The sequence below is a fragment of the Theropithecus gelada genome, chromosome 8, assembly GCF_003255815.1.
Source record: "Theropithecus gelada isolate Dixy chromosome 8, Tgel_1.0, whole genome shotgun sequence".
In the NCBI taxonomy this organism is placed as follows: domain Eukaryota; kingdom Metazoa; phylum Chordata; class Mammalia; order Primates; family Cercopithecidae; genus Theropithecus; species Theropithecus gelada.
In genome coordinates this window covers 59,154,558-59,226,646 of record NC_037676.1, presented here as the reverse complement: position 1 = coordinate 59,226,646, position 72,089 = coordinate 59,154,558, and the positions used below count along the sequence as shown (strand labels likewise).

The following is a 72,089-nucleotide window of genomic DNA, read 5'->3' as shown; positions in this document are numbered from 1 at the left end:
GGGTCACTCTATACCTGCAGAACTTAGCAGTCCGTCAGAAAGTCAAGGGGACTCAATGCGGATATCTGGGGACTGTTTTTCTGCATCATCCCTTTTACTACGGACTCTTTCTTTTGAATTCCTGTCACCTAACCTTCCCCAGCTCAGGGAGGACTCCATATTCTTCTTCCTCTGGGCTAACTCTGTGCCTGCATGGCCCTGGCAGCAAGCATCTCTCTAAATTTTGCGGCTTCTGGATCTCACTGGACTTTCCCTCATATGGCCCTGTTCCTGCTTCACTCCTTCCTATGCCAAAATTCACTAAATGCCTGCAGCAGAAAACAGAGATGACTGCAAGCCTTACCTTGCTTCCTTCCCTTCTTTTGGGAGTCAGGGTCATGAGCTTCCTGTTGTTGAATGTCTGAAAAGTATTGTTTTTATATATTTTGTCCAGCTTTTTTGTTGTTTAGGCAGGAGTGTGAATTAGTCCCTGTTATTCAATCTTGGCCAGAATAAATGCCTCCTAAACCCTATCTTAAAAATCTGAATCAATGATCCAAAGATTTTTCAAATGATGTTAATACAGTCTACAAAAGCAAAATACAAAAGCATCAATAGAAACTCAAGCAATTATGAAACAAGATAAATTCTCCAAACTTATCCCCAGTCAGTAATACGTAAATTTTTGTTTTAAATCCTTAATGTATTTAAACATATATTTAATAGCAAAATTATGCAGACATAGTTTTATCTATTTTATAACTTTTTTTTATGTAGATGTTATGATACTCATATAGTCTAATTTCAGTGCACTTTAACATATGTTACTTCTTGTGATCCTAATATAAAACCCATGAGATAGGTAGAGTATTGCTAAACCTGGAAAATAGGTATCTTCATTCCAAATCATTATCAGACTAAACAAATACAATATATTTAAATGGCTCTAAAGTCTTTCTGGTTCATATAAATTACCGTACTTTGCAGAAACTGCAAATAATAGGGAAGACCAGTAAAACTGAAAGAGGCAGCTGAGGGTTTACATTGAAATAATACTTGGGTATCTACCAGGCTAGGGGGTTTGCCACTTTTCAAATATAAATATAAATGCAGGACATGGGAGCAGATGTGGCTTTACAGGGAAAAACAAAAAGAGGAGTTGTCTAACACCTTAATTCATCTTTTGCAAAATTCCTAAGTCAGAAAACAAAATAAACATAATAAAAATAATGACAGCTTTTAATTAGGTACCTGCTGTATGATCAGCTCTGTATTAAGTGCTCATTATAGAATTTAAGTCTCCCATCAATGCATGTAGTAGCTATTATTATTAGCCACTTTTACAAATGCACAAACTAAAGCTTAGAGGGATTAAGAAACCAACTGAAGTTTATGTAGTTTAAAACTGAGTGAGCCTTCACGTGCTCCAACTTGTATTTCTGACTTTAAAGCCCACATTCTTAACCATAATTATATCACTACCTCATTAGAAACAAAACAAAACCAAACCCTGCTTTATGGCTTCATGTTGAGACAGAGGTTCTTAATTTTTTCTTTGCCACATTCCTGTTTATTTTAATGATCATAGGGTTTATCATGAAGCTCATATGACACAAGCAATATTAAGTTGATTTTTAAAACTATCTCATGGAAAACTTGGCAAAGGGTGAAAGAAAAGTAGCCAATTCAAATGTATAAGGATATGTGTTTGACAGATTTGAAAAGATCAAAGTGATTTCTGGTTTCAATAATTTCTGAGTATGCCAATTCCCAAACCCTTACATTGTAAAGCCCCCCTGGTGTTGAATAAAATGTAACAATGATCTTTAATGCATATCTGAGAGATAGTAGGAGTTAAAGGAAATACCCAGAAAGGAAGATCAATATGCCAGATTATATATCTCTATCAAGATATTAAAATCAGTATGAACTGTTGGTTCTCTATTTGAAAATCAAACCTAAAGAAACAATAGAAAGGAAAAAGAAGAGGATTTGAGAAATTAAAAAAAAAAAAAAGGCTGAGATCAGTATGGACTTGTGAGTGGATGGGCAGCTACATCTTCGGTGAAGGATGGCCTCAGTCTCACAGTCTGTACCTTGGTGACAGCAGTGAGAGGAAAGCTTAGAGAAAGGCTTTAAGCTATAATCTGGTCTCTTCCTGAGCTGTCTAGGGGCAAGCATCACTTCCTGCACTCAGAACAGAAATTAAAGACAAAAGCCCCAGATTACTGGTGTTCATAGAGTAATACCAGGGCAGTGCAAAGCCTGAGATCAGAGGTGAGCCACATCAGGCATTCTCTCCTCTAAGCTCTCTTTTCAAATCCCCAGGGAGGGTGAATCAAAACCCAGGAGATTGTCTTCTCTCCATCCGTCTTCCTTATGTGTTGTCCGTGGGGTGATTGCAAATCAGAAATGCAAAGAGTGGTTCTGCGGTGTGTGGGGCTCTTTGCCCTGGCTCTGATCCCCTCCTCTCTCCTTAATCTCAGTGGAAGGGATCCAGACTGGGGTTTGGTATCCTGTCCTTCCTCAAGAAACTTTGCCAGACATAGTAGCTGATACATCATATTCTGATGTATCAGAATATGAGTTTGTGAGCTACTAAATACCAGAGGGACACAAATACTATAAAAGAAAGACAACATACTGAATTACACATAATACACAAAGCAGAATTCTGATCAATCCTAATAAATAATTATCAACATGCTTAAGGCAATAAAGAAAGAAGTTAGTACTATGAAGAAAGAATATGAGCAGTGAGTACAGAAGCTAATTATGCAGAGACGGGTGGAGGATTATTAGACTAGAAAATGGCTGGGCATTGATATTTACATGCACAGAAGCGCCCTCTCATTGAGGGCTGCACTTTGATGGCTGAGAAAAACGGTTCACTAAATTAAGGGAAATGTTTTCTTTCTGAGTTAGGGTAGAAAAAAGTTACCTTGTAAAAATTCCAGAAATGAGTATCCATACCCTCTGCATGATGTGAGAAATTCCAAGCTAAGAAATCAACCAAAAAAATATTCCTTTATTAGTGATACTGATGGCAGCAGCAGCCATCTGGAGCGGCCACTGCCATCATGCCAGCTGCAGCAAGGAGGCACAGCTGGGGCTGCACACTCCGTGGAGCTGGCAACAAGTGGGAGCCCCACCCCTTCCAAGTTGGTGGAGCAGAAGCTCCCAGGGTGCAGCCACAGCCAACCCAAACACAGCTGTCGACCCAGGCCTCCCACTCCAAAGAGCTGGCAGGACTGCTGCAGCTGCCCAAACCTCAGCTGCAGACCCAGGCCTCCTGCTCCACAGAGCAGGCAGGATCCCCATCGCCCCAGGCATAGCTGCAGCTGCCCAAATTGTGGCTGCAGACCCAGGCATCCCTGCACTCTTGGGAGCTCGGGAAGGACCCCCTGCCCTTGCAGGCTCAGAAATGCCTGTTCCCACTACCTGGCTTCTCCTCGCTGTCAGCACCTGTTCTGATGTCAGAGCAAAGTCAGGGCTGAGCTTGGGCACTGTGACAGCCCCATGGGGTGTGCACATGCTCAGGGCAGAGCTGACATGCCAGTCCCTGCCGCCTTGACCCCCTCCAGATTTTGGGCACTGATGAGCATAGGAGGGAAGCCGAGGAGGGGCTGAGGACAGCCCACACTGGCCTGCAGGCACCCCTTGGCACCTATGACCTCGGCACCATGACCAGCAGCAGGAGATAGACAGGTTCCTGGGTAGAAGGGGGCAGGTCCCCAGTGAGGCTCCACCTTCAGGCCAGAGAGGGCCTGAAAGCTGGGGGCTGGGCTGCCAGTGACATAGACCAGAGTGGGGATATGTGGTGCCTTTTCCAGGCCTGCCCGTGACCGCCCATGGGCCAATCAGTGTGCACTTCCTTCCCTCTGAGGCCCAGAGAAGACCCAGCTCAGCCAGAGTTGGGCAGACATCAGGATGACCAGCTGCAGAGAGGAGCTACCAACTCCAGGGCCTCCTCTGTGCTGAGAGCTGCAGAGATGACTGGATGACCTGCCTGCAGAGAGGATCTTCCCACTCCAAGGTCTCCTCTCTGCTAGGAGCTGAACACTCATCAGGACACCCTGTCTGCGGAAAGGAGCTGCCCCCCTGTGGGAGGCTGAGCTGCTCCATTGCTCAATAAAGCTCCTCTTCATCTTGCTCACCCTCCACTTGGCTGCATACCTCATTCTTCCTAGGTGCAAAACAAGAACTTGGGACCTGTCAAATGGCAGGACTAAAAGGCACAAACAGGGCTGAAACATGCTCCTTGCTCACCATGTTGCCGGTGAAGAGAAGGAGAGAAGAGCTGTGGTCCTTCAGGGACCCCAGACCTGGGGGGTGCCCAAGCGAGGGCTGTGACTCCATCTTTGGGGCCCTATGGTTCTTAGCATCTCCAAGCTTCCGGGTGCCACCATGTTCCTGGTGCCAGTCGTGGAAGCTGCTTCCAGTGTGCCTGGTCTGGCTGCATCCTTGAAGAGAGCCCGAGCCCATGCTAGCACCTGGAGCTCCCTGTGGCGCTGCAGCAGCTGGCATGTCTGACTGTACAGTGGCCAGAGCCCATGCTTGCTCACACACCCATCACCACTCCATGCCTGACTCACCCTTGGCAGGTGTGAGACCCAGGCCAGTAGTGTAAGCTAAGTGCAGCCTGACAGGCCGAGTGGGCAAAGGCACCACTGGTCACAAAGATTTCTAGCCAGTAAAATGACACCTCGAAGATCCTGTAACAACACCCCTGAAGAATCTTGGCAGAAGTGGATGCAAAACTCCCCCCTATAGTCCAGAGTACTTGAGAATCTAATAGACAAATCTCTACTGAAGATACACTTAAGATAAAATATTATTAAACACTTCAGGCAATAGTCACCATGAGCAAGAGTCAGCAGACTTACCACACCAAGGGTGTGTAATTATAGAAACAAACTAAAAAGATGATTTAAAAAACCTATGTTGAAAATAATTTAAAATAACAGAAATATTCGAGACCTAAGCAATATTTCATTCTTATGAGATAGTTTTTAAAGTCAACTTAACAAAGTATAAAAAAGGGAAAAAAGAATAGAATGCTAGTAATAAAACATATAGCTAGTAAAATTAAAAAATAAATGGATTTATTAATAGCAGATTGGGCTATAAATTGATGGAATTATCCAAAATAACCCAAGATTTATTAGAATGAAACTATTACAGAAAGGTAGAGACAGGGTAGAGATAAGATCTATCATGTGTATGTATAACTAGAGTCCCAGAAGAAGAGGCTGTAAATCATTGAGAAAACAGATGCATTTCAAGATAGAATGTCAAATAAATAATTTTCAAACGTTACTGGAAGATAATCCTTAGATTTAAGAAACACAGTTTTAAACAAGATGCAAATAATCCACATTTGGTGGTACTTACACACCACGGAATACTAGGCAGTCATAGAAAGAATGAGATCATGTCTTTTGTGGGAACATAGATAGAGCTGGAGGCCATTATCTTTAGCAAACTAATGCAGGAACAGAAAACCAAGTATCACATGTTCTGTCTTGTCAGCGGGAGCTACATAATGAGAAACGCATGGGCACAAAGGAGTGAACAACAGACACTGGACCCATCTTAAGGGTGGAGGGTGGGAGGAGGGAGAGGAGCAGAAAAAAAAAACTATTGGTTACTAGGCTTAGTACCTGGATGATAAAATGATCTGTAAAACAAACTCCTGTGACATGAGTTTACCTATATAACAACCCTGCACATGTAGCTCCAAACCTAAAATAAAAATAAAATAAAAAAGAAAGTAAGATTAAAGAAAAAAAGAAAGAAAAAAATCCACATTTAGAATATGATGAAACTACAGGACAACAAAGAAGAAAAATATTAAAGAAATCAGAGCGAAAAGATAGCTTACTTATAAAGGACAAAATATTATACTTTTACATAGGGCTGACTTCACAGCTTTGAGAGGGTCTTCAAACTACTGAGGAAAAATGTCTTCCACATAGAATTATATACCTATATTCATTTGCTTAGAGCTGCCATTAAAAAATACCAGTCTGGTGAATTAACCTCTCTATCGGCATCTCTCTAAGCTTGCCTGTACTAAAGAGAGTTTAAAAAATGGATTATTAGCAAATTCAGCTATTAACAAATATTTGATTGCTTGTTACAGACCAGATACTACTAGTTATAAGTATTACAAAGGTAAATAAGAAACGTTCCCATTCCAAAGAGATTACTGGTTTAAAAGGAGAAGAATATTGTCAGAAAAGGGCTTCTTTTTCCCTTCGTACCTTTCACTCGCTGGTAGTAGACCAAGTATTCTAAGCTAGTGCCTCTCAAACTCTAGCAGGGGTAAGAATCACCTAAAGCACAAATTCTAATTTAGAAGGTCTGCATTTCTTACCGGCTCCCAAGTGATGCTGATGCTGTTGGGTCTGTGGACCATGCTTGTATAAGAAGTTCCAGGCCGGGCACAGTGGTTCACGCCTGGAATCCCAGCACTTTGGGAGGCCGAGGTGGGTGGATCACGAGGTCAGATCGAGATTATCCTGGTTAACACGGTGAAACGCTGTCTCTACTAAAAATACAAAAAAATATTAGCCGGGTGTGGTGGCGGGTACCTGTAGTTCCAGCTACTCAGGAGGCTGAGGCAGGTGAGTGGCATGAGCCCGGGAGGCGGAGCTTGCAGTGAACCGAGATCACGCCACTGCACTCCAGCCTGGGCGACAGAGCGAGATTCCATCTCAAAAAAAAAAAAAATCTAGCAGGTACTCTTTCAAGTTGCGGAGAATTTCTTTGGTATTGTGGTATTCTGATTCAAACATTTTAAAGTGCTCCACTTTAGGAATCTAGTTACATATGTTATATTTTCTAAATTGACAGTTCTGTTTGTTTTATAAAAGTATGTCTGTTAACTTTAACAGTTCACCTATCCAGTAGAATCAACAAAATCCACAATTGATTAACACAATGTGGATTGTGTCAATTTGACTGGATAGGTTAAGACATTTTCTGGAAACTATACTATTGGCTAACAAATAGCAAGTGATCCTCTCGGCCTCAGAGTATAGTGTGTTTTCCTAATTATAATGCAGGCCCAAGCTACAGCAAGTGTTTCAATAGCAACATTCAATAGGAAGGATGTCAGCCATATGCCTAACACATAGAAATGAAAAAAACTGTTTTGTAAAAATTACTCTATCCATCTTCCTCTCAACTTTTCTGTCTTTCCTCTTTTTTCCCTTTTTTGGTAAACCCTTAGAGCCAGAGTGTCTTTTCTTAATGGCCTCTGTTTTAGACTCTTATTCATCCTCCTCCATTTAGTTTACTGGGAAGGAAATGCAGACACTTTAAATCTTATTTGAATTGTTATTCACTTATTTTTAAAAACCTTGTTATAAAATAAAACCCACATTCAATGTTATTCACTTATGATCATATTATTGTATCAAACCAGAATGTTTATTTTCTGCTTGCCTCTATGCTCAGAATATCCTGGAATTATTTTTTTCCTACACATTTCCTATTGTTTTCCTCTAGGTTAAACCAGCTATTTAGCAGTGAATTTTAGTGACAAATTTGGCTTATGACTCATATTTTTTGGTTAAAATGTAATCTGTATATTCTATTGCATGGAAGGTTAAATTATATGTTAATATGCTTTCAAATGTAAGCTAAGCTATAACAATCACATTGTCTAGTAGGAACTTTCCCAAAGGATGAGTACATCTTCAACAAAAGAGTACTAAATTTGTTTCTATCTAGATTTCTGTAATTTGACTCTGTCCTATATCCATGCAGCATCTATATAAGCATAGTAATAACAAATACATTGAATAAAAGACAGTGTTGCTCTACAAATAGAGCAGGACTGAGTGGAGTCTGGCTTACCTAGGGAAGAGCTCAGATTGATGCAGATTAGAGGAGATGCAGGTCAGAGGATACAAAGGAACAGATATGGAGGATGAACAAGTCTAGAGATCTAATGTATGATTTAAAGGCTTTAGGTAATAAAACTACACAGTTTTAGGTTTCATACTAAATGAGTAGACTTTAACTGTTCTTGCCACACAAACAAAGGGTAACTATGTGAGATGATAATCTGCTCCACTATAATAATGGTTTTACCATCTACATGTAGTCCACAGCATCATGTTGTATACCTTAAATATATACAATCAAATGTATTATAAAAAATTAATACAAATTAATGGAAGCCACCTGAGTAATGTATAGTGACTCTAGTTTGTAACAACTCATAAATAATTAAGACTTTAGGCTGGATGTGGTAGCTCACACCTGTAATGCCAGCACTTTGGGAGGCCGAGGTAGGAAGATTGCATCCAGGAGTTCAAGACCAGTCTGGGCAACATGGCAAGACCCCCATCTGTACAAAAAATTTAAAAATTAGCCAGGTATGATGGCTTGTGCTTATGGTCCCAGCTACTTGGGAGGCTGAGGTGGGAGGATAACTTGAACCCAGGAGGTTGAGGCTATAGTGAGCTATGATCATGCCACTCTACTCTAGCCTGAATGACAAAGTGAGACTCTGTCTCAAAAAAAATAAATAAAATGGAAAGAATTTTAAGAGAAAATAATTTTCAACCCAATCAAGCTGTTATGTATAAGAGTTCAAAGCTGAAAAAAGCAAGATTAAATACTTCAGTAATTCAGAAATGTTAGAAGTCACCCTTTTATTAAAAGCTACAAAGATTTTATTAAATGAGATAATTTTTCTCAAGTTCTTATTCAAGATCTAGATATGAAGTAAATGCTCAAAAAATGATAGCATTATTTATAACTAGCTAAATGGTTTTCTTCCTTTTTCTATTTAGTATTTGTTGTTTTAAGATAATGTATTTTTCATCATGTACTTGTTTTTATTATATATGAAATTATAAATATTTAATAAGCATCAATGGAATTAGACCACATAATTCCTATGAGTCTTAGATTTCTATACATGAGCCTCTTATCTGGCTTTCTTTTTTTAAGAAAAGTAACTCATTAATAACCTAAGAGCCTGGTAACAAGAAGTAAAAGTAAAGATATAGTCTATAGCAAGAACTAATCTCATGAAGCTCTAACCCAAATATTTGAGCCATGGCTGTCATTGTGCACATGTAATTAAAAAGTGATGAGTGGTAGTGGCTGGAGTGATTTTTTACATTTTGAAGAAACAGCTTCAAAATGGACTATATATCTGTATATCTATCTATCTATCTGTCAATCAATCAAGATATATTCTAGATCCATAACCCATGAGCTTATCCCTTCTGTGTACACACACACAGAGGCACACACGCAGAGGCACACACACACACACACACATATATATAATATATATATACACACACACACATACATATATAGATAAATGTAGATATATGTATCCCAATTCCATCTGAGATTTCATTAGAATGGCCTTTACTGACCATATTTCTATCTGCATTCTGGTGTGACCACTTAACCAATCTCTAAGGAATTCCAAACTTTCCCTAGTCTTCTTGCCTTCTAAGGATCTCTCCAGAACCATCTTTAATGTTCCATTCACAGAAATATAGGCTTTTTCTAGCCTGCTTTCCCAAATTCTTCCAGCCTCACCCCATTATCTGGTTCCAAAGCTGCTTCCATGTTTTGAAGTATTCATTATCATCAACACCACATTTCTCAGTACCAATTTTCTATCTTAGTTTTCTGTCGCTTATAACAGAACATTGAAACAGAATAATTTATAAGGGACAAAATTTATTTATTACAGTTCTGCCAGCCCGAAAATCCAAGGTTGAGGGGCTGCATCTGGTAACAGCCTTCTTGCTGGTGGGGACACTCTGCAGAGTCTTGAGGGGGAGCAGAGCATCACATGGTAAGGAGGATAAGCATGCTAATATGCTAGCTCAGGTCTCTCTTCCTCTTCTTACAAAGCCACCAGCCCCACTCTCATGATAGCCCATTAATCTATTAATTAATTAATTCATAAGTGGATTAATTCATTCTCCCCTTAAAGGCTTCACCACTCAGAACTACCACTACGGGGATTAAACTTCAACATGAGTTTTTGTTTTTTTGTTGTTTGTTTGGTTTTTTTGAGATGGAGTCTCGCTCTGTTGCCCAGGCTGGAGTGTGGAGGCTGGATCTCAGCTCACCGCAAGCTCCGCCTCCCGGGTTTACGCCATTCTCCTGCCTCAGCCTCCCGAGTAGCTGGGAATACAGGCGCCCGCCACCTCGCCCGGCTAGTTTTTTGTATTTTTTTTAGTAGAGACGAGATTTTACCGTGTTAGCCAGGATGGTCTCGATCTCTTGACCTCGTGATCCGCCCATCTCGGCCTCTCAAAGTGCTGGGATTACAGGCTTGAGCCACCGCGCCCGGCCTCAACATGAGTTTTGAAGAAGACAAACAGGTGAACCATTGCATTCTGTTTCTTGACTTGATCCCCTTTTTTCCCTCCCTCTTTCTTTTCTATTTTTATTTTTTTACTTTTTCTTTCTTCTAAAAAATCAGGTTTCTCAAGGTTTCAATTATATACAAAAGTGCACCAATTTTAAGTGGTCAACCCGACAATTTTTGATACGTGTATAGAGTCAGATAGCTACCCCACAATCATGATATAGAACACTCCTGGCACTCTAGATGTCCCTTCAGAGGCCCTTACAGTCAATCCCCTTCTCCTGGCCTTGTCCCTGGGAAACTTGTTTCCCATCTTAAATATGAAGAGGAATGTTGACAGTCTAAAAAACAGCTTGGTAATGTAAATGTTCCCTATGGCATCTTGTTCTTAATCTACAGTGATTGCACATTGTTGGTCATTTCCTAATTGGCATCTGAAAGAACTGGAAATCATTAAAATCTGCTTACCTTCTGCCCACTTCCAGAGCCACCAGCTGGACTCATTATCTTTGCTGATTTGCTCCATGTACATCAAAGATATACTGGCTCCATGTTTCCAAAGATATGTCATGCTAATTGGCATCTCCTCAGAGGCTGAAAACACAGTCTGTGCTTAAAGAGAAAGAGATGCACAGATGCAATTAAATGTAGTAAACTCCACCTCCTACTTATTTTTCTATTACCCTTTGGCTAGATTTTGATGAAGTTTTGTTTCTGAAAGATTATTATGTTATTAACCTGTGGAAATAGGAAAAGATAAGGAATAATGAGTGAATGAGGCTCGAGCAATGAATCTAGAGGATGGACAATGGTAGCATAAATATGGTGAGATGAATAAAAATGCATTAAAAACCATTTGTTGAGCATGTGTCAAGCACAGTTCTGAGATACTAAACCAGAATATGCTGTGAATCTCACCCACAGGCTTACATCCAAGTAGGGGAGACAGCCAGGTAATCAGGCAAAGATGATAAGTGATGCATGCAATGAGAGCAGCAACACTATTTATTATGGGAGCACACACACAAAACAGGCTGAGATATTCTGAGAGAATGCACTGAAAGTGGATGGAAAGGTGATAGAGACACTGGGGCTGAAGGAGAAGGAAGCTCGGAACCCTGCACAGGGTTGCCCAAGCACTAGGATTCATTCCTGGCCCTGAACACCTTCTTTTTTTCTTTTTCCTTTTCCTTTTCCTTTTCCTTTTTCTTTTCAGATGGAGTTTTGCTCTTGTCGCACAGGCTGGAGTGCAATGGTGTGATCTTGGCTCACTGCAAACTCCGCCTCCTGGGTTCAAGCGATTCTCCTGTCTCAGCCTCCCAAGTAGCTGGGATTACAGGTGTGTGCCACCATGCTTGGCTAATTTTGTATTTTTAGTAAAGACAGGGTTTCACCATGTTGGTCAGGCCAGTCTAGAACTCCTGATCTCAAGTGATACACCCACCTCAGCCTCCCAAAGTGCTGGGATTAGAGGTGTGAGCCACTGCACCTGGCCCCCTAAACAGCTTCTGAGGAAAGGGTAAGTGAAGTAACTGCAGTGTGGCTTACTCTCACCATGGACCTTTGGGATCCCAGCTGCAGGAAATCTCACAATACCCATGGACATTTGAGTTGACAGGGGGACCTGCCCAGACGGTCAGCAGAGACAGAGCTTGAGTCTGCACACAACCTAGGAAGTTTGGTGCAGAGACAGCTGCAAAGGAACACAGCCATAGACACCCATTCCCCAAGGCTCTCCATACTCCTCTAGGTGGCTCAGGCCTTTTGTAACTGCCAGACCTAGAAAGATCAGGGCTGTCTTCCCCCTGGAACTAGGGCAAATTGGAGCTACATACCCCCTGTCTACTGGCCCCTCCTAGGGTCCCTGCCTGGCTGCTTGCAATGGAATGAGCACATAGACAGCCTCCACTGCTCTGCTGGTGTGCTGCCAAAGACCACTACTGTAGTGCTTTTACTGATGGCCCCCACCACTCTACTGGAGCACTTTTGCCAACAGCCTCCTGACAGAGTGCCCCCGCTAGCAGTCCTTACCACCCCAGGGAGTGCACCGACAGCAGCCTCTGCTGTCTCCAAAGGAGTGCTTTAGCTGGTGGCCCCCCAATGGAGTGCTTTTACTAGCAGCCAGAGAGCACCTTGGCACCCCTAGCACAGTTGGTGCTTGACTTTGAGAGGCCAGAGAATAAAACCACAGGACTGGTGCCAGCCCCCAGGGTTAGAGAGTGCAGCCTAGGAGTGTCAAGCTGAGCCAGAAACAAAGTCAGTAAACTATACCCAATTTACACCAGTCAAACCCTCGAGAGAAATAAAGAACAGTTTTGTTAAAATTGTTTCAAAAATCAGGGAGGAGGGACTCCTCTCTAATGCATTTTATGAAACCAGCATCATTCTGATACTAAAGTTGTACAGAGACACAATGAAAAGAGAAAATCTCCAGTCAATATCCCCGATGAACACAGACACAAAATTCCTTGACAAAATACTAGCAAACTGAATCCAGCAGCACATCAAAAAGCTAATTCAACATGATCAAGCAGGGTTTATTCCTAAAATGGAAAGTTGGTTCAAAATAACAAGTCAATAAATGTGATCACCACATAAACAGAATTAAAACAAAAACCACATGACCATTTCAGTAGAAGAAGAAAAGGCTTTTGATAAAATTCAACATCATTTCATCTTACAAATTTTCAACAAATTAGGCATCAAAGGAATACACCTCAAAATAATAAGATCCAAACCCACCACCAAGATTATAACTGATGAGCAAAAACTGGAAGTATTATCCCTGAGAACTGGGACAAGACAAGGATGTCCACTCTCACCACTCTTACTTAGCATAGTACTGAAAGTCCTAGCCAGAGTGATCTGGTAAGAGAAAGAAATAAAAGGTATCTAAATAGAAACAGAGGAAGTCAAATCATCTTTCTTCACAGACAATATGAGTCTATACTTAGAAATCCCTAAGCACTCCACCAAAAAGCTCCTTGAACTGACAGATAACTTCAGTAAAGGTTTAGGATACAAAATCAACATACACAAATCAGTGGCATTTCTATACACCAGTAATGAGAGAGCTGACAGCCAAATTAAGAACACCACTTACAATAGACACAAAAAGAACAAAGTATCTAGGAATACAGCTAATCAAAGAGGTGAAAGAACTCTACAATGAGAATTACAAGGCACTGCTGAAAGAAATCAGAGATGACAAAAACAAATAGAAAAACATCCCACCATTCCATGCTCATGGATAGAAGAATAAATATTGTTAAAATGGTCATACTGTCCAAAGCAATCTATAGATTCAATGCACTTCCTATTAAATCATAAACATAATTTATCATAGAATTAGAAAAAACTACTCTAAAATTCACATGGAACCAGAAAAGAGTCTGAACAGACAGAGTGATCCTAAGCAAAAAGAACAAACCTGGAGACATCATGCTGCCTGACTTCAAACTATACTGCAAGGCTACAGTAACCAAAACAGTTTGGTACTGGTACAAAAACAGATACATAGACAAATGGAACAGGATACAGAACCCAGAAATAAAGCTACATATCTGCAACTACCTGATCTTCAACAAAGCTGACAATGACAAGCAATGGGGGAAAGGAATCCCTATTCAATAAATGATGCTGAGGCCAGCTCCGTCAGGGAGACCCTAACCCAGGGGCACTAGAAGAATTAGACACACACACAGAAATATAGCATGTGGAGTGGGAAATCAGGGGACTCACAACCTTCAGAGCTGAGAGCCCAAACAGAGATTTACCCACATATTTACTGACAACAAGCCAGTGATAAGCATTATTTCTACAGACTATAGATTAACTAAAAGTATTCCTTACAGGAAACAAAGGGATGGGCGGAAACAAAGAGGTGCCTTCTGGCTAGTTATCTGCAGCAGGAATGTGTCCTTAAGGCAAAGATTGCTCATGCTATTGTTTGTGGCTTAGGAACGCCTTTAAGGGGTTTTCTGCCCTGGGTGGGCCAGGGGTTCTCTGCCCTCATTCCAGTAAACCCACAACCTTCAGCGTGGGCATCATGGCCATCATGAACATGTCACAGTGCTGCAGAGATTTTGTTTATGGCCAGTTTGGGGCCAGTTTATGGCCAGATTTGGGGGCCTATTCCCAACAATGGTGTTGAGATAACTGGCTAGCAGATTGAATCTGATCCCCTACCTTTTACTATATATAAAACTCAGCTCGGCAGGGCGCGATGGCTCATGCCTATAATCCAAGCACTTTGGGAGGCTTAGGCGGGTGGATCACCTGCGGTCAGCAGTTCGAGACCAGCCTGGCCAACAGGATAAAACCCTGTCTCTACTAAAAAATACAAAAATTAGCCAGGCATGGTGGCGGGTGCCTATAATCCCAGCTACTTGGGAGGCTGAGGCAGGAGAATTGCTTGAAACTGGGAGGAGGTTGCAGTAAGCCAAGATTGCACCATTGCACTCCAACCTGGGCAACAAGAGCGAGATTCTGTCTCAAAAAACAAAAAAACAAAAAAAAAAAACCCAAAAACTCAACTCAAGATGGATTAAAAACTTAAATGAATTCCTTACACTATAAAAATCCTAGAGAATACCTAGGAAATATGATTCTGGACATTGGCCTTGGCAAAGAATTCATGAGCAGTCACCAAAAGCAGTTGCAACAAAAACGAAAATTGACAAGAGGAATGTATAAACTAAAGAGCTTGTGCACAGCAAAAGAAACTATCAACAGAGTATACAGACAACCTACAGAATGGAAGAAAATATTATCAAACTATGCAGCCAACAAAGATCTAATATCTAGAATCTATAAGGAATTTAAGCAATTCAACAAGCAAAAAACAAGCAGCCCCATTAAAAGATGAGCAAAGGACATGAATAGACACTTTTCAAAAGAAGACATACATGTGGCCAACAAAGGTATGAAAAAGTGCTCAACATCACTAATCATTAGAGAAATGCAAATCAAGATGAGATACCAGTCAGAATGGCTATTATTAAAAAGTCAAAAAATACACACTGGCCAGGTTGCAGAGAAAATGGAATGCTGACACACTGTTGGCAGGAAAGTAAATTAGTCACTTTAATTTAGAGATTTCTCAAAGAACTTAAAACAGAACTACTATCTGACCCTGCAACCCCATTACTGGGTATGTACCCAAAAGAAAATTGTACCACCAAAAGTACACATACACTCCTTTGTTCATTGTAGCACTACTCACAATTACAAAAACACAAATCAACCTAGATGCCCATCAGTGGTGGAATGGATAAAGAAAATGTGGTACATATGCACAGTGGAATACTACACAGCCGTAAAAAGAATGAGCCATAAAAAAGAATGAGATAACACTCATTTGTAGCAACATGAGTGGAGCGGGAGGCCATTACCCTAAATGGGTTAATGCAGGAACAGAAAACCAAACACTGCATGTTCTCACTTGCAAGTTTTGAGCTAACCATTGAATATACATGGATACAAAGATGGGAACAACAGACACTGGGGACAATTAAAGGAGCTGGGGGGTGCGGGTTGAAAAACTACCTATCAGGTACTATGCTCACTACCTAGGTGACAGTATCATTCATACACCAAATCTCAGCAATACACAATATTCCCATGTAACAAACCTGTACATGTACCCGTAAAACTAAAAAGTTAAAAGAAACAGAATAGGTACCATATTTTAATTTGAAATAAGTATTTTGTTTATTTAAATACCAAAAATGTTACACTGATTGGAGTTTTAAGACCTTTAGAATGCATGAATGTTTTTATTATATTTTATACAGAATAAAATTTGTATTTACCACACACAAAAGCAAAAGCAAAACACAAAATGGTCTTGTGATCAAGCAGGCTTCTCAAAGATTGTGATATCTAAAACCAGCCTTGAAAAATATGAGGCGTATAAAACTTGAGAATTTGTCAGGGTTCGTCATAGTAATAAGTGACTCATAAAGGAGAAATAGGAGAATATTTAAAATTAAGTTGTATCAATCAAAAGCACTCAAGAAGTGAAGAAAAGTAAAAATACAATCTGAATCAAATCATATGGAAGTCAAAAGTGGTTCAAAGAAATTTTAAAAAATGAAAAAAGAAAGCATGAGAAAGAACACGCTGCACCCACTATGGAGCAGGCACCATAGCAGGTGCTGAAAACTCGGGCTCTGCATTTGAGGGGCTAACACACTTACTGTGTTCCCAAGGATATTTGTATCATCCATATCTGGGCATTTGGTGGAAACCATGCTAAATGGGAACTGGGAGACCACGTTTCTCAATTTGGCCTAGCCTTCAGGGAACTCAGTTTACTCACCTATACAATCAAGAGATTGAGCTAAATTATTGCTCTAGCACTCTAACCTCTAAAATTTTCTGATTTGATGTGCACTCAGCAGGTGTTTGTAACTTTGTCATGAGGTATAATAACGTTATTTCTTGAGGAACTTCGTTAGAAGGGTAACAGTGGCCATATCTGCTACAGTCCTCTGCAAAGGAAAGTACCATCAGGCCATTACACTTCTTCGGGTTGCTATGGCTTTTCCCATGTGTGTGGATGTCAAATAAAAATAACCTTGCTACTCTGGCTGAAATGATTTGGCCAGATGCAAGACACCTATGTGAATGTATATGAGAACTACAGAGTGATAAGGAGCTTGGTGTGAAACATGACCAGTATGAATGACCCAATGGGAGCTCTTCATGCCAGTGTGAACACTGATACACGGAAGAAAAAGGCTGAGCGTGGTGGCTCACACCTGTAATCCCAGTACTTTGGGAGGCTGAGGCGGGTGGATCACTTGAGGTCAGGAGTTCAAGGCCAGCCTGACCAATATGGTGAAAGCCCATCTCTATGAAAAATAGAAAAATTAGCTGGGCTGGTGGTGCATGCCTGTAGTTCCAGCTACTCGGGAGCCTGAGGCATGAGAATTGCTTGAATCTGGGAGGCAGAGGTTGTAGTGAGCTGAGATGGTGCCACTGCACTCCAGCCTGGGTGACAGAGGGAGATTCCATCTCAAAAAAGAAAAAAAAGAAAGAAAGAAAAAGTGGGTCACTAGAATTGCTTTTGTATTCTACATGACTATGAGTCATTCTTAAAGAGCTTCAGGATCTGCTGAACATGACAGTTTTAGAAGCACTGAGAGACAGAATGACTCTACAGTTGCTTGCCTTCCTGGGCTCCTCTTTACTACAGATATTTGTTCACAAACTCCCATCACCCAGAGAAATATGGGTGTGTCTCATCTCAGAACCTTGTAACTTTTAAGCAAAGTTTCACAACTGTGAAAACCTCAGGGGCAGGCAGGAGGTGTCTCCATCTGAATGGGGCTTATACATGAAGACAGATGAGTAAGCAGCTAGTTCTACGCAAAGAATGGGTTATTCAGGAAGACCTTACAGCATAATACAACTTTTAGCAAGTTGATGTGGCAAAACTATATATTTTCTAGTTGGTTTAGGACTAAGATAAAGAAATAAATTGGGAAAGTTGGTTTTACCACTTAATTAATTTGGGTTGTTTTATTTATTGAATTATGATTAGGATTTTCTTCAAATTCATAAAAGCAAAAAAGATTTTTTTTTGCTATTAGAAAGACTGGCTTTATTATTAATCCTTTTTAGGTCAATTTCTGGGCATGCTAACATTAAGTATATGAAATAACATGACAAGGAAAAATTTATAGTTCAACTTTGCTTAAAAGTTACAAGAAGTTATAAAGACTCTTTAAGTCATCTCTGAAAAAGTCTGAATTTTTTAAAAATGTCCCTTTTCATATGATTATCCTTTAATTTTCAAGTTTTCTTTTTAACTTGAGGGTGTAGTGAAATCTCAATGTGGACAAAATTATAATTCTGTATATAAACTACAGGAGTTTTTTCCAAAATGTGGGGATTGTGACTATCAAGAGTGTGAAGGTTCTGAGATTTTACTCTGCTTGCAGCTAACAAGTGAGTCTGCTAGGCACATGGATGCTGACAGAAGTCACTAGACTTTAGGCTCAAGACAAAGCAATTGTGGCATTTAGAGTGTCAGCATTTGCACTTGTTCCTCAAGCCCCAATTTCCACAGGGTAACAATAAGAGGGTCTCAACTTGTGAACACACAATTGGATGCATTCCAGGAAAGGAACTCTGAGTTGAGGAACCCTAAATCTTTTATGATTAGCAATAAACCTGCCCTACCTTTGCCCCAGAGTGAGCCATCATTTACATTATAATGTAAATAAAACCAACTTGTGCTTTGCTCTAGAGGGAAACACCATCTATGTCTTCCAAGGCTGTTTCTGTATAAACACCCTTGAAAAGATAACATTCTTGAAAAGGAAGTCAGTCCCTCTGCAGGAAAGACATTGAGACACACAAGAAATCACAGAGATTTGTCTCTCAACAGTGACCCATTAATGGAACTGAGAGAAGAGAGACAGACCCTCCAATATCGTCTTATACTGTTTTATACTCAGAAAAGGAAAGAGAAGCAAAACTAAAGGCAGGTAGCCTGGCGCCTGGGAACCAGACCCAAAACTAAGGAACTAGACCCGAAACCAGGCCTGGGCCTGCCTGACCTAAGCCTGGAAGTTAAAATTCGACCCCTGACCTAACAACTGATGTTATCTATAGATTATAGACTGACATTGTGAAACTTCCCAGTCTGTTTCACTCTGACAACCGGTTCATGCAGCCCCGGTCACGTACCCCCTGCTTGCTCAATCAATCATGACCCTCTCACGTGCACCCCCTTATAGTTGTGAGTCCTTAAAAGGGACAGGAATTGCTCACTCAGGGAGCCGGCTCTTGAGACAGGAGTCTTGCCGATGCTCCCAGCCGAATAAACCTCTTCCTTCTTTAACTCAGTGTCTGAGGAGTTTTGTCTGTGACTCGTCCTGCTACAGAGCCATCAAATCAGTTTGAAGGGTATAAAAATATACAATAATATGTCATACATCAGGGTAAGTATTGTTTAGTGAAGCCTTTGTTTGCTGTGTCTAGATGTAAAACTTATTTTAATTCTCAAAAAGTTTGAGAAACACTTGCTAGGGTATCATGGCTATATTGAGTTCTTACATTCTAGATGACACAGTTAGTCTTGTTTTATGTCTAAATCTATGTAATAGCAATATGCATTATGTTGAGAATTTTATGTAATATAAATTATGAACAAAATTCCATAAAGTACATATTCTAATCATGATTGATGAATAGCACTCAAATGCTACTTTCTGCAGATGAGACAATTTTAGATATTTTTATATTTTTTTTTTAGAGATAGGGTCTTGCTCTGTCACTCAGACTGGAGTGCAGTGGTGGGATCTGGGCTCACTGCAGCCTCAACCTCTTGGAGTCAAGCAATCCTCCTGCTCAGCCTCCCAAGTAGCTGGGACTATAGGCATGCACCACCACACTGGCTAACTTTTGTATTTTTTGTAGAGATGGGGTTTTGCCATGTTGGCCAGCCTGGTCTCAAACTCCTGAGCTCAGGCAATCTACCTGCCTTGGCCTCCCAAAGTGTTGGTATTACAGGTGTGAGCCATTGTGCCAGGACTACATATTTTTTTAATAAATGATATTTTAAGATGATAATTTTACCTCAGGTTTTAGATTGGTAGTGAGCAAAATGTATATGTCTAGATCACCTAGAGAATAAAATATAATGTGGGAAAATTTACATTACTCACTGAATTGATGCTTTGTAAGCAGTAAGATTTAATGAAGGGTACAAACAAAGAAGTTAAGAAATATTTGATATCTTAAGGATGCCAAAGCAGATATATATATATATATATATATATATATATAGACTGATTTGTATGCTGGTGAAACAAATGTTTCGAATAAGCAAAATGAATGTTGGGTCTTTAATGTTTGTTAAATTCATTTTTTTTTGAGAAACACTTTACAAAATATACAACATTTCACTAAAAAGTAGCTTTTAAAAGTCCAGTTTCATAAATACTTACTGAGTTCTTGCTATATGCATAGGATCTGAGTTAGGTCAGAAGATATAAAGATATGCAAATTACTTACCTGGCTTTATGTCGTGCATATGGATCAGAGTGATTATAATTTCAAAGGGTTGCAACTATTTCCACTTTTCTATTGTATATATAGTGGTCCCTCTCTATCTGTAGGTTCCACATCCATGCATTCAACCAACAAGATCAAAAATATTTGGAAAAAAATACCAGTAAAAATAACAATGCCATGGTAAAGATAATACAAATAAGCAATACAGTGTAACAACTATTTACCATTTATAGTGTATTAGGTATTATAACTAATCTAGAGTTGATTTAAAGTAAATGAGAGGATGTGTGTAGGCTATATGAAAACACTATATCATTTTTTATAAGGAACTTGAGCATCTCAAATGTTGGTATCTGTGTGGGTCTTGGAACCAAACCCTGCAGATACCAAAGTATGATTATACCTACAGAACTGTCTCCAACAAGAATTCAATATTACTATTGCTAGGATTGAGGCCATAGTAAAATGCTATAATGCTAACAAAATTATTTTACATTAATTTTAAAAGTTACACATTTAATTGTTTATTTCTAAATCTGGGGGAAGCAATTTTAAGAATAGATGTAGATCCTGTTTTAGAAAAAGACTATCCACAATCTTGATATATGAAAGCCACTTTTCTGAACTTCAATTATCTGCCAAAGATGGAACTTTAATGGCAGAAGCAAACATTGTATCACTGGATCTATTAAAAAAACAGAATTATTGTTTCTATAGGATAGAATCACTTAAGGAAAGAATATGCAAATAATAATCTTGGAAGTTTTATATTTTAAACATGTAAAATGCCATCAGTTCATTGTTTTCTTTCTCAGAAAGGTAGTAAAAACACTTTTAATGAGGGTTCAACTAAGCTGAACCTTTCTTTAATTACATTGTACCCCTCCAATGCATATTTAAAGGAAAAAAATTTTTTTTTTAGACAGAGTCTCGGTCTATTGCCTAGACTGGAGTGTAATGGGGCAATCTCGGCTCACTGCAACCTCCACCTCCTGGGTTCAAACAATTCTCCTGCCTCAGCCTCGCAAGTACCTGGGATTACAGGTGTGTGCCACTGTGCCCGGCTAATTTTTGTATATTTAGTAGACACGGCGTTTCACTGTGTTGGCTAGGCTGGTCTTGAACTCCTGACCTTGTGATCCACCTGCCTTGGCCTCCCAAAGGCGTATGGGTGAGCCACTGCACCCGGCCAAGATTAATTTTTATAAAAAAGTTTTTCCAGGGTAAATTTGAAGTCAGGAGTCATTGAAAGGAACCAAAATGTCCTTAACATCTCAGATGCTAATAATGTTTCATAAATTGATATTATTTATTCTGTACACATGGAGACTATAAGGAAAACTGCTATTTGTAGGAAAGGTAGCATTATGCAGACATTTAGAAGAGGTCCTTTGCCTGATGTAATCAGAACTAGTGTGAGCCAGTTAACTGAGAAAACTGAATTAAAGTGGGGAATTACAGAAAAAAACTAGTCATCTTAACAATTGAACCTAAAACAAGTAAAAATATATCCATTTGTCTATCTTTTATTTTAAGGCAGGGTTTTTCATTGGGTATAGTTTCTAGTTGCAGATTCAAGTTGTCTTACTTGCATCAGCCTACATAATTATTTTGCTTTAATTTAAAAAGTTAACACATTTAATTGTTTATTTCTAAATCTTGGGGAAAACAATTTTAAGAATAGATGTAGATTATGTTTTAGAAACAGACTGTCCACAATCTTAATATATGAAAGCCATATAATTTTCATTTGTATGTATGCATTGTTTGAAGCTTCTGACAACTTGACACTAAAAAAACAAGTTTCTTTCAATCAAATTCCTATAAAGGTTTTATGATATCACTGTACCACATGTAAATAATCAAATGTTTTCTTATTGTCATAACTTCTTTTGTTGATTACATGTTATCTGTTAATACTGATTCTCTATGATCAATTACCACTTGAGTGCTAGAACGCCTCTTGGAGCTACAATCTTTAAAGTGACTCCTTCTTTTCACATACCTTCGCATTTTCTCCCTCAAGTCTTAATTCCCTTTTTTGCAGTAGAAATGCTCCAGAGCTTTTAGTATTTGCCTCAGTGGTATACTGTGTATACTGCCACACTGAATGTGACCCTATATTATTCGCCAATATCCTTGGAAAATATTAATCCGTTTATTTTGAGAAACCTCAGTTAGACTTCCCAATGATGCTTTTTAATATTGACATGACTACTATCCAACTCATCTTTTTGTTGCTCTCATAGTTTAGGTTGGGGTGGTTCCATTTAACTTAAACCTTTATATTTCAACCCTGATCTTTATCTCTGGGATGGGTTTTGAGAATTACTCTGTGACATTCACTTTCAGATACTTGAAAGCAGCTTTGCTTCATTGCAAAGTTGCTCTCAAAAGCTGACAAGAAAGGTAATGCTAGTTCTTTAAGTTCTGGTGCTGTCAATACTCTAGGGATTGTTCTTTCATTGATTTGTATTTGTACTTGATTTTGTGCTGTAATTATTTTTAAGCTACTTAGATTGCTAGCAGGGAAACCAAACAATCAATAGTCAGTGCTTTTGTTGTATGTGTATTATCATATGCAAATTCTACAGATGCCCTGAACTGTAAGTAAGCGGTAAAGGTCAGGCTCTACATGACTTGCTTAGCAATGGATGTTTAGAAGTTTGGTATACTTGTAGTTTTTCAGGTGGTTAATTCTAAAGTCCACTTAAAACCAATGCTGTTTTGCTATGAAGAGTAAAACAGGCTACATTTTAAGTTGATTTTATATAGATATTTTAATATTTAAGAACGATACTTAATGTTACAATCTTAATATTCACTTTTAAGATTAAAGATAAACTTATGAATACTTATGAAGTATTCACTATCATTCTAGCTAAGATCGGTGTTATAGTAGAAGGTAGTTATTTCTGTCAGATTCTTAGAGGGCCTACACTGACTCAAAGATTACATGCTCTAGATTGACCATCTCCGGATATACATATTTTAAGTGGACTCTGTCAAGCAATTCCTTTGCTCCTCAAGCTCTGGTAAGAGAGCCAGGCTCGAATACCCTTGGAAATGAGAGAAGCCCCTGGTTTGTTTACTCTCATTATGAAAAACCGGGATCAAGGCATGTTTTTCAGCTGCTTCGAAGATGGTTTATTCTGGCAGGTGGAGGAGGGAAACTCTATACACAAAAAAGCATTTAGGGCACGACAAAGATGTCAAATAGAATAAAGAGCCAAGTACAATTCTTCCCCTCACCGCCCAGTCCCCCGTCCTGCCGGGAAGAGCGCGGAGAAGCGACTTAAAGGTACAGGCTGTCTTCACCCCCGCTGGCTAAAAAAGCTTGCAAATCAATCCTTTAAAATGGTTTATTGTGTTTTCCTCTATTCCTCAATAATCTGAGTGATGAGAAGACTAGACTGTTACTGTGACTTTATTACAGCCATCCATAGTCGTACAATGGAATATTTAATTTAAACATCCACAAGGCACTCAGCACAGCACACTTTCCTGCGTGGATTGCTGCTCGCCGCTTCCAGGAATACCTTCCCACTCAGACCAAGGAAGGCAGCTCAGTCCAGCACCTCCCGTCCCGCCCCGCCCCAAGGGGAGGTGCCCAGCTCTCCCCGCCCCTCGCCCTCGCCCCGCCCCGTCGCGTAACCCGGATACACACCCACGCTCCCCTTTCACCTCGCGGCCGTAGGCTAACGTGGAAGTCGGACCGGCAGGCCGGCGGAAGAGCCTAGACCGTGCTGCCTGGCGAGTCAGGCGCGCGGGGCGGTGTCCGTGCTCTCGGCGGCGCGGCTTGGCCTTTCTTGGGAGGGAGTGATGGGGCGCACCGGGGCGGGGGAGCGGACGCCGGTGTAGCCCGCGCGGCGCCTGGCCCGGAGCGCGGCAGCGGCGGCGGGCGCGGGGAGGCCTGTGAGAGCCGCAACCCGGAGCGCCCGGCCTCCCGCGCCATGGCACCCATGGGCATCCGCCTTTCCCCACTGGGGGTGGCCGTGTTTTGCCTGCTGGGGCTCGGCGTGCTCTACCACCTCTACTCGGGCTTCCTGGCTGGCCGCTTCAGCCTCTTCGGCCTGAGCAGCGAGCCTGGCGGCGGCGCGGCGGGACCCGCGGCCGCGGCCGACGGGGGCACCGTGGACTTGCGCGAGATGCTGGCTGTGTCAGTGCTGGCCGCAGTCCGCGGCGGCGACGAGGTGAGGCGAGTCCGCGAGAGCAATGTCCTCCACGAGAAGTCCAAGGGGAAGACGCGCGAGGGAGCCGAGGACAAGATGACCAGCGGCGACGTGCTGTCCAACCGCAAGATGTTCTACCTGCTCAAGACCGCCTTCCCCAGCGTCCAGGTGGGAGCCCACGGGCGGAGCGCCCACCTGAGCCGGGGAGCGCGTCTCGGCCCGTCGACTCTGAACTGTATGGGGTGTGGAGCTTCTGGTTCCCATTTTGTAGATGTGGAAATTGAGACGCAGAAGTTAACGTGCACAAGGTCAGACAAAACAGCAGAGGAGCTGGGTGAGGTTGCATGTAGTCTGACTCAGGGCCCGTGCCTTTTTGGCTCCTCCTGGGTCGGGTGTGCGCCGTGTGTACTTAGGATCAGGAGGCCTCAAAACGAAAAGGCTGAGAAAGTTAATTGCACCCGCGGCTTCAGGCTCTTTCGTAGAATGAAGGGGTTGGCTAAAATCCCCCAAGACCCTCTATCCTTCCTTGATTTCTTCCCTAGAAGGGTCGAAACTGGAGTACACATTTTCTGGCTGGCTGGCCAGTAGCCAGCTGAAAAACCGAGTCTTGTTGCAGAGCTATTAGCGTGCGGTGGTGGGGGTGGGGGTGAATATGCTCATTTCGCTGTCGTTTTGTCATGACGCTCTTAAGTTTATAGTTTGCGGGCCGTTTAAGGAGGTACTTAGAAATATACCAGCTGTTGATGCTACCTGGCCCTTGATTAAAGATCCATGTTTACTCCAGAGAATAAGAATTAAATAACATTTGCCTTTTCTTTCGGTAGGTTTCTAGGAAGGGAGTTGACATTTTCTTAGGGAAATCCAGACATTTTGGATTTGTTATTAATACTTTTTGAATTCATAATTTCAGTGGAGCTGCTGTTGAGTTGAATAAAGCATTTTTAAAATTTACAGTTCCAGAAACTGCAAATTTTGTTGAGGAAGAGCTGAACATAGTGTAGCAGCACCTTATTAATGTATATCTTAACTCACCTAACTGTAATTTTGGCTACTGGGAAGAAAAATTGTCTTCACTGAAATTTTAGATAAACAGTGATGTGCAAACCCAGGCTTCTTTGGAAGGTGACTGACCTTTTACTGCTGATCTTGAAAGAGGAGAATATTGTCATTGTTTAATGTATTTTGTGTAAGGCTTCTTCCAGTCTGTCATAATATTGCTTTGGTTTTGCTTTTTATTCTCCTCTCTTCCTCCCCTTTCTTTCGTCTTTTTCTTTTTTTCCGATGGAAAGGAACATTGGATTTCCTATCATGAGCTACTGGATACCAGATGTAATTAACGTTAGAATTTTTTTTTTTTCAAATTTCTACTTAAAACACAGAATATTTCTACTTTTTCTTTTTCCTCTACTCTGTTTTTATCATCACAAATAACACTTATCTTTTTTTGCATCTAGATGTAAGATATGTTTATGAACTATTTTACCGCCTTTCCAAAACATATGTGTTTCCTTCCCCAAGAATGTATACAGGAAACAGGAGATTCAGAGAAGTTGTTATTTAATAGTTTTAACAGTACTAATAATAACCATTTATTGAATATATTCTACGTGCCCAAATACTGACTACACAGGACTTCATTTGATCGTTACAGCAACTTTAAGAAGTAAATTTTATTTCTGCCTACTTTACAAATGGGAAATCTGAGGCTCATGACACTCCAGCTTATATAAACTATCCAACATTTTAGCTATATCTTTAGAAGCCTGCTTAAAACTTATAATTTTAGAAGCTTAAAAGCAATAATAGTGAAATGTAGCAAGCAGAGTTGATTTTTTTTAAAGTAAAAACAAAAGTTTCTTAAATGTTGAAAACTCATCTGTATGTGTGTGCATTCTCATTTATTAGCAAACAATAAGGGAATGGCTGCCAAGGGTAGTGAGCTGCATTTTATTAAACACAAAAGCCAAGCTTTTGGAATTGCAGATGTTGAAGTCTCTGGCTTCATATAAAACAACTTTTTGTTTTCTTGTGACTATTTGAATGTTTGCATGTGCTTCTGCAGTATTCCTGTTGGGTCATGGCTGAAGGAATAGAAGAGGTTTGTGCTCATTTATACAGTGTCAAAGTGGAGATGGTGTCATGTTGAGCGATCTCCTTATACCCCTGTGTTATAGGCTAAAGGCCAAATATTGTAGCCATCTAAGTGGAGAATCAACCTAAAAGAATCTTTCTCCTTTTGTGCCTTCCCCTCTCCTAATGCCCAGAAGTACAGTCTTAAATGCCTGGTTGATTTTGAAGCCTCACCCCAAATTTCTTTGTAAGAAACTTAAATTATATTCCACTTACTTTACTTCCTAGTGGAAAAAGACCTTTGAGAAGCATCAGATACTTCTTTCTTTTATCCTAGTGCCCTGTGTAAATATAGAAAGATCTGTTTTCTCCCGTTGCTTTCCTATGTAGAGTCTAAAGTCTGAGCTTTCATATCTAATGTTCACTCCTCAGTAAAAGGATATACCAGGGATTTTTCTGGAGCACTCAGCTGGAGACAGTTTGGTCCCCTAACTGACATTTGACAACATCAGAAGACATTTTTGGTTGTCACAACCAGGGGTGGGATGCTATTGGCATCTAGCAGGTAGAGGGTAAACATCCTATAGTGCACAAGACAGCCCCCTACAATGAAGAATTATCTGCTCCATTAGTCAATTGGTGCCCAAGTTGAGGAATCATACTCTAGAAAAGTGAGTGCTGTCTTAACAAAACTCAAGTTTCACCTAGGCTCCCTGGGTTTCCTTTTGTCTTCAGTTTTCTTCAGGTTAGAGATCCCAGAGAGTCCTCCAGGCAGCTAGTCTCCTCTTCCTAAACACTTTGGCAGTGCTTATTTCATTGTGTCAAAGTAATAATAACTCCAGCCATTTGTATGGCACTGTCTCTTTATCCTTGCAGGTAACAGTGAAAATGAAGGCTGAAGATACTTTTGTGGAGTGACTTTGCAGCCACAGAACAGACAAACTTAGATTTATAGTTTTGTACTATAAATGTACAGGGGACTATCTGTTTGAGGGGCTCCTGTCCTCAACTTGATTTGTTCAAAGTTCTGACAGTGACTTATTTGAAGGTAAAGCATGGTACTCCAAGCTGGTAGCAGCAACTTGGGTCTTTGTCTTCCTTGACTTATAAGATGGAAGTTATGCTTCTGTCTTTCAACAGAAGTATATCCCAGAAAAGTTTGAGTAGCACTAATATAGTGCACAGAACACTTGCATTGACATCTTGTGCAGTCACCAGCCTAGGTGATACTGGCCAGTCATTTAACTTTTTTGAACCATAGTGTCCTCTTCTGCAAAATTAGAATAACTAGTAATTGGTGTAGACATAAGCGCTGAAAACAGAGGCAAAGAAACTAGTTCAAAGGAACAGGCCCAAGAGAGATAGTAGGACAGCTAATTCATGTAATCTAATGAGTTTGAGTAAAATGCACTTGGGAGAATTATTGTGGAAGAGACTGGGAAGGTAGGTAGGGGCTAGGTCATATTCCAAGTTCAAAGGAATTTGGACCCAATCCATAGTTTACTACTAGAATACTAAAAGAAGGCCAGATTTAGCTGACTTTTCTTGAGGCCTCAATAAGCCATACTTTGGGCTTTGGGCATTTGGAGGTAGATAGGGACTAGTTAGAGGCTGTTAGAACAGGCCATGTGAGAGATGAGGACCAGGACTCAAGCGGTGGGGAAGTTTTGCTGAGCTTGTTTTACTAGCTAACATTTGCATAGCCCTTTGCAAGCCACAAAAATTTAATTAAACTTCTTAATGACATTATTAATTTTATCTTCACAACAATAAAGGAGGTTAAGTACTACAGCCTGTATTTTTCAGATAAAGGCTTGGAGAGGCTAAATAATTTGCCAAAGATTGCCCAGCTAGAAAAAAATCTTTTTTTTTTTTGAGATGGAGTCTCACTCTGTTGCCCAGGATGGAGTGCAGTGGTGCGATCTCGGCTCACTGCAAGCTCTGCCTCCCAGGTTCACACCATTCTCCTGCCTCAGCCTGCCGAGTAGCTGGGACTACAGGCACCACCACCACACCCGGCTAAGTTTTTGTATTTTTAGTAGAGACGAGGTTTCACCATGAGAATAATCTTAGACTCGCTGAGATTCACTTAATGGTCAGAGAATCATCTCAAGTCTGTTTAATTCTCTATATAAGGCAGTATAACAGATGTAACAGAAGTATACTCTTAACTATAATGTTATAAATGAATGGAAGGACTCAGAGTAGTTGCTTGGAGGATGGTTTGGAGGGGAAGAAAGTAAATACTGGGAGACCAGTTAGGAGGCTTTTTCAGGTGAGAGCTAATGTCTTTTGAATTAGGGCTATGGTTGTAGAGAAGATAGATGTAGAAGGAAATGAAATAATTTTTAGGGATATGTTAGAAATAACTCCTCTATTTATAGCTTTCACAACTGGGGTTTTGTTGCTAGTGAAGGGGAGTGGTGCTTAAGTTGGGGGGCAGATTATGAATGCCATTTTAGACTTGCTATGTTAGAGATGCTTTTGATATGTGCAAGGGGAGCTGTCAGAGGCTGTTGAATATATGTGTCTGAAGCTCTGAAGAAACATCTGAACTGAAAATACAAATCTGCGAGTCATCCGTGTTGTGACGTTAATTAAAACTGGTTATGGACAGAATTGGTTAGGGAGAGAATATAACATGAAAGGGGAATATCAGGGCCTAGAACCAAGGATAATGAAGACTGAAAACAATCATTTAACAAGAATAGTAGCAGCCAGCCTTTATTAAATGCTTACTCTGTGTTAAGCATTGTACTAAGTTTGTTTTACCTTTTCTGTTTCATTCTTCTTAAGAACCTTACAGGGAGATAGGTCATTGTCCCTTTTTACCAATGAGGTGATTGTAGCTCAGAAAGGTTAAGTGACTAGCCTAAATTATTCACATACCCAGTAAATTGAAGAGTTGGCATTTGAACTCAGGCAACCTATGATTAGGAGGTGAGGAAATGGAGACAGTGAGTAAAGACAAGTCTTTTGAGAAATTGGGCTTTTGGCCGGGTGTGGTGGCTCACGCCTGTAATCCTAGCTCTTTGGGAGGCTGAGGTGGGCAGATCACCTGAGGTCAGGAGATTGAGGCGATCCTGGCTAACACAGTGAAATCCCGTCTCTACTAAAAATACAAAAAAAAAATTAGCGGGGTGTGGTGGCGGGCACCTGTAGTCCCAGCTACTCAGGAGGCTGAGACAGGAGTCCCAGCTCCCGGGAGGCGGAGCTTGCAGTAAACTGAGATCTCGCCACTGCACTCCAGCCTGGGTGACAGAGCAAGACTCTGTCTCAAAAAAAAAAAAAAAAAGAGGAATTGGGCTTTTAAGAAAGTTGGCTCGGGTGTTAGGTGTATTATGTTTCCTAAGAGAAGGTTCTGTGCTTTCTTTTTGGTATATTTGTGTTTAAGCTACGAGACACTACAGTATGTTTAATTGTTTATAGAGATATATTTGAGAGAGAGTAGTTGATAGTAAAAGGTTTCTGTAAAGGTGGGAAGAGAATAGGACAGGTAGAGGGATGTTTATTTATATGTTTAGAAAATAGTTATTGAGGGCAGGTGTGGTGGCTCACGCCTGTAATCTCAGCACTTTGGGAGGCCAAGGTGCGCGGATCATGAGGTCAGGAGATCGAGACCATTCTGGCTAACACAGTGAAACCCCATCTTTACTGAAAATACAAAAAATTAGCTGGGCATGGTGGCGGGCGCCTGTAGTCCCAGCTACTCGGGAGGCTGAGGCAGGAGAATGTCATGAACCTGGGAGGTGAAGCCTACAGTGAGCCGAGATCGCACCACTGCACTCCAGCCTGGGTGACAGAGCAAGACTCTGTCTCAAAAAAAAAAAAAAAAGAAAGAAAATAGTTATTGAATGCCTACTGTATTGGTCAGGGTTCTGCAGAGAAAGAGAACCAATAGAGATTTATTATAAGGAACTGGCTCGTGATTATGGAGGCTGAGAAGTCCCTTGATCTGTCAGCTGGAAACCTGCAAACTGGAAACCCAGGAAAGCAAGTGATGTGATTCAGTCCAAGTCCAAAGGCCTGAGAACCAGAGAGCTGGTGGTGTTAGTCTCAGTTGGAGGGCAGGAGAAGACTGATGTTTCAGCTCAGCAGTAAGGCAGAAGAAGGGGCAGAGTCTTTCTTCTCCCTCCTTTTGTTCTATTCACACTCTCAAAACATTGAATGCTGTGCACCCACGTTAGAGAGGGCAGTCTGTTTTATTGAGTTCACTGATTCAAATGCTAATCTTATCCAGAAACACCCTCACAGATACAACCAGAAATAATGTTTAGCCAAATCTCTGGGCATCCCATAATTCAGTCAAGTTGCCATATAAAATTAACTATCACACCTATAGTATGATAGGCACTGTGTGAGGTTAGGATATAATGATTTATGGAGAAATGAAGTAAATGATCGATTCCTTCTTAAGGCATTAACCAGAAGTCCCTTCAAACCCCAAAGTAACTGAACTAGCATAGTAATGGCATTGATTGTATTTGGGGGCCTTGAACTTTGACAATACTGATGGAGAATAGTTTCCTTCCCCTTTCTGGAATTTAAAAGACAAGTCTAAATACATATATGTGTGTATATGTATGATATGTATATGTATATGTGTGTGTATATGTCTATATAATTAAATAAAATCTTTAAATAGATCAACTTGTCTTAAGAACCTTTGCACAGATGGTCCCCAACTTAAGATGGTTCAACTTGGGATTTCTTTACAATGGTACAAAAATGATATGCACCATTCATTGTAAAGAAACCATACTTGTAGTACCCATACAACCATTCTGTTGTCCAGTTTTAATAGTCAGTAAATTACATGAGATATTTAATATTTTATTATTAAGTAGGCTTTGTGTTAGATGATTGTGCCCAACTGTAGGTTAATGTTAGTGTTCTGACTACATTTAATTAAGGTTGGCTCGGCTAAGCTGTGATGTTTGATAGGTTAGATGTGTCAAATGCATTTTTGACTTCAGATATTTTCAACTTATGCAATACAAATGCTTCTCAATTCACAATGGGTTTATGAGGACGTAACCCCATCGTAAGTTGAGGAGCATTTGTATTACGTAAGCATTTGATTCCTGATCCCTGACTTGGTTGTACTAATTTTAAGGTATTGTTTAGCATATAGATTAAACATTTTCTATCCTCACAATTATGGAGCACTCCTACTATTCTGTACCTATTCTCCTATCTAATGCTGCCTCCTCCTTTAAGCTGTGCTTTCCCTTCAGATCTGCACCTAGGTATTACTATTTTATCCCCCAAATTATTTTTCCTATTTCCCCTACCTCCCATCCAGTAACAACAACGTTTTTTTTTGTTGTTTGTTTTGTTTTGTTTTCTCAGAGTTCCTGATGCAAGGTTGAGGTTTAAAGGAAGAGACTCAAATTGATTCACACGTGTGAATTTCTTCTGGCGCTTAAACTACTTAGGAGTATTTACTTTTATAAAAGGAAAAATACATTAGTCAGGGAAGACTGAGTAGGCAATGCTGTAGTAATGACATCCTCCAATTCTCAGAAGCCTGACACTCTCCAAAGCAGTTGTCCTCCATGAAGTGACTGTGACCTAGTTGATGTTGATGTGTGACTCTGCCATGTCAACATGGCAGGGAAAGAGAAAAGATAGGAGAATTGGGCAGGAGCTTTCTTTTTATTGCCTAAGCCAGAAAGTGATGTGCATTCACATTTTTGTCCATATTTTGTGCATTTACATTTTTGTCCATATTCTACTGGCCACAATCACTCTCATGTGCCTCTGACTACGAGGCAGATGGGAAGTATAGTCTCCCAGAAGTTCAGGAAGGAAAAGAAAAGTGGACGTTGTGAGTACTAGAAATGCCTACACAGGAGGCAAGTTAACCTAAAGAAATCCATACTTGCTATACATAGAGGCTAACAAAAGGATCTGAGAGTGTTTTGATAGTTGCCAGGTATAGGTGGAGAATGCAAGATGAGCTATTATGTATCAGCATAGACCAAGATCAGTTTAGTGTTTTCTGATTTCTAGAACCTTTTTTTGCTTACCTTTCTAAAATTATAGGTTCTCTAAAAGCTGCATTGTTCATTCCCACCATAATGGGCTTCTTTGGGAGTGATTGGCTGGGTATCAGGAGGGGGCAGGGATTGGCCAGGGCTGTTCGTAGGTTTGGGTTTTTGGAGCTTGGGTTGATTTCTTATGCTTCAATTCCCCGTTGATGTCTTTGACAGGCAGTAAGGATGAGGAAGGAAGAGTAGGTTGAGTGGAAGAGGATTATGGGGAAGAAATTAAAAAACTACAGTGGCTAAGAATAATATTGTCAGTTAAGGCACATTTATTGAGTACCTACTTTGGTTTAGACAATGGGGATGGAGCTACAGTAATAAAGAAAATTTGTGTCCTTGCACTCACAGAACTTACATTCTAGCTGATCAAGATGGTAAATGTAAACAAGCAACATGGTTTCTGATAAGGGCTTTGAAGAAGAAAAACAGGGTCATGCAGGGAGTGTGTCTAGTGGTCCCGCTTTATCAGTGGTAGTCAGGAAAGGCCACTTTGAGGCAGTCTTGTTGGAGCCAAGACCTGAATAAGAATCATGATGTCATGCAGAGATCTGGGAAAGTGTGTACAAGCAGAAGAATGTAGTAAGTACAAAGGCCCTGAGGCTGAGTGATCATAAGAAGACTAGTAAGTCTGGAGTACAGTAAATAAGAGTGCAAATAGAGAGAAATTACTGGATAGCATTTACTGCTGTCATTACCCAGATCATCTAGGACCTAACGTTGTAGATTATGATAAGGAGTCTGGATTTTATCTCTGCATAATGAGAAACCATTGGAAGATTTTAAACTAGAGTGCCATGGTCTGATTTAGGAAGATGGCAGGTTGCTGGGTTGAGAAGGGAAGCTCTGTAAAAGCAGTGATTTTGTCTGTTTTGTTCATTACTGTATCCCAATGCCCAAAACAGTTTAGAGTATATAGCCATTAGATGTTGAATGAATGGCTGAATGAATACACTGTAGGAGGCAAGAACAATTGAGGATTATTGTGGGAATCCAGGTGAGAGATGGTGGCCTAAACTAATATTTTCTTTGTAGACATGGTGACATATTTACATATTTAGAATTGGGAGGTAGAATTTCCAGGACTTACTGACTTGATTGGATGTGGCATGTGAAAAAGGATTGAGGAAGACTTTCTGGTGTTGACCATAGCAACTATTGATAAGGTTGTTGATATTGGTGGGTAGTAGATTTTTCAAATTTGTAGGTGTGTAGTGGTTGTGGCAGTTTATAAATAGCAGTTACACAAAAGCAGATTAGGTACTTGTGCTAACGTTCTTGTTCTCCTGCTCTGTTTCTCCCTAACCCGATTCTCAGTGAAGATTTTTTCAAATACTGTTCTATAATGTGTTCTCTCATACTCAGTTGCAAGTATATGGAGCTGACTTGAATTCTACAAAAAATCAGTGAAGCTCCATAGTTGCCGGACTTGGCACTGCCATTTTTGTAAGCTACAGTGGTTAAGGCCCATAAACTACTTTGTCTTTTCTAGGAGTCACGTTTCTTTTTTTTTTTAAAGTTTATTCCTTTTTGCTTGGTGTTACTATTAACCTTCATTGATCTGAAGTAGTCTGGCATTGTTGTTAAGAGTGGTTTCTGAAGCCAAAATGCCTCACCAGTGTTACACTGTCTTAATTATTCTGGCATTAAAATAGGTCTTGATATCTGATAAGGTAAGTCACCACACCATGATGGTATTTTTTACCCCTTCTTCCCGAAATGTGTTGCTTCTTGACTTTTTGTTCTACCAGGTAATTTTCAGAAATGGCTTGTCCAGTTTCCAAGGAGAAGGTTAAAAAACACCACCACCACCAATAAAAAAACACCTGTGGGGATCGCGCCACTGCACTCCAGCCTGGGGGACAGAGCAAGACTCCGTCTCAAAAAAAAAAAAAACAAAAAAACAAACAAAAAAAACACCTGTGGGGATTTTGATTGGAGTTGCATTTATCTGCAAGTTCTTTTAGATTTTCTCAGTGTTCAATAATCAACTTCATATTATGGGTTTGTTTCTTTCTTTCTAAACTTTGCACCTCCCCACTTGCTCCTCTCCCCCTCTCTTTAGCTTACTGCAATGACTAGGACCCTCTGCACATTGTTGATAACTGTTATGATGGAGAGCAACTGGCTCTGTGTTACAGCCTGCAAGGTCCTTCACCATCTGGCTTCCATTACTCTCTGACCTCAACTCCTTAGCCTTTCTCCTTGGCTCAGTCTGCTATAGCCTTGCTGGCCTCCTTGCTGCCCTCTGAACACACCAGGCATATTCCCACCTTAGAATCTTTTCATTTGTTATTTATTGGGCTAGAATGCACTTCTAGCTGCCCACTAAGCTTATTTTTCTTTAGATCTCTTCACTCAAATACCACCTTTTCAGTGAGGGGCTTCTCTAGCTACCTTACTTTTTTTTTTTTAAAAAAACAACTTCATTGCAGCGTAGTTTATATATCATACAATTTGCCTATTTCAAGTATACAATTCAGTAATTTTTAGTAGAACTGCCAAATTGTACAACTATCATCATTAATCAGTTTTAGAACATTTTCACCACCCTAATAATACCACTGTCCCCATTAACTATTTATTCTTGTTTTTATCCCTTATCCTGGGCAACCACTAATCTGTCTTTCTCTGTAGATTTGCCTTTCTGGACATTTTACATTAATGGAATCAAACAGTATATGGTCTCTTCTGTGTTGATGCTTTCACAAAGCAAGGGGGTTCATCCATGATTTAGTATCTTCAATACTTTATTCCCATATATGGCTGAGTAACTTTCCATTGTGTGGATATACCAAATTTATTTATCCATTCATCAGGATAATGGATAAACTACTAATTGATGGACTTAGTAGTTCTCTGGTTTTAGCTAGTATGAGTAATTGCCTAGCCACCCTTTCTTAATCCTATCTACCCTTTTTCTTAAAGAATAACCCTTCCTCTACTCTCTAACAATCCTTTCTCTACTCTCTAGCACTCTTTCTGTCCTTTTGTTTTTTTTTTTCCTCCTCCTTACCACTCTCCAACATGCTACATGTTTTTTTCATGTGTCTCGTTTATCTATACTGGAATCTGAGTTCCACAGGGCAGAAATTTTTGTCTCACATTGATCACTGTGGTATCTTTAGGACCTGTAACTGTGTCTGTCATATAATAGGCAGTCAATAAACGTTTGCTGAATTAATAAAGACATAAGTGAATAAATTGAATGTTTACTTTGCTCTGTACTAAGAAATACTTAAGGATTTGCTAGGCGCGGTGGCTCATGCTTGTAATCCCAGCACTTTGGGAGGCCAGGGCGGGCTGATCATGAAGTCAGGAGATCGAGACCATCCTGTCCAACACGGTGAAATCTCATCTCTACTAAAAATACAAAAATTAGCCGGGTGTGGTGGCGGGCGCCCTTAGTCCCAGCTACCCAGAGGCTGAGGCAGGAGAATCGCTTGAACCTGGGAAGCGGAGGTTGCAGTGAGCCGAGATTGCACTGCTGCACTCCAACCTGGAGACAGAGCGGGACTCCATCTCACAAAAAAAGAAAAAAGAAAAAAATAATGATTTAAGTGGTTTGATGTTTCTAGACTATTACTATTTTTAACCTCTCCTGTGATAATTTGGGGTGTTTCAGGGTACCTTCTGGAGATTGCTGATAGTTGTGGTATTTTTTAAAATCATGTCTGTGACTTTCTGAAGACTATTCTAGGAATCCAGGTGAGAGATGGTGTATTGACAGTACTCATGTGTTGTCAGTGCTGTGATCACTCTGGCACTGTAGCATGGGGTCTAGGCATGGTATCACATGTAGCATAAACGTGACCTATTCTGGAAAGGGAGCTTGTCAGAAAGCACAGGACCCAACAGCCTGTCCTGCTGAGGGTGTAAGTCCCTAACTAAAATCCACATTTTGGGGATGTTTTTTCTTGTGTGCGTGTGTATTACTATGTGATAGAAGTCTCATGGTGAGGCGGTATTCAAATAAGATTGATGATCTGTTTTTAACTTAACATTCAATTCTTAGATTTAGTCCGTTGGTATATGCAAGTTTATAAAAGTAAATGCAGTTCTAAAACATTGTTTTTTATTATTATTACTATTTTTTTTTTTTTTTTTGAGATGAAGTCTTGCTCTGTCGCCAGGCTGGCAAGTACGGTGGCGTGATCTCAGCTCACTGCAACCTCCACCTCCAGGGTTCAAGCGATTCTCCTGCCTCAGCCTCCCGAGTGGTTGGGACTACAGTCACGCACCACCACGCCTGGCTAATTTTTGTATTTTTAGTAGAGACGGGGTTTTACCATGTTGACTAGAATGGCCTCTATCTCTTGCCCTCGTGATCCACCCGCCTTGGCCTCCCAAAGTGCTGGGATTACAGGCATGAGCCACCACACTTGGCCAAAACATTAGGCTATATTTTAGCATGCATTAAGAAGTACACTGTTAAAAACTGTTTTTTTCATAGGATGGGACGGGGCATACTTAACAATGTCTGGAGACATTTTTGTTTGTCGCACTTGAGGGTGTTGCTGCTGGCATCTAGTACGTTCTAGTGGCATTTAGCCAGGGGTGCTGTTAAACATCCTACAATGCACAGGACAGCCCCACGACAAAGAAATATACAGTCCAAATTGTCATTCGTGCCAAAGTTGAGCAATCTCAATTTAAAGGAATCTGTAATGTATTTGTAAATGAATAGAATACTTATATAAAGTATTATACGAACACATGTATATATATGTTATATATAAGAAATAATATGTAACATATATAGAGAGAATATATATATGTAAGGGAGTGTGTGTGTGTGTGTGTGTATACGTATGTAAGCGTGTGGGGTAAGGAGAGAATATATTCCTCTCTTCTCGTAACAACCCTTCCTCTACTTATATTTCTCTCCTTACCCCACATCCTTACGTATTTGTATGGTAAGTTAAATTTATTTTATGTTTTAATTTTGTTCCTTAGTTAAAAAAAAAAAAGGTAGAAAATTGACTGTACCTCTCTATTCTGTGATATGTCTTTCTTCTAACTCTAGTTGCTTGTGTTGTGTTCCAGAATATTGTCTATTTTAACACTTTAGAGCTATTCTTTTTCTTTTTTTTTTTTTTTTTTTTTGAGACGGAATCTAGTTCTGTCACCCAGGCTGGAGTGCAGTGGCACGATCTCGGCTCACTGCAAGCTCCGCCTCCCAGGTTCACGCCATTCTCCTGCCTTAGCCTCCGAGTAGCTGGGACTACAGGCGCCCGCCACCACGCCCGGCTAGTTTTTTGTATTTTTAGTAGAGACGGGGTTTTACCATGTTAGCCAGGATGGTCTCGATCTCCTGACCTCGTGATCCACCCGCCTCAGCCTCCCAAAGTGCTGGGATTACAGGCTTGAGCCACTGCGCCTGGCCTATTCTTTTTCATAAAGCGTTGTTATTCATATGAAAAAGAGCTATTCTTTTTCATAAAGCGTTGTTAAGGTTTAAGTAGCTTGTTTCTTTGATGCTCAGTTTCTCTGTATTTCTCTATGTCTGAATTATCTGTCTTGATTAGTCAACAAACCAAGTTTGAATATTAGATTGGGAAGCAATTAAAGACCTGATGTCATGGATTTTTTTTTTTTCTTTTTCATTTTGCAATATGGAGCATCGAAAGAAATAAAAATAGGGATTTACTTATTTATAATTTGTGTGATTTTTGTCTGTAATACTTTTGTAGTTTATCAAATAGTGATTGTTTTTCTTACTTTTTTTTAACTGTCACCTGTTTTTAATGCAGATAAATACTGAGGAACACGTGGATGCAGCTGATCAGGAGGTTATCTTGTGGGATCATAAGATTCCTGAGGATATCCTAAAGGAAGTAACTACTCCTAAAGAGGTACCAGCAGAAAGTGTTACTGTCTGGATTGACCCACTTGATGCTACACAGGAATATACAGGTAATTTTTAAACTGAACTCAAAACATTTGATTGACATTTAGTAGTAGAGAACTAGAACCAAGGCATACTTCCTATAGGTGATAGTGGCTCACTGTTTGTTCAGTAAAGAAGCATTTTTAACAGTAGTAGCAAAATGTTTTATATTGGACACCTATAACTGAAGAAACTTCTTTAGCCAGAATTTAATATTTACTCAGGATATTAGGAATTTAAGTTTTTTTTTTTTTTTTTTTTTTTGAGACAGAGTCTCCCTTTGTCACCCAGGCTGCAGTGCAGTGGCGCGATCTCGGCTCACTGCAAGCTCCGCCTCCCGGGTTCCCGCCATTCTCCTGCCTCAGCCTCCCGAGTAGCTGGGACTACAGGCGCCCGCCACCACGCCTGGCTAATTTTTTGTATTTTTAGTAGAGACGGGGTTTCACTGGGTTAGCCAGGATGGTCTCGATCTCCTGACCTCGTGATCCGCCCGTCTCGGCCTCCCAAAGTGCTGGGATTACAGGCTTGAGCCATCGTGCCCGGCCAGGAATTTTAAGTTTTAATGCATGTACATCTGACTTTGGAATTCAAAATAGTAAATTTCTAGGTACTCAGAAAGCAAGTAAGTAATAAAACAGAACTACTGCCCCTCCAGTCCCCTTTTTTACCTAGTCCTAGTCAAATTTTATTTTTGTAGATCCCGTCTCAGGCCTTATTTCTTACCCAGAGGTAGCTAATTTCTGCCTTTCGCTCTCCCTTTGGTTTATATGTTAAAGTTAATCTGTTTATCCTGCTAGATGGTAAGTTCCCTAGATATGGAGGCTTCTACCTTTTTACCTTTGTATTTCAGTGCTTGTGTGCTGAACTTGAACCATAACAATCAATATGTAACTTTGGAGAACAGGGAGAAGACACTAGATGTATATATCTAATAGTAACTGAAATTACAACATAGAACTTTTCAGGAATAGATAATAGAAATATGGAATATCAAGGAATTTGTTCATAAAAAGTTCTTCCTAAACTGAGATTGGCCTGTTCTTATAATAATAACATTTAGTGAGCACATCCCTTGTGCAGGGATTAAGTGTCTAATTTGATTTTTTAAATTGAAAGTTATTTTAATTTATACCTAAAGATGAGTGCTTAGTTGTTGTTTATATTATACGGATAAGGAAGCTGAGTTTAAGTAATTTACTCAAAGACATTCAGTTAACAAAATGGTGGGCTAGGAGAATAACCCAGGTAGTCTGCCTTTAGAACCAGAACTCTTTTGTTTGTGTGATTTTTATAATATAAAAGAGTTATGACTCTAAATGCAATTTTTTTTAACTTTTAAGTTCAGGAGTATAAGTGCAGGTTTGTTACATAGGGTAAACTTGTGTCGTGAGGGTTTGTTGTACACATTTATTTCAACACCCAAGTATTAAGCCTAGTATCCATTGGTTATGGTTCCTGATTCTCTTCCTCCTCTGACTCTGTATCCTCTGAAAGGCCCCAGTGTGTGTTGTTCTCCTCTATGTGTCCATGTGTTCTCATCATTTAGCTCCCCACATAGAGAACACGTGGTATTTGGTTTTCTGTTCCTGTGTTAGTTTGCTAAGGATAATGGCCTCCAGCTCCATCCATGCCCCTACAAAGGACCTGATCTTGTTCTTTTTTATGGCTGCATAGTATTGCATGGTGTATATGTACCACATTTTTTTTTTTAACCTGGTCTATCATTGATGGGCATTTAAGATGATTCCATGTCTTTGCTATTGTGGATAGTGCTGCAATGAGCATACACATGCATGCGTCTTTGTAATAGAATGATTTCTATTCTTTTAGACCAGTAATGGAAATGCTGGGTCAAATAGTATTTCTTTTTTTAGGCCTTTGAGGAATTGCCACACTGTCTTCCACAGTGGCTTAACTAATTTACACTCCCACCAACAGTGTATAAGCATTCCTTTTTCTCCACAACCTCACTCACATCAGTTATTTTTTGACTTTTTAATAATAGCCATTCTGACTGGTGTGAGATGGTATCTTATTGTGAACCAGAACTGTTAGCCACTCCTTTAAACTGGCTCTTGCCCTTGGACTCTGTTTGCTTGAAGGGATTGTTGTTTTGGAAAGACATTTCATGTATATAAATTTTTTAATGAACTAAAGTGTAGTATCGTATCCTGAATTTATGCACATTACTTTGACATTTGTGTGTGTTGTTTTGTTTTTTTTCTCGTAGAGGATCTTCGAAAGTACGTCACTACTATGGTGTGTGTAGCTGTAAATGGTAAACCTGTGTTAGGAGTTATACATAAGCCATTTTCCGAATATACAGGTATGAAATTTGCTAGAGCTTTCAAGAATTATTGTTATGGAACCATTTGTCTCTAGTATTTACTGTCATATACCCAAATTTGTGTCCACTCCTATATTAGTTTCCTAGGGCTACTGTAACAAAAAAGACACAAATCATGTGTCTTAAACAACAGAAGTGTAGTGTCTGACAGTTCTAGAGCCTAGAAATCTAAAATCGTGGTGCTGGCAGAGCCATGCTCTCCCTGAAACTTGTAAGAGACAATCTTTTTGTTTTTCTCTTAGCTTCTGGCATTTTGCCAGCATTCTGTGGCGTTCATTGGCTTATAAGTGTTTATTCCAATCTCTGCCTCCATCATCATATGGCATCCTGTGTGTCTGTGTCTCTTCTCCTCTTACAAGCACACCAGTCATTTTGGATTAAGCACCCACCTTACTCTAGTGTGACTTTATCTTAACCTAGTACATCTACCATGACCATATTTCCAAATAAAGTCAGATTTCGAGGTGCTGGGAGTGAAGATGTCAGCTTATCTTTTTGGGGGACACAGTTTAACCATAACAACACAATGTTAAGGTAAGCGTTGAGATGAGATTATACTGGATTAGAGAAGGTTCTTAAGCAAATTAGAGTGTTTTTATAAGAAACAGAAAGGACACAGACATATGTGGGATATGATGATGTGAAGGTGGAGGCAGAGATTGGAGTGATGTCTTTAATAGGCTAAGGACTACAGTCACCAGAAGCTAGGAGAGAGCCATGGAAGTTATTTTCCCTCAGAGCCTCCAGAAGAAACTAACCCTGCTGACCCCTTGATTTTAGACTTCTGGCCTTTAGAACTATAAGAAAATATATATATTTTTATAAGCCACCAAATTTGTGGTACAGATTAAGTATCCATTATCTGAAATGTTTGGGGACCAGAAGTGTTTCACATTGCAGATTTAATGTATTTGCATATATATAATGAGATATCTTGGAGATGGGACCCAAGTATAAACATGAAATTTATTTATATTTCATATATAGCTTGTTTACATAGCTTGAAGGTAATGTTATACAACATTTTAAATAATTTTGTGGTTGAAGCAAAGTTCTATCTGTGAACTATCATGAGGTCCAGTAGGTAATTTTCCACTTGTGACATCATGTCAGTGCTTGTCCTGGATTTTAGAGCATTTCAGATTTTGGAATTTTGGATTAGGAATTTTCAACCTGTAGTTTTTTATGGCAGCTTTAGGATATGGACACAGTGGGCATCATTTACTGCAGTCATCCCCATTGTGTCTTAGGGGCGTGACTGATAATTAACATAAAAAGGCTGTCTGTGAAGTGGGGAGAAGCAGAAAGACAAAGTTAATTTTTGATTACTCTAAAATTATGTATTTGCTTTGCTGCGTAACTGTGAATCCCAAATCCTGGCTGCTCTGAGATTGGCTAAACATCTATTTGAGTGTTGGCTCTGTGTTTCAAAATCAAGTCCACTTTATGCTATCTGACCTTTTTTCTTCTTTTCATAATTCAAATAATTTTTAAAGTTGATGGTTTGATAAGCTACAAAAGATTTATGCCATTACTATGACAATGTACTGTAAGATTAATTATATAGTTGCTTTATGGCTTATGGATTATCTTCACATATTTTCCTTAATCCTTACTGAATTAGTTGGAATACACACTAGGCTGTTAATTTAGACTACTGTAATGTACACCAAAATATATGAGGTTGAATACAACCTCTTTAACAGATAGTATATAAGCAGCCCATGACTGCCAGGGTGGTTCCCTGGTGCCAGGCATGCAGTTCTCTCTCTATTATTGTTGCTTTGCTGTTGTCTTCCTCTGTGTGACTGAGGATGGCTCACCACTTCGGCCATATTTCACCCGTGGAAAGGGTAAAAAGGGAGACATAGAGGACATTTCCCATTAAGGGTTTGACTTGTGAAGTCAAACATGCATCTCTTCACCTCACATCCTATTGATCAAAACCTATCTAGAACCCAGTCGCAAAGAAGGCAAAAAAATGTAGTCCTTATTTTCAATGGCCATCCAAACTAAAATTTAGGGATTCTGTCTTTCAAGGAAAACAGAGAAAGTAGATGTTGGAGTACAGCATAGTACTGCTACACAGAGAGAGGGGCACAGTTACTAAAATCAGTACTCTCACTTAACAAATGAGGAAATGAGACTCAAAAATTTAATACCTTCCTCAAGGTCATTCATGTAAATTAGTGGTAGAATCAACCATAGAAATTTTATTCAAATCAGTATCACACGACTTTCAAAATAATAATACCATAATTTCTAATATTTATATAGTGTTTAACAATTTGCAGTATACTTAATGTTATCCTATTTGAACCTTTCAATAACTATGTGACAAGGAAAGACATTATCCTTTTTTATAGATGAAAAAATGGACTTAGGAGCTCCTATCATGAAAACCATAAGTTCAAAATGTTACTATAAGAACTAACCACTCCTTAATAGTATCTTACAATTATTTTGTATTTTCACAGTTTATGAAGTGCATTGACATAAGCTTTTTCAATCTTCGGTAACTCTGGAAGGAATATAAAATGGAAATTACGGTGACCTTTTTTAATTAAAAAAAAAACAGGCATATAAAAGTTAAATATAGAGCTTAAGTCTTTGAATCCCTCTTGTTCTTTTGACACTCTCCCTTATTATCTCACTATATCAGTTAGGATGGCATTTAGCTACACACAATGTAAATCTGATTGCGGTGGTTCAACAAGGGTTTCTTTTTCTCAACTAACAAGAAGGCCAAAGTATAGGTGTGCTTTAGTGACTCCATAATATGTTTAAGGATCTGAGTCCTCTCTTTTTACTTTTTTTCTTAGAATGTAGCTTTTTGTTTGCATGTTCACAAAGGTGGCTCCTCTCATTTACCATGGTTCTCTGTTCTAGGCAGGAAGAAAGGAGAAAGAAGAGAGACTAAAGGTCTACCCTATATTCTTTGTATTAGGAAAAAAATATCTTGAAGTCCTATCCATTAAACCTCTGCTTCATTTTATTGGCCGAATGTCACATGACACCCTTAGCTGCAAACAGAGCCTGCTATTCCAAAGAGAATTGGAAGCTAAATAAAGGAAATGAAGAGGAAATGGATATTAGATTGGCAAATAGATTCACATTCTCTGGGCATTGATTTTCACATCTGTAGGTATTAGGGGGAAGAATAGGGATAATAAAATTCTCCTTTTTAGAAACTTTTATTTAATAAGAATATATATTCCTCTCTTGTCTGTAGGCTTACCCACCTTAAAGAAGCCAAACGTCCCTAACTTAGCAAAAAGTGGTTTCTAAAAATGTCTTTTTAAATTAGTAATATAATACCCCATTCTTCTGTAATGCAGTCCAGTGTGCTGGAACACAAAGGTGCTTGCTAGTCTGCAAACTCTCTAACATAATAAGTTCAGAATTATGTTGGGTTGACCTTCCATTCCCACACTGAATGTTTGCTTGCCTTGTGCCTTTCTCTTGGAATGTTATTTTCAGATCCAGACGGTATGTTGATGTTGGAGGAATACCAGTTAAGTATTGGGTATGTTTACCAGAATTTAGCTACACTTGTCTATAGTGGGAACTAGATATTATTGTTGTTGGCAGTAGTTGGAGCAAAGCTTATAAAAATTTTTATCAGACTTAATTAGAATTAATTCCTTGAGTTTGAAATACTTAGAATCAAGAGATACTTGAATAGTATTTTAATGAAGTAATATATAAATGTATAAGTAAGTATAGTACAGTAGACCCATGAACAGTGCAGGGGTTGGGGCACTGGTGGTTGAAAATCTGTGTATAACTTTTGACTCCTTAAAAACTTAACTGCGAATAGCCTTGTTTTGACCAGAAATCTTAATGAATAACATAGTTGATTAACACATATTTTGTATATTTATTATGTACTGTATTCTTACAATAAAGTACGTAGAGGAAAGAAAATGTTACTGAGAAAATCGTAAGAGCAAATATATGACTGAATAAGAGGGAAATGGCTTATAAAGATCTTCATCCTCTTTGTCTTCACATTGAATAGGCAGAGGAGGAGGAGGAGAAAGAGAAAGGATTATTAGTCTTGTCTCGGGTGGAGGAGGTGTAAGGAGAGGCAGGATATACTTGATGTAACTTTGTGAAAATATGTTGTAATGTCTGTTTGACTTTTTTACTTTTCATTTCTCTAAAAATTTTACTGTGTGGTACCAATCCTTCCTTATTTGCTTTAGTTTCAGTGACTGTATCATAAAATGGTCCATGTCATAAAAGAAGTCAAAAGCAGTTTTGAATAATGAGAACCTTTCTTCCGAATTGTCTAATATCAATTTATTTTCTGGCACTGCTTCTTCTACATCTTCTTTCTCATCATCTAGCCCTGGTTTGAAGCACTCATCTCCATCAAGTCATCTTCTGTTAATTCCTCTGGTGTGGTGTCTATTTACTCTTGAATGTCTCCAAGATCCTTATTTTGAAACCCTTTACCTCCCACCTTTTAAAAATAATATCCGCACTCTTTCATGATTTTCTTGATTGCCTCTGTTGTAAATCTTGTAGAGACATGCACAACATCTGGACAGTTTTTTCCAGCAGGAATTTACTATTTTCGGCTTGATGAATTCATGGGTTTTCTATAACAGTGGCATCTTTAGTGGTGTAATCCTTCCAGACTTTGAATGATCTTCTCTATCAGGGTTCACTACTATTAGTATTAGCAGTCCTTTCCATAGAGTACTTTGTATAATGAGCCTTAAAGGTCCTTATGACCTCCTGCTCTAGAGGCTGGATTAGAGACATAGTGTTTGGGGGCAAGTAGACCACTTGATGCCTTTATTGCTGAACTCGTGGGGTTCTGGGTAACCAGGGGTATTGTCCAATACCCAAAGAACTTTAAAAGGCAGTCCCTTACTGGCAAGGTACTTTCAGACTTCAGGGTCAAAGCATTAGTGGACTCAATCCAGAAAAAGGATTCTTGTTGTCCAGGCCTTCTTATTGCAGTCAGAAGACTAGCAAGCAGCTGGTGTTTTATCTTTTCCTTTCAAGACTCAGGGTTTAGCGGGTTTGTAGCTAAGGACTGTCCTGGTCATAAAGCTGACTGCATTATACAAAACAGTAGAGTTAGCCCATCCTTCGTGTCTTAAATCCTGGTGCTCAGTTTCTCTTCTTTACTAATAAATGTCTTTTGTGGCTTTTTTTTCCCCCCCCAGGGTAAGACACTCATCTGCATTGAAAACCTGTTCAAGCAGACAGAATGCAGTAATTTTCTTAATGGCATCTGGGAACTTATCTGCCTCTTGATTGGTAGATTCTGTTATCTTGGCATTTTTAAAAACCAGATGTTTTAAAATTATCACACCATCCTTTACTGGCATTAAATAATCCAGCTTTAGATTCTTCACCTTCCTTTTTTTTAAAGTTGTCATATGACTTTACTTTTTCTTGAATCATACTACAGTCTTTAGGCATATAGCAATTTTGTACCCACTTAATAGCTGCATTTTCATATGAGATAAAAAGGTATTTCATAAAAAGTGTTAAGGTTTTTGCACCTGTTGGTGTAGCTTCAGCAATGACTTCATGAGTTTTCTTGTTTGTTTGTTTTTTTCACAATTATTCTTACGCAGTATTCATTTATCTTGACCTAGTAGGCAGCCACAGCTATAGACCTCAATCTGTGGTGTATATTAAGCAATTCAACTTTTTCTTGTAATGTCATGATTTTTCTCTAGGTGGGAGCACTTCTGGCATCACTAGTGGCTCTTGAAATGAGTCTCATGGTGTTATTCAAAGTTTGCATTAAACACTATGAAATTGTACTAAACACTATGAAAAATATGCAGAAACCACAAGAGATCACTTTTTACCATGATAAGCAATTTACCAGAGAGACAAACTGCTCACACAGAGATGATTACATCACATAGGGTTTTAAGTGGGTGCTCATGACACTTGGGCTCACACAATAGCATTGGGGGGTGGTACAAAATTATTTCAGTAATATGTACTATAATTTGTGCAGTTTATGATTTTATATTTGTTTACATTTCTCTTAACTGAATGGTGCTATGTATGTAGGGTCTGTAAGTGCTTGTGTGCTTAAGTTTTCATAAGTTTTAACATTTTAAACTTTGTATATATTTTATGGTAGTAAATGATAAAATAAGCTAGTACCAACATACATTTCATGCATTCATGACATACCTAGCTTTTTCTTCATTTTTTTTTTTTTTTTTTTTGTATTTCTAGGCTACATAGTTTGTCCGTGAATTTTTTTCAAATCGTCACAAATCTCCAAAAAGTTTACCAAAATATTTATTGAAAAATATCTGGGTGTAAGGGGAGCCACACAGTTCAAACCCATATGTTGTTCAAAGGTCAAGTGTGTATTCACTCAGTGGAAATTTGTAGCTATTAATAATAAATTGTAATGTCTGAAGTTGGTGTAGGAACATACCAACCACTTTTTATTTCCTACTGGGCCTTTCTTTTTTTTTTTTTTTAGCATATCCTGCAGGTAAGATAAACACGTTTTGTAGCTGCTCTTCTACCTTACCACTATACCTCAGTATCATCCATCATTTATATTTATTTAAGCACCTACTGTATTAGGCACTTGAAATAATTGTGTTCATGTGTTACTAATGAATGTATTGAGTTTATGTAACATGAAGAACATTTTTAAAAATATGAAGTCAGCAATTCTTACATTATTCTGGTAGTATGTACTGAGATATGCTATAATATTTTTATTCTCTTACACAACAATACTGACCTCTAGAGATAAAGCATTGTAAATTCACTTCTTAGTAAAACTGGTTTTGGGAATATTTATAAAAAGGAGGATTTTTTTGTGTTTTTCTCTTTTTTTTAAACTTTTATGAATAATTTCAACAAACATAAAATTATAATGAATGCTTATATACCCCTTCATCCTGATTTAACAGTCGATAACAGTTTTACATATTTGCTTTCCTATTTTTTAGCCTGTGTACCTTAAAGAAAATTATAAGGATCATAATAAACATTTTACCCTTATACTTCAGTATGCATCTCTAACAAGTTAGGAGATTTCCTACAAAAGGACAGTATATTAATATAATAAAATTAACAATTATTTCCTAATGTCGTCAAATATTTACATTTCCCCAATTGCTGCTAAAGTGGATTTTACAGCTGGTTAGTTCAAACCAAGATCCAGTCAACCAACAAGCATTTATTTTGGTTGATAGGTTGTTAAGTTAAGGTTTCTTAATCTAGAGCAACCCCTAGGCCCCCGTTATGCCCCCCATGACATTGATGTTGGGAAGCTTAAGTCATTTCTCCTTTAGAATAGTCTGTCTTTTGGACTTGTCTGATTGTTTCCACAGGGTATCATTTAACTTCTTTATTTTTATATCCTCTTATAAAATGCAGATTAGATCTGAATCCTTGATAGGATTGAGGTTAAGCATTTTTGTCATTAATACATTGTAGGTATTTTTCACGTACTTCCTACTGCATCCTATTACATAATATTTGTCTTACCATTAATGATGCTCAGATGATTAAAGCGTTCGTGACCTGATCTCTTAGTTACAAAATTTTTATTTTTTTTGCTACTAGCAGGTAAATCTGGAGAGAGATTTTGACATCATTTGAGATCCAGTTTTATTAAACCTTTTGCATAATCGTTTTAAGATCTCTTAAAGATGTTATAAAATGGGATTTTCTATTTCTGTTGTTTCTACATATATTAGCTTGAATTCTTCTATAGAGAACTTTCTGTATTAATTGGAATTAATTTGTTTATCCTGAAATATTTCTTCTAGAAAAGCAGGATAAATGTTTAATTATTTACTTTATTTACCAATTTTCAGAGTAAGGAGTTAAAGTACAGAACCCTTCCAGCAGGAACATGTTTTTCCAGGGAGGAACAGGCTCGCTCTCTGTAAAATATTCTTATGATCTTAATGAATTGTATATGTTCAGTGTGGTTCAAACAACTACTGTTATTATTTTTAAGTTAAATTTGTTCTTTTTGTTGCTTTTACTAATGCCTTTATTTATCCTTTTTTCTTTGCATACTCATGTAGTCCTTTTCTTTAGACATTGTCTCATTGTCTCTTGGTTCACTACTGTAAGTGGCGATGAAATTAGCATATTTTAGCCTTGACCATCATTTCATTTTAGACAGTTACATTTTTTTGATGTTTACTTTTCGACTCTGCTGTTCAGTTTGTCAGAGTTAAATGGTGTCCTTAAACTTTGATCAGCCAACTATGAGATAACCATTTATACACCTTTATTCTTTTACCTTATTCCCATCTTTGGTTTCCTCTTAAATCCACAGTTAAATTTGTTCAATGGTAACCAACAATGTATTTGCTAAGAGTTTCTCAGTCACCCCTTGGTTTGATAAAGCTTGTCTTCTAATAGATTACCTTAGAAGAGCTAACTCATGATATGATCTTCCCTGAGTACACGCTAACAACTTTGTCTATAGTCTTGATACTTAAAAGACTGCTTGGCTAGTTATTACAGTCTTTGGTTCACTCTGTATTAGTTTTCTTGGGCTGTTACAACAAACTTGAAACAACAGAAAATTATTCTCTCAAAGTTTTGGAGGCCAGAAGTCTGGTATCAAGGAGTCAGTAGGACCATGCTTTCTCTGCAGGCTTGGAGGAAGTTTTCTCTTGCAGCTTCTGGTGGCTCCAGACATTGTTGGCATTCCTTAGTCAATAGATGCGTCACTCCAATCTCTGCATGTCTTCACATGACAGTCTCCTTTATGTCTCCTCTGCTTATAAGGACACCAGTCATTAGATTTAGAGCTCACCTTACTCCATGATGACCTCAGCTGAACTAATTACATTTGCAAAGATCCTATTTCCAAATGAGTTCACAATCTGAAAGTTCGAAGTGGACAGGAAGTTTGGTAGGACACTGTTCAACTCACTAAACTTTAATGATATAACTGTGATGTCTTTTAGAATTGGCCTTCTGGGCAGATTTCCCAGGTACTCGGTATGTCTCTCAGGGTAGATATTTAGATCCTCTCCTAAATTTTTTATTTTTTTAGAGACAAGATCTCACTCTGTTGCCCAGACTGGAGTGCAGTGGCATGATCATAGCTCACTGCAGCCTCGAACTCTTGGGCTTAACAAGTGATCCTCCTACCTTGGCCTCCCAGATTATAGGCACAAGCCACTGAGCCCAGACTAAGGTTCTCTTTTGTTTTTTAGGGACATTTTCTTGAATTGTAATTTTAAAGATTAGCTCCATCCCATTAATTTTTCTTTTTCAGGGATTCCTTATATATGTATGTTGACTCTTTTGGTTTTTTTATCTATCACTTTCTCTGTAGTCCCTTTTATCTGTTTACTTGTTTCATTTTCCTTTTTGCTTTTCTCATTGCTTGCCATATTTTGAACAAGTCTGTTGCCCTTTGTCCTGTGATTTAGTGCTAAGCCTGCAGTGATTTTGTTCTTTTTTTTTTTTCAGTTTCTTTTCTGTGTTATGTGAGCGCCCATTTCACGTCTTGTTGTTTGCCCATCTTTTCTGAGTTGTTGATCTTTTGTTTCATGGCATTTATTCAGTATATTGTTGTTTATTATTTTTAATCATGTTAGAATATTGGTTTATGGTTTTTCTCTGCATTGTGGAAATTTGAGTATCCTGAAATGTTTTAATCTGTGTTCTCTCTGTTTTCTTTTTATATTTTTCAGTGCACATTGCAGTTTTATACTTCTTATTCCTGTTTGGGCCAGCTGTTGTGGGATTAATGGAAGGTTGGTGGCAGGAAGGGAGTTTGGATGATTCTCAGTTCAGGAGGTTTCATTTCTGTTAGTGTGGGAAAGGCTTTATCTTCATTATCAGTATGGTTTTTGGTTTTCAGAGCTCTTCTTTCTTGTTTGATCTGACTTTGTTTCAATAAAGCCGCTATCTTAATCTCTTCCTTCTCTTCAGCTCTAGTTGCTACCTTCCAAATCCCAAAAATTGTCTTACGTCATCACCCCCTCCCTTGCCACCACGAGGGTGTTCTCAAGACTACAGTTCTGGTCCCATATCTTCTCCAAGGTGCTTCTTGATGCTTTGTTGCCAAGTTTCAGGACTTTTTCAGTACTTCCCATTTTAGATGGAACCTCTTCCTTCTGGGGAGAAATCCTGGCTGCTATTATCTGAGTCCTACAGCCACTGAGAGTTATCTGACCTCTTAGCACCTCTGTGAAGCTCTTGCTATAATCCCCATACTAGGGTCAGCTCCAGCGCTTATCCTGCTGATCTTCAGTGTTTACCCCTTACTTTCTCATACGTTTGTGTTGATAGCTCTCTTCTGTCTCCTACTTACTCTGTAGGTACAGAGCATGGGTATTTCTGTCTGTTGTTCTTATTGCTGTGTATAGTTTTTAGAAGGAGGTATGAGAAGAGTCCAGGAGACTGCCATCATTCTTGGGGAACTCAGAAACCCAAACTCAGCTAATGTTTTTGATTTTTTTTTCTGCAGCCAGAAATAAGCTGGTGATGCAGCTGGTTTCATTACTAGCCATGGTGGACTATATCTTGCCCTGTAGTGAGTGACTGCTAAAACAACAATCTAATTGGGATAATTCTGAGTAAGTTTGTTCTCTTGTATAGTTTTATAGTCAGTGAAGAAAACTTCCAAACCAAGAAAATCATCTGAAGCCATCTCTGGCATCCCTTTCCCTTTTAAAAATTCTATTCTATTTTTGAAATCTAAGGCTTTTTCTTTAATACTCTCTGATAAGGCTGATATGTAAACCTAACTCACCTCTTTCAACTATTTTCTGTTTATAAAGTCACTTAGGAGATTGAGCTAATATGCAAATAATTGAAACCATGAGTATATAGAAGTGGAGGCAGTATAGGAGAAAATGCATTTTAAAACTGGAGTTAGGGAAGTTAGTCGTGCTTATGTTGCAGGTTGGGTTCTCCAGGAATCAGACTTGGAGCTGGAGATTAGCTTCAGGATGTTTATTAGGGAGTGCTCTTGGGATCACAATTGTGAAAGGGAGGGAAGGAAGTGGGATAGATGCAGGGAGAAGTGGAGTTGCAGTGTCATGCCAGTGGAGCATGGGAATCCTGAAGCTAAATATTTAATAGTCGTTGTCTTTGGCTGTGCAAGATAACATGACCTTTTTTAGTTTCATCTTAATACATGTCCATTTTAATGTAAAAATACATATATATTACTTTTGTATTCTGAAAAAAAAATAAAACTTTCTGTTTTGGGGGAAAATACAAATAACTTTTTAGAAGAGAGTATTTTGTCAGTCATACATGGCACTTTGGGTTCTGAAGAATATAACCTTTAGTTTTAAAGCTTCAGTGCCATTAATGGATATTATATTTGCTTTTCAGCTTGGGCAATGGTAGATGGTGGTTCAAATGTGAAAGCCCGCTCTTCCTACAATGAGAAGACCCCAAGGATCGTTGTGTCTCGTTCCCATTCAGGGATGGTCAGACAGGTCGCTCTTCAGACTTTTGGAAACCAGACTACAATTATCCCAGCTGGTGGTGCTGGTATGTTCCTCTTCCTGTGTGATCCCTGGAGAATGTTCCTGGCATGGTCAAGGCTGTGTTAGGAGACTGATTTGCTTGTCCATGCTTGGGAAGAAAGTGAGGAGGAATGGTGTACTTTTAAGGCAGGCTTGGTCTCCTGTTTGGTAACCTCGAGGGTGGGAGTTTCGTCACTCTGCCCTTCTTATTAGAAAGAAGCAGTCTCGGCCGGGCACGGTGGCTCAAGCCTGTAATCCCAGCACTTTGGGAGGCTGAGACGGGTGGATCACGAGGTCAGGAGATCGAGACCATCCTGGCTAACGGTGAAACCCCGTCTCTACTAAAAAATACAAAAAACTAGCCGGGCGATGTGGCAGGCGCCTGTAGTCCCAGGTACTCGGGAGGCTGGCTGAGCCAGGAGAATGGCGTGAACCCAGGAGGCGGAGCTTGCAGTGAGCTGAGCTCCGGCCACTGCACTCCAGCCTGGGCAACAGAGTGAGACTCCATCTCAAAAAAAAAAAAAAAAAAAGAAGCAGTCCCACAACAGTGATTTCTCTTTCTTGAATACACAAAAGCATATTCCCTCCCATTAGATCTACCACTGATTGCTTTTTATGCAATCTGATTTCAAAATAATTGTCTTATCTGTGGGAATATCACAGAGGGGAAGAAAGATCAAGCACTTAAGATGCTTCATATGGCAGAAAGACGCCAGGAGTCATCGTAAGTATTATTAGAAAGGCTAATCCCTGAGTCACTAACACCCCTGAACTCTTTAACCTGCATGCCTGGGATGAGCAAGAGAGGCTAGTGCCCACCCACCTTACTGTATATTCTGTACTATTAGTCAGCCTAGTTTTTCGGAAAAGAAACCAATAATACAATTTCAAGCCTTGTGAGTCATATACAGTCTCTGTTGCATACTATTCTTTGATTTTCTTTAATGAACTTTTGAACATATTTTTAATAAACTCTCATCTTAAGAGCCCTACAAGAACAGGCCATGACCTGGATTTAGCTTGAGGGGCTGTTTGTCAGCTCCTGTTATGGGTACTGTCTAACATGTCAGAAATGTTTTAATTCACGTTAATAGCAAATTATGGTCAGCAAACAAATGTGTTGGAAAATCTTCTCAGCACACATAAAGGGAGAAGTAATACTTCCTTTTTTTTTTTTTTTTGTCTTTTTTGAGATACGATCTCGTTCTATCTCCCAGGCTGGAGTGCAGTGGTGTAATCTAGGCTCACTGCAACCTCCGCCTCCTGGGCTCAAGTGATTTTTGTGCCTCAGCCTCCCAAGTAGCTGGGACTATAGGCATGCACCACCATGGCTGATTTTTTGTTATTTTTAGTAGAGGCGGGGTTTTGCCATATTGCCCAGGTTGGTCTTGAGCTCCTGAGCTCAGACAGTCTGCCTGCTGTGGCCTCCCAAAGTGCTAGGATTACAGGTGTGAGCCACCACACCTGGCCAATACTTTTTAACTTTTAAGCCTAATAATTTTAATTTTCTTTTCTATATATCTGCCTTCTTTAATATGGCTTCATTATATTCTTAGAGGCTCTCTGTTAGGTTGGTTAGGAAAAATGTCCAGAATACCCAGTAGGGATGAGATAACTAGATTCTAGACCCAGTTTCTTCTGCTTTTTTTAATTAATTTTAAAATTCTGCCTCATTACAAAAAGGCTTTAGAGTGGTAGTGTTACTGTTAGTTCTCTTTCACATGAGGCCTACTTAGACGTTTAGGTAAAACTTGTGTGTTTAATATGTCATTCCATAGAAAATGGCACATACTGAATGTGTCATTCCATAGAAAATAACCACAATGTATATTTTAAAATTTTAAATTATAGGTATATATTTAGTTACATTTGAGACTAGCTTAATAAGTTACTTTGCAGGCCGAGTGCAGTGGCTCACACCTGTAATCCCAACACTTTGGGAAGCCAAGGCAGGCAGATCGGGAGGCCAGGAGTTCAAGACCAGCATGACCAACATGGAAAAACCCTGTCTCTACTAAAAAATACAAAAAAAACTAGCAGGGCGTGGTGATGCTCACCTGTAATCCCAGCTACTCGGGAGGCTGAGGCAGGAGAATTGGTTGAACCCGGGAGGCAGAGGTTGCAGTGAGCCGAGATCACGCCATTGCACTCCAGCCTGGGCAACAGAGCGAGACTCTGTCTCAAAAAAAAATAAAAAATAAGTTACTTTGCAATGTATTTTTGTTCTGAGTTTAATGTTTATACTGTTACTTTAAAATTGTTTCAATTTGAAATAGTTTTAAACTTAAGCAGTTGCAGAGACTGCAGCAAGCTCCTGCACACCCCGTCCTGTTATTTTAACAGTATACTTAATCAAAAAAGTATGCTACTTTCTTAAAATTTTTTGAATAATAACCTAAATTCTTTGTTTATCTTTTAGGTTATAAAGTTTTAGCACTTTTGGATGTGCCTGATAAGAGTCAAGAAAAAGCTGATTTATATATCCATGTGACATACATCAAAAAGTGGGATATATGTGCTGGTAATGCCATCTTAAAAGCCCTTGGGGGGCATATGACTACCCTGAGTGGTGAAGAAATCAGTTACACTGGTTCAGACGGCATTGAAGGGGGACTCCTTGCTAGCATCAGAATGAACCACCAGGCCCTGGTCAGAAAACTCCCAGATCTAGAAAAGACAGGACATAAATAAGCATAACTGATTACAGGGTGCAGTTCTTCACAGCTGAAATGGTTAGCCTGAAATGCTGGAAGCTTCAAAGGATTGGTGGAGACTATGCATGGTTAAGGCCATCCCGAACTTTTTAAAGTATTTATGAAGCATCAGAGACTTATTTTCCCTGTAATAGGATGCAAGATCAGGGAAAATGGGTTGCTTTGTGTCTCAAGTATTGTCTTTATTTTTGAGACTATTTTCATACAGTTGTCATACACAAGGCGCATATATATATTTGTGAATTAAAATCTGTAGCTCAGTCTACATTGTTATGAGTCACCATTTTCACACAACATCATGAATCTTCACTGTTAGTACTTTCATATAGAATTCGGTTGAAGGAAAGATTGATTTTTGTGTAGATGTTTAATATAACTTTACAACTCTATCTCATTGAAAATAAAGTCATTGGGGATTTTTACCTCTAATTTGGATGGAAAGCACAAGAAGCCACACATTCATTAATATGCAACAAATGTTGTATTTATGTTACTGAATATTTCTATGGATTAAAATAGAAAAAGTTTAATTGATTTTTTCTTTGAAATTTTAATAACAGGTTCACCAGCTGGTAGAAAATAGAGACACATGATGGTTTGCATTGTAATAATTTCTGTGTGTATGTGTGTGTGTTGTTTTGTTTTTATAAAGATATAAATGTGTTTGTACTCATGAGTTCAGCATTTCTGCTCTCTTGCTGTCTATTTTCATTTTCCCTACGGAAGATGCACGGTTGCATCCTTTTCCTTCTGACCAACACTTAGTCTTTAACTTTGTGAGGTTTGCTTTAAGGATGCAGGGTTAGCACTATAATTTTGGTTCATTTTCTCATAAGGATAAAATATGCTGTAAGGCACTATAAGAATATAAATGATTCTATTACAATTGAAAGTTACTTGACATTACATAAATTGAACTAGGTTTCATTATTTTCAGACTTTTAGTATTGTTTTTTTAATTTGCCAGGTTTGTATATAGAAGATTCTCTCATTATCAAGAATGAGTATGGTTGCTTTTGCCATGGTTGCTTTTACTATTAATAAATGTATCTAGCCTAACCAAACTGAAAGTGTAGTAACTTTTGAGATTCTCTTAACTTCCTTCAGATTAAAATAGAGAAGTTTGAAGGTACTTTTTGATGAAATTTTTTTCTATTCAGTCTGGTTAGAAAAAAAAGTTGTGACATATTCATTGTGTTACCGTAACTAGAACCTTGCTTTGTGAACTATCTTTCATTGGTTTGTGTGGTTTCTCTCAATGTGATATCTGGAAACTTCATGTAAACTATCCATGCCATTATTTCATGTGACTCCAGTGCCCTTGTATTCCATAACATACTGATAAGGAGAGGGATTTCTCATGGTTTCTTTCTTTGCTAAATTTTTTAACCATAATGCAACTTTCCCTTTATTTTCTTATCTTGGAAGTAAAATTGACCAAAGAATGTACTTTCTAGCCTGGTGGAATGTGCATACTTTAGGTTTGTATGTTACATTGTCCAAAGCCCTTTACTTTCTTATTAGTAAACTGAGTCTAATATGACACAAATGTTTTCACCCAGTCTCTTACAACTGGCCAAATTCAAGAAGGTGGTGGGCCTCATTAGTGCGCCTTTTCAGTGAAAATTCAAAGTTTTGGTAGTTGGAACACTTGATATTTAAATAGGACTTGAGAATTTTGAAAAGAGTCAGACCTCATCTTTTTTACTTTGCAATAAGCTGAAGAAACTTTCTTTTTCAGGAGAAATGGCAAGATGGCAAAGGTATATGCTGTTGCCAGAGTCCTGTGGTATAAGCATCTGTTTTTATTGTAGTATGTCAAAGTTAGGGAAATGGGACTGGCAAGTAAAAAGTGGAATTTAATTTCAATGTTATATGGGAACTCTGATTTAATTGGAAGCAAACTAGTTCAAATTAGCAGGAATTATTTTATTTTATTTTTTCGAGATGGAGTTTCGCTCTTGTTGGCCAGGCTGGAGTGCAATGGCATGATCTCAGCTCACTGCAACCTCCACCTCCTGGGTTCAAGTGATTCTCCTGCCTCAGCCTCCCAAGTAGCTGGGATTACAGGCGTGCACCACCATGCCCGGCTAATTTTTTTGTATTTTGTTAGAGACAGGGTTTCTCCATGTTGGTCAGGCTGGTCTCGAACTCCCGACCTCAGGTGATCCGCCTGCCTCGGCCTCCCAAAGTGATGATTTTATTTTTATTTTAATTTTATTAATCTGCATATAGATAATGACTTTGTGAAGAGTGTGTGTTGTGTGCAAAACTTAAGATATTGGTTGAGAGTTAAATACATTATTTTTATAATATGTTGGGTATAGTCTAGTTACTAATGATTTTTAAGTACTTTTATAAAAAGTTCATTTTTAAAATTGTTTGTTTTTAAAAGCCAATATACACTGCGAAATTAGGAACAGTATTTATATTTATTTATACAAGACATTGTGCCAGAGCATACTAGTAAAACACCTTCATGAATGGGTCATGTAATCTCCCAGAATTACATTAAAATTATTTCTGAAAAGTAGCAAAGTCATTACATTTTACTTTTATTTATGTATTTTTTTTTTTTTTTTTTTTGAGGCGGAGTCTTCACTCTGTCCCCCAGGCTGGAGTGCAGTGGCCAGATCTCTGCTCACTGCAAGCTCCGCCTCCCGGGTTCGCGCAATTCTCCTGCCTCAGCCTCCCGAGCAGCTGGGACTACAGGCGCCCGCCACGTCGCCCGGCTTATTTTTTTGTATTTTTAGTAGAGACGGGGTTTCACCGTGTTAGCCAGGATGGTCTCGATCTCCTGACCTCGTGATCCGCCCGTCTCGGCCTCCCAAAGTGCTGGGATTACAGGCTTGAGCCACCGCGCCCGGCCTACATTTTACTTTTAATGACCCATACCTCACCAGCTCCTCATCTTTTCTTCACTGTTGCCCTTATTTTGAGGTAATTTTTCCTTAAAATATAACTTACACACCACATTTAGTAGAGGCAGTGACAGTGATCTCAGTACCTATCAGCTGTCCCCCTCCTCTGTCCCTCTTCATCTCTTCTACCTTGTGACCATTTCCCGTGCCCATTCATGTTCTCCTTTATCTCTGCTTTTCTTTGTTAGCCAGGATGCTTCCCCCACAACTCTCACTCCCAAATTCTTTTAGATATACATTTTTCTGGATATTGGCTGCTGAAATCTGAAGCTCTGGTAAAGTTCCTAGTACAGGAGATCAGTCCTGGAGGAGGCCTAGTTAACTATTACATTACAAAGACTCCTCAGAAAGTAAAGGAAAATCACCTTCAAAACCACAAACCTTTACGTTGTCAAGTCTAACATGAGTGTTTTTACAAAGTATTTCTTTCTACCCATTGTTCAAGAATGTAAATGTAGAAAAAAACACAAGAGAGTTGGGTAGATACACATGCTTGAGGAAACTTGCTTTTACTGTTTTCCTACTTGTATCCCCAGTTCAGTTGAATTTACAAGGACCTACAAGATGGTCATGTTTGTCTTGGTATGTGTCACCCCAATTTTAGTGTTTCTTTTTTGATTTTAAATCAGTAATTATTCAGTGGATTGTTTATACTGTATAATGAAGTAACAAAAACATTTCGGTTTGTATGTTTTAATTAACAGTTGTGCAAATTCTTCCTGTTTGTTAGGTGCTCCCTTTGAATATTTTGTGAACTGTGTCAGAGGGAGAGGGGTGGTGGCTAGGAAGAGGGTCAGAAAGAAGCTAGAGGGAGGTCAGGTAACAGGGAGGATGCAAAGCAGACATCTACCCTGGTCACCCCAGGGTCAGGGTATCTGTCCTTGTCTCATGTTGAATTCAAAAGTTGGATATCACTTAGGCTTTGAAGGTGACAGCCATCTCTGATAGCTGAGCATGATAAAGAAAGGTAGAGTGCCAGTGCAGAAAGGAAAATATTCAGCTTTCCTCTCTTAGATCACACTTTGAAGATGGCCTTCTGGAGACAATCTGACGGGTTAAAACAGGAACTGTTGGAATTATTCTAGCTGTTAACTACCTATCAGCTATGTGTTGATTGATCCTAGAAAGAAAAATAATTTTTCATTTTAGATCTTGATTGAATTTAAGATGTATTTATATGCCTACAAAAAGTCTGTCTTGTTACTGTTGTATAAAATAAACCTAATCTATGGTTTCATTTTTAATCTAAAAAAAGTTGTGCCTTAACAATAGGGCATTGTATGTTAATAAGGGAAAACAATCTTTTTAGTAGATGGGGAAAATAGGAACTTTTTGCCATTAAAACTTAAGTTCTTGTGATGTTTTTAATATTATAGTTGGGGGAAGTTCATTAAAATTAAATTGAAATAAAATTATTTTTGCATAACCTAGCATTTACAACTAAAGTATGTTTTTTATAAGAACTGGCATCTTGATGTATATGGGTCTGAAATAATATTTCACCTTTTGATTTTTAATTTTAATAATATTAGACCAGGATAGATCACATTTTTGCAAATCTTAGTTTTAAATAAATTGTTTCAGTGTGCTGTTAATCCTCTACAGTCATTTTGGTTTAAAAAGTGACTTTATTTATGGTAGCATATCAATAATTTATTAATGTTAAAAAATACTTGTGTATGACATTACAAACCGGTACAGTTCCTAGGGGGAGAGGATTCTAATTGATAGGCAGTTCTGAGAGGGCAGGAAGAATGGAACTTTATACTTCAAAAGGAGGTTTTGGTTTTATGAGGTACTGCTTATGTAAATTGTTTATTTTTATTTCATCAAAGCCTGGCAGGTGTATGCATTCCAATTTACCATTGGCAAAGCTTTATTTTTATTTTTAAGGTTGGATGTTGAATTAATTTTGTGGGAAAATGAGATTTGTAAGTAGTTTACCTTCTAGATAAGATAACAGAAGCTAAACTTTCAGAAGTTAAGGATGATAATATTAAAATGACTTGTTATATGTTATGTTTGTAAGGGTTCCCTTAAGTATCATAACTAACAATTTGTAGAAATTGAAAAAGCATAAACTGTGTTATTTGATCAGTAATATGTTCCCTTAAAATTCATTTTGAGGTGTATGTTATACACATAGTAAATTTTTGTTCAGGAATGACTTGCTCATTCTGTATTTTTAAAAATAGGAAATAAGGCATAGTGAGTCATCATTCATCAATTAACCAAAAAGTGTTTCATCCCCTCCATCACTGAAATTATCTCCTGTAGCCACCTTTCTTATTCTTGCATTATGAGGGCACATTTATGGACTTACATTTCCATGTGCCGTATTGTCCGTTACCGGCAGTAGCCAAAGCTAGCTGTTTCGGTCCCACAGAAGAGACAGTGCTTTGCCATGATGACAGGGCACTGCTAGGACTGGTTTTTCTTGTTTTTCCCTTTTGGCGATGTGGACTTCAAGAACTAGATGTATATGCACAAGTTTTGAGCTTACACTAAAACTAGGAAGTGAAGTTTTCAATCTGTGTTCCTGCCTCTTCATACTTTTATTTATTTTTTGTCATCCTGCCTTATACTGGGCTAACAATGAGATAAATTAAAATGCCTTTGAATACTCTTCCCTTTCATGTATTTAAAGCCATGGAGGAACTAGACCATTAGCTGTTGCCGTCACATGCTTAGACACCAGTTTACTTAGCGTGTTAGGGCCTTCCTCAACCACACTACCAAATTTAAGTGGGTCCTGACTTCACCCTCTGGGAGGAAGTAAACTCTTCTCTCCCCATGGTTTTAGAGCAGTTTTTACCTGCAAGCACCATCTCTATATGTGTTCTTACTCGATTATACAGTTCTTGAGAGGGATTGCATCTTGGTGATTTTTGTATTTCCACCTCAACCCCAGCACCTAGCCCAGTGTCTTGCACAAATTAAGTACTTAATGTGTGTTGAATTAAATTGAATAAAGGATTATTAGCATTAGCATGTTTCGTGCCTTGGTTGTATAAGCTGGTTGTTTTTTTTGTTACATTTGCAAATATTTAATGATTATCACCCCCCACATACTAAGTTTTTAGAAGTTTTGCCTTTGCTTCAGATACTACCCCAGGCAATTTGCTGTAGATAATGTGATAGCTTCCAATACATAATTACCCCAAACTCTCTGCCCCGATATACTTTGCCAAACGAAATTTGAATTCTCTGAATAAATTGGTCATGTCTAAAAGAGATGGTGTGCTGCATCTCCTTTTTTTTGTACCCCCAACCCCCCCCCAGCCTTTTTTTTTTTTTCATTGTAAAAAGCACAGAAAAATTTAACATTTTAACCATTTTTAAGTGTACAATTCAGTGGCATTTCATATGTTTTCAGTGTTATGCAACCACCTGGAACCATTTCCAGAACCTGTTCATCATTTCTAAACAAACTATACTCATTAAATAGTAACTCTTCATTCTCCAGCATCCTCACCAGCCACTGCTAAGATCCCTGCCCCCACCCCTGAGCCAGCTCCTAGTAACTCTTCAGCTTTCTGTCTCTACGAGTTCATCTGATTTTCAACTCTTAAGTCATCTGTTTGAGAACAGATGTACGTGACTTACATACTATAAAACTAGCTTGAATCCTTTCTTAGATTTTTAAAAAGTAAGATGGAGGATAGAGAAAAGAACAAAAGAAGAAAGGAAAGAATTGTAGAAAGGCGGTACTGTTACTGAACACCGAGGTTTTGGTCTAGATCTCTTTCTTTGCCACACAGAAAGCCAATCACTGAGACAATGAGTATTGCCAAGGAAGAAAGGCTTTATTTATTTGGGTGATGTTAGGGAGATGGGAGATAAGTCTCAAATCTCTCAAATCTATCTCACTGAACCCCCCAAATTCCTGACTAAAGTTACACGTTTATATAGCAGAGAAGGAAAACAGGAGGGGTGAGAAAATGGAGTGTGTCAACAGGCAGCAAGTGGTTGAATGAATGGTCTGACATCTCATTGGATGGTTGGGATGACTGGGTAAGATTCAGTTCCTTGCTATTAATACCATCTGGGAGGCCTGAAGGAACTTAGGTAAGACAAATGTAAGTTTCAAGCTTTAAGCCCAGGAGGGTCAATTTCTATGTTGATTGAAAAAAATCCCATAAACATCAGTTTTATGGGTTAATTGGGCCAGTTTCACTAGTAAAAACGGTACAATGAAAAGGCTACACAGGCTTTTGTTCTTAAGTTTTGTAGGTGTTAGGCCTCTTTAAAATTTTTCAAGTTTCTTCTGAAGATCAATAAAGCAAGCTCAAAAAAGCAAGACCTTTCTTTTTTTTTTTTTTTTTTTTTTTTTTTTGTTTCTTTGTTTTTTTGAGACGGAGTCTTGCTCTGTCGCCCAGGCTGGAGTGCAGTGGCCGGATCTCAGCTCACTGCAAGCTCCGCCTCCCGGGTTCACGCCATTCTCCTGCCTCAGCCTCCCGGGTAGCTGGGACTACAGGTGCCCGCCACGTTGCCTGGCTAACTTTTTTGTATTTTTTAGTAGAGACGGGGTTTCACCGTTAGCCAGGATGGTCTGGATCTCCTGACCTCATGATCCGCCCGTCTCGGCCTCCCAAAGTGCTGGGATTACAGGCTTGAGCCACCGCGCCCGGCCTAAAGCAAGACCTTTCATTCCATCACTGGCAAACTTCCTTTAAGTCCATTGAGAGCAAGATTTTATTACCCATAACATTATCTTAATTTCTTCAGCTATAGTTCTTAAGTATAAATTGACATTCCTGACTAGGTGCGGTGGCTCATGCCTGTAATCCCAGCACTTTGGGAGGCCAAGGTGGGCGGATCACGAGGTCAGGAGATGGAGACCATCCTGGGTAACACGGTGAAACCCCGTCTCTACTAAAAATACAAAAAAATTAGCCGGGCGTGGTTGCGGGCGCCTGTAGTCCCAGCTACTTGGGAGCTTGAGGCAGGACAATGGCGTCAACCTGGGAGGCGGAGCTTGCAGTGAGCCAGTTCATGCCACTGCACTCCAGCCTGGGTGACAGAGCGTGACAGAGCAAGACTCCGTCTCAAAAAAAAAAAAAAAAAAATTCAAGTTTCTTTTGAGGATCAATAACGCAAGCTTCAAAATAGCAAGACCTTTCATTCCATCACTGGCAAACTGTTTCTAAGTCCATTGAGAGCAACTTTTTATTACCCACATTATCTTAATTTCTTCAGCTATAGTTCTTAAGTATAAGTTGACATTATTTCCAATATTGCATGACTGAAATTTTGCACATTAAATTTTCTAAGGACTTCTTGGAAAAAGTACTTACTGACTTGGCAGGTTAGTACTTCCCTGACAAAGCTGCATGTAAAGGTGGCAGGGTTGGGGAGACTGTGGGCTTGCTCTGAACGCTGGTGAATTCTGCCCCAGCCTCGATTGTCTAGGTGGCCGGTGTTCTGGAATTCACTACCATTCCTTCCATATACTTCCAAGCACACTCTCTAGGCTACAATTGAATATAGAGGCAGAAAATACCTGAGTATTACAAGAAGTTTATGACTTCTTGATGCTTTTTAGAGGCCTAAGTAATTTTTTACTGTCCATTGGTGTCCCATTGGACTATCGGGTTTGTATTTTTAAAATATTGTAATTGCCTCATGCTTATAATCCCAGCACTTTGGGAGGCCGAGGCTGGCGGATCGCCTGAGGTCAGAAGTTTGAGACCAGCCTAGCCAACATGGTGAAACCCCGTCTCTACTGAAACTGCAGAACAGCTGGGCGTGGTGGCAGGCACCTGTAATCCCAGCTACTCAGGAGGCTGAGGTAGGAGAATTGCTTGAACCTGGAAGGCAGAGGTTGCAGTGAACTGAGATTGTGCCAGTGCACTCCATTTTGGGTGACAGAGCAAGACTCCATCTCGATTATCTATCTATCTATCTATCTATCTATCTATCTATCTATCTATCTATCTATCTATCTATCTATCTATCTATCTATGTATATATGTATATTTATATTTAATTGCATTTATTATTTTAAGCACACACTCATGAAAGGGCAGTAGGTGAGTGGTATACTTTACCTACCTTGTCTTCAGTTAATCTTTCTTTCTATAACCATTGGTGAGATAGGGGAAATTTAAACTCCTGGCATCCTCTTTAAATTCATGCCATCTACCCAAAAAATATCAGGTGTTTGTATGGTTGCTTTCACAGTACATTTTAATTTCATGGAATTAAATCGCCTCTGTGGCTCTCCTTTGGTGATTCTATTTTCGTTGCTGTCATATATCCTGACACGAAATAAGATTTTTCTGTTCCTTGAAAACACATTATAAGCCAACATCCTTTGCTATGGCCCTATGCTCCTACCAGAATAGGAGAGGCTAGCTTCTTGTGTTGGAACACCCTTGTTCATGGATTACATAAAAACAAGTAGTACCTAGAAGAGTCAAGATCACAGAAGGTAAGCTGGTAAAAAGCACAAAAGAGTACAGTGGATATTTGATAACTACTTGAGGAAGATAAATGTAATGTGTCCACATAAAAGGGTGGGGAATTGGATTATGTGCATCTGAGGATGGTTAGATAATTTGTATAATATTTTTGCATTTCTTGCATCAACCTTACTTATAGCCCATGGAGGGGAAGGCAAATATTCCCATTTTAGAGATGGTCTTCCATACTGGCCAATAGTGACTTCTCAAACTGCCTAATGGGTTGCCTGTCTGGCTGTCTGGCTTGAACTTTGCTGTGGTTAATTAATGCTTTCTGGGAACTGTTTTTCCCACTTTGATTTCAGTGACCTTGTTTTCTTCTGGTTATCCTCCTACCTCTTTGACTTTTCTTTTCAGTTTCTTTACTCTGTCCTCTGCTACAATTCACACTTCAATGTTTGTGTTTTCAAAGGTACCATTTTTGGGTCTCCGTTCATCATATTCTCCCAGAGCAATTTTCAAATATTGCCTGTGTGTTGATGACCGCAGATTTATATGTCCCTGCTTTAAATTTATCCTACACTTTACACCAATATTTTCAAATGCATATCTTTAATTGACTATGCTGCATGCTCCTCAAATTCAGTATATTCAAATCTAAAGTAATTATGTTGCAGTACACAACCTCTGGTAGTCTCCTTAGCTAAAGACAATAGTGTCCAAAAAGTCTCCCAAACTAGGAAACTTAGAGATATGTTCATCACCTTTCTCTAATTGTCTGCCTCTATTTTCACCCCATCTTCAAGAACTTATACCCACCAATGTCTCTTGAAACTATTTTTTTTCCATTTGCCATTGAACAATTTTAGATTCTATCATTAAATTGGTTTAGAAGATTTAAAAATATATTGAGGGGGTAGAACTGAAAGTAATTTTTTTTTTCCAAATAAGTTTTTTTCCTGTTTTTTTGTTTTTATTTAGACAAAGTCTCACTTTGTCACCCAGGCTGGACTGGAGTGGCACAGTCTTGGCTCACTGCAACCTCTGCCTCCCGGGTTCAAGCAATTCTCCTGACTCAGCCTCTCGAGTAGCTGGGATCACAGGCATGCAGCACCATGCCTGGTTAATTTTTGTATTTTTAGTAGAGAAGGAGTTTTGCCATGTTGGCCAGGGTGGTCTTGAACTCTTGGGCTCAGGTGATCTACCTGCCTCCCAAGGTGCTGGGATTACAGGCGTGAACCACTGTACCCAACCGTCTTCCTAATTTTAAACAATGTATGCTCAAAAAGAAAATGAGTAAAATACAGATAAATGCAATGCAAAAAGTAAAAACCACCCTAATCCCGCTATCCAAAGAAAACTGTGATTCACATTTTTATGCATTTTTTTTCTATATTTTCCTGTGGAAATATAAATTGTATTGTGTATTTCAACAATAATAGAAATACGTTTTTTCTCTGCTTTTTTAACTTAGGAATATAGCTTTGATTTCTTATGTCAGTAGATACTCATTATAGCATAAGTTATAAAACAATATTCAACTATACAGATGTGTATGATTTACTTAATGCATTCTCTTTAGGTTATTTCCCATTTTAGTTATTACAAATAACATTACAGTGATCACCCCTGGGATTACTTCCTTAAACTACTTCTATATCAAATAATACACACATTTAAAGGATTGAAGTAGTGGAAACATTCTTATAAAATCAGTAATGTATGTTTATTGTAGAAAAATTATAGGTCAGCCAAAATTGCAGAACCTCACCCAGACAAACACTACATAATGGCTGCAAGTTCTAGAGCTCCCCAAGACCACTCTTAGCTTCAATTTATTAGAAGGATTTACAGAACTCAGTAAAATTATTATATGGTAATTGTGTATTAAAGCAAAAGGATAAAGATTAAGATCAACAATGGGAAAAGGGTCATAGGGCAGACTCCATAAGAGTTCTAGATATAAGCTTCTAATTGTCCTCTCCCAGTAGAGTCATGCAGACAGCATTTACTTCTGTCATCAACCATATGTGGCAACACGCATGGAGTATTGCCACCTTGGGAGTGTAAATGCCAGACAGGTTTATTTTGCCCACTCCCCAGATAAAAGCCAGTTTATCAAGACAGGGGAATTGCAATAGAGAAAGAGTTTAATACATGTAGAGCCTGTGTAAGGCTAAGTGGAAGATTAAAGCTTTATTATTACTCAAATTAGCCTCCCTGAAAATTCAGAGACTAGGTTTTTCAAGAATAGTCTGATGGGCAAAGGGCTAAGGAATGAGCGCTGCTGATTGGTAGGGGATGCAACCAATAGGGGTGTGAAAATCAGTCCTCGTGCATTGAGTCTGCTTCTGGATGGTGGCCACCAGAGGAGTTGTTGGTCTGGGTGGGGTCATCTGGTCATCAGAAATGCAAAAGCCTGAAAAGACATCTCAAAAGGCCAATCTTAGGTCCTACAATAGTGATGTTATTTATAGGAGAAATTAGGGAGTTGGAAATCTTGTGACCTCCAGAATAACAGATGGTGTAATCATTTAACTACTATTTGTTGCAGAAGTCAAGCCTCCCTCCCCCTCCTAACCTGGTGGTCTTTAATTAGTTTTACAAAGGCAGTTTAGTTTTTGCAAAGAGCTATTATTTAAACTACAAACTAAATTTATCCAAAAGTTAGCTTGGCCCATGCCCAGGAATGGCCAAGGACAGTTTGGAGGTTAAAGGCAAAATGGAGTTGGTTAAAGCAGATCTCTTTCACTGTTAAAATTTTTGCAAAGTTTATTTCAGGAGGCTCACCTCAGGTGTCCAGGGTTTTTATTGGGATGGATACTTAAGGATGATCAACAGGCCAGATTACTGACTTTAGTCTCCAGCTCTTTAAGAGGTCAGGTTGATACCATGTGAACCAAAGTCACTGCCATAAATCATGTTGTTAGCCTAGACTATCTAGTGTGGCTCACAGCCCCCATGTAAGCACATACTGTCCTATCAGGCAGGATATTTCAAGGATTAGAGGTTACTTCCTAGAAGTTTGTCAAGAGCCAAACATTCCTGGTCAAGGTTAATCCTTTACTGCATACTGGTGTATGTCCTATTAACCTAGATTTCTTTGTATGTGTATATACATACTGATGCAGGATTTTTGCTCCTTAGTTCAGCTAAATCCAGGTTCTTGTCTCATGATGAGGAAAAATTAGGCACACGGACACATTGAAGGGTGAGGAGGGTGGAATTTATTAAGCAAAAGAAAAGCTCTCAGCAAAGAGAGGGGTTCTTCAAGCAGGTTTCCTTGTCACAGTTGAATACCAGGGCTACCACATACAAGCTTAAGGGGCCAGCCTCCTCCCCTGCATAAAGCATGAATTCCTGGTTGCTCCACCCCTTTTCCCTAGTGCCTGTGGGCCTCCAGTCTGCTGTGGGCATGCCCAGGCAAATCCCCTGTGCAGGTTCCCTTATCTGCACAAAACATCTGGTGTAAACACTTGTGGGGAGGGTCAGAGATTCTCTGGGGACCCTTCCCTATCTGCCTAGGCCTTTGTCTGCCTCCTGCCTCTTATCAATATGTTTCCTATCATATTTATATTGTATTCTATTTACTTAGTCTTTCTGTGTCTAGAAATGCTCAACAGAATTTTTAAAAATAATTGTTGAATAGGATTCTATCATATAAATGTGATATGGTTTAGCTCTGTCCCCACCCAAATCTCATCTTTAATTGTAGTTCCCATAATTCTCACATGTTGTGGGAGGGGCCCAGTGGGAGATACTTGAATCATGAGAGCAGTTTCCCCCATACTGTTTTTGTGGTAGTGAATAAGTTTCATGAGATCTGATGGTTTTATAAGGGGAAACACCTTTTGCTTGGTTCTCATTTTCTTGTCTGCCACCATGAAAGATGTGCCTTTTGCCTTTGCCGTGATTGTGAGGCCTCCCCAGCCACGTGGAACTGTAAGTCCATTAAACCTTTTTTTCTTTATAAATTACTCAGTCTTGTGTATGTCTTTATCAGCAGTGTGAGAACAGACTAATGCAGTAAATTGGGACCAGTAGAATGGGGTGCTGCTGCAAAGATACCCTAAAATGTGGAAGCGACTTTGGAACTGGGTAACAGGCAGAGGTTGGGACAGTTTGGAGGGCTCAGAAGAAAACAGGAAAACATGGGAAAGTTTGGAACTTCCTAGAGACTTGTTGAATGGCTTTGACCAAAATGCTGATAATGATATGGGCAATAAGGTCCAGACTGAGGTCATCTGAGATGGAGATGAGGAACTTTTTGGGAACCGTAGTAAAGGTGACTCTTGCTATGTTTTAGCAAAGAGACTGGTGGCATTTTGCCCCTGCCATAGAGATCTGTGGAACTTTGAACTTGAGAAAAGTGGTTTAGGGTAGCTGATGGAAGAAATTTCTAAGCTTGATCAAAGCATTCAAGAGGTGACTTGGGTGCTGTTAAAAGCATTCAATGTTAAAAGGGCAAGAGTTCAGAAAACTTATAGCCTAACGGGATAGAAACAAAAAAAAAAACAAACAAACATTTTCCCAGGAGAAATTCAAGACAGCTGCAGAAATTTGCAGAAGTAAGAGGAGCCAACTGTTAATCACCAAGACAATAGGGAAAATGACTTCAGGGCATGTTAGAGATCTTTGCAGCAGCCCCTCCCATTACAGGTCTAGAGGCCCAGGAGGAAAAAAATGGTTTCATGGGCCGGGCTCAGCGTCCCCATGCTCTGTGCAATCTAGGACTTGGTGCCCTGCCTCTCAGCTGCTCTAGCCATGGCAAAAAGGGGTCAAGGTATAGCTCAGGTTATGGCTTCAGAGGGTGCAAGACCCAAGCCTTGGCAACTTCCACGTGGTGTTGAGCCTGCTGGTGCTCAAAAAGAATTGAGGTTTGAGAACCTCCGCCTAGATTTCAGAGGATGTATGGAAATGCCTGGATGTCCAGGCAGAAGTTTGCTGCAGGGGCAGGGCCCTCATGAAGAACCTCTGCTAGGGCAGTGCAGAAGAGAAACGTGAGGTTGAAGCCCCAACACCAAGTCCCCACTGAGGCACTGCCTAGTGGAGCTGTGAGAAGAGGGCCACTGTCCTCCAGACCCCAGAATGGTAGATCCACTGACAGCTTGCACTGTGCACCTGGAAAAATCACAAGACACTCAATAACAGCCTGTGAAATCAGCTGAAGGGGAGGCTGTATCCTACCAAGCCACAGGGGCAGAGCTGCCCAAGACCATGGGAACCCACCTCTTGCATCAGCATGACCTGAATGTGAGACATAGAGTCAAAGGAGATCATATTGGAGCTTTAAAATTTGACTGCCCTGCAGGATTTCAGACTCACATGGGGCCTGTAGCCCCTTTATATTGGTCTCCCATTTGGAACAGCTGTATTTACCTGTACCCCCATTGTACCTAGGAAGTAACTAACTTGCTTTGATTTTACAGGCTCATAGGTGGAAGGGACTTGCCTTGTCTCAGATGAGACTTTGTACTGTGGACTTTGAGTTAATGCTGAAATGAGTTAAGACTTTGGGGTACTGTTGGGAAAGCATGACTGAATTTGAAATAAGGACATGAGGCTGGGTGCAGTGACTCATGCCTGTAATCCCAACATTTTGGGAGACCGAGGCGAGTGAATCACCTGGGGTCAGGAGTTCGAGGCCAGCCTGGTTAATATGGTGAAACCCCATCTCTACTAAAAATACAAAAAATTAATTGGGTGTGGTGGCATACACCTGTAATCCCAGCTACTTGGGAGGCTGAGGCAGAAGAATCACCTGGACCCAGGAGGCAGAGGTTGCAGTGAGCTGAGATTGTGCCACTGCACTCTAGTGGCAATCCAGTGCACTCCAGTGGCTCTGGGAAACAGAGCAAGACACTGTCTCAAAAAATAATTTTTTCTTAATATGAACATTATTTTCCTGACTCTTTGCATGTGTAGTTCCTTTTGATTTCAAGCATCTTGAGCAATGAAAAGTTATTTCAACAAAATTTTAAATTTGTTTAAAAGGTGCATATTCTCCAGAACAGTGGTCCTCAATCTTTTTGGCATGAGGGACCAGTGTCATGAAAAACAATTTTTCCACAGACTAAAGCAGGAAGGGGAGGATTTCGGGATGATTCGAGCACATTACATTTATTGTGCACTTTATTTCTGTTATTATTACATTGTAATATATAATGAAATAATTATATAATTCACCATAATGTAGAATCAGTGGAAGCCCTGAGCTTGGTTTACTGCCACTAGATTGTTCCATCTGAGGGGTGATGGGAGACTGTGACACATCATCAGGCATTAGATTCTCATGAGAAGTGTGAAACCTAGATCCCTCGCATGTGCAGTTCACAGTAGGGTTTGCACTCCTATGAAACTCTAATGCTGCCACTGATCTGACAGAAGGCGGAGCTCAGGCAGTAATGCAAGCGGTGGGGAGTGGCTATAGATACAGATGAAGCTTTGCTTCACCCGCGGCTCACCTCCTGCTGTGCAGCCCAGTGCCTAATAGGCCATGGATTGATATTGGTCCGTGGCCCAGGGGTTTTGGGACCCCTGCTCCAGAGGACATAATATTTACTAACTTATTTTTAAGCATTTTGTTGAATATCAATCTTTTATCACTTGGTTGTTACAAAATATCAGAAAATAAAGAGAAAGTAAAGCATGATCTACAAATATAGTTTATTTACTATTTTTTCCTTTAAAACCATGAAGAATTTATAATGAAAGAAATTTGATGATCACTGTCTTGAGAATTAATATGCACTTTAAGGTTAAACATAGGTAGTCTAATCAAAATGTCAGGATTACTATAATGCTCATATTTAAACTGCTTAGTTATTGGAGTATAAGAAAATTTAAACTCTAGACTTTAGTTTGCTGAAAATGAACATTTTCCATTTTTGTAATTTGCATGAACTTGAGTCATATACTGAATTTAAAAGCTATTTATATGGTAATAAAACAGAATAACAGTCAAGTTAGAGCATGAACTCTTTCATTTGCAAAGGCAATTAGAAGTCTTTCCAACCAGAAAAGAATAAATTTATTTTTGCACAGAAAATGTTTTTAGCTTTAGTTCATTCAGAGACAATGTTTATTGACTACAACAGTTTCTTAGTTATTGAAGTCAGGTGGGGAAATTCTTCTCTGGGTATGTGAAGAGCACTTCAGTTCTACTTCTTGGGAAAAAAGCTTCTTGTTTAAATGGAGAAAGAGATGAACAAAGCCTGGGATGCACTAGACCCATAAAAAAAGTGTTTAGGGCAAATATTAACACAAATATTATGGTAAAATTTGGCAAAAAAAAAACAAAAACAAAAAAACAAGACATACTGTTTTAAAAAAGCCTTCAAGCTGTTCTCTGCTGCTCTTACACCACAGCAGTCAGCACAGAAGACTTTTATGACCTTGTGTAGAGAATACTCTTTCTGTGTTTTTTCTCTGCTCTCACAGCATAACAATAATCAACACAGAAGACTTCTGTAACCAAATGTATGGGGTTTTTTTCTGCACACACCGAGTAGTGGACACAGACTGGGTGTCCTCTAATTCAGTTCTGACAGTATTTGCCCAGAGACAGTGTCAGATCTCACAGACTGAGGGCTCAGTCCCTGTCTGCTCCTCCCCACACACCAGTCGCAATTCTGGGCCTCCAGAACTTCTGACTGACGAGCTTCAAGTTGCAGTCCCCATGT

The 72,089-nt window shown here is 39.3% G+C and overlaps 1 protein-coding gene across 1 annotated transcript; it reads left to right on the top strand.

Annotated features, from left to right (window-relative positions):
- The first annotated feature begins 24,039 nt into the window (after positions 1-24,039).
- Positions 24,040-56,531, top strand: IMPAD1 (inositol monophosphatase domain containing 1). The gene is made up of 5 exons (XM_025393913.1): positions 24,040-24,711; positions 38,414-38,576; positions 40,781-40,876; positions 52,232-52,393; positions 54,788-56,531. The coding sequence occupies exons 1-5, from the start codon at positions 24,325-24,327 to the stop codon at positions 55,057-55,059; spliced, it is 1,080 nt and encodes a 359-aa protein (XP_025249698.1). The 5' UTR covers positions 24,040-24,324; the 3' UTR covers positions 55,060-56,531.
- Positions 56,532-72,089: the final 15,558 nt, after the last annotated feature.

Excerpts from the sequence above, each read along its gene's own strand:
- IMPAD1 (XM_025393913.1), top strand. The coding sequence starts at position 24,325 with ATGGCACCCATGGGCATCCGCCTTTCCCCACTGGGGGTGGCCGTGTTT. Across the intron at positions 40,877-52,231 it reads GCCATTTTCCGAATATACAG|CTTGGGCAATGGTAGATGGT; the intron begins GTATGAAATTTG and ends TTTGCTTTTCAG. Across the intron at positions 52,394-54,787 it reads TATCCCAGCTGGTGGTGCTG|GTTATAAAGTTTTAGCACTT; the intron begins GTATGTTCCTCT and ends TTTATCTTTTAG.